Source organism: Sorex araneus, chromosome 6, assembly GCF_027595985.1.
Source record: "Sorex araneus isolate mSorAra2 chromosome 6, mSorAra2.pri, whole genome shotgun sequence".
NCBI lineage: Eukaryota > Metazoa > Chordata > Mammalia > Eulipotyphla > Soricidae > Sorex > Sorex araneus.
The window spans coordinates 93,357,254-93,428,918 of record NC_073307.1 but is presented as its reverse complement, the minus strand read 5'-3'; the positions used below and the strand labels follow the sequence as shown (position 1 = coordinate 93,428,918).

The 71,665-nt window shown below is 44.4% G+C and overlaps 2 protein-coding genes across 2 annotated transcripts; both read left to right on the top strand.

Moving 5' to 3' along the window:
- The first annotated feature begins 4,866 nt into the window (after nt 1-4,866).
- Nucleotides 4,867-24,605, top strand: LOC101558514 (apolipoprotein L3-like). Its single transcript, XM_004610674.3, has 3 exons — nt 4,867-4,993; nt 18,816-18,942; nt 23,729-24,605. Exons 1-3 carry the CDS (start codon nt 4,867-4,869, stop codon nt 24,603-24,605), a joined length of 1,131 nt encoding a protein of 376 aa, XP_004610731.3.
- Nucleotides 24,606-32,183: 7,578 nt separating this feature from the next.
- Nucleotides 32,184-53,398, top strand: LOC129405903 (apolipoprotein L2-like). Its single transcript, XM_055143617.1, has 4 exons — nt 32,184-32,258; nt 49,371-49,482; nt 49,891-50,017; nt 52,522-53,398. The coding sequence occupies exons 1-4, from the start codon at nt 32,184-32,186 to the stop codon at nt 53,396-53,398; spliced, it is 1,191 nt and encodes a 396-aa protein (XP_054999592.1).
- The last annotated feature ends 18,267 nt before the right edge of the window (nt 53,399-71,665 follow it).

Sequence of the window (71,665 nt, the reverse complement as noted above, 5' to 3'; positions counted from 1 at the left end):
GAAGGTGCTGATATGGTCCCAGTCTCTCCCCTCACTCAGCTCCTCTTCTGCAAATCAGATTTCTTATGCCCTTGCCACAGAACTGAACTCTGCAGTAAAAATTCTGATGACAAAGGTGGGCATTGCAAGATGAATACAGTTCTTCCAAGTGGGGAGTCAAGTTGAATGCCATAAAACACCTTCTTTTACGGCTCCCCAACTTGGGGGTGGGTGTGGGTCTGGTCTTCACTGGAGCAACTAAGGACCCCCTCTTTTGTCTCTCCACACTCATTGTCACAGCCTTGCTGTAAGAACAGGATGGTGGTGAATGTTTGTGATTGAGGAAACTCGAACCCAGAGGGATTAGGTAAAGGGCCTGAGGTCTAGTAATATCATAGAAGCCTAGCATCTCATCAAAGTATTTTGTGGTCCAGTGATTTTTATTTTATTTCTAGATATAGCTTCAGATAAGTGCAAATGCAGGACAACTGTCACATAGCTATGGCAACCCAAGTTTAGAGAGATCATCACCTAAAAGAGACGGATGATTCTATCTTGAGTATAATATTGTGAAAATACCGGCAAACCTTAGATTAGGTAAAACTAGACCATGTGATGTTTCCTCCCACTTTAAAAGAAGACGCAGTATCTGAAGAGAAAGTACAGCAGGCAGGGCATTTGCTTTATTCTCAGCTGATCCAGGTTCAAGTCCCAGCACTCCAATATGGACCCTCGATGAGGATTCAGGCGTGAAAACAGAGCCAGGAGTAAGCACAGAGCACCACAGACTGTGGCCCCAAAACGAGACAAAACAAAATGACACACAATGAATATCTATGTCATTGCAATACTTTGTGAATAGCTAGGATATGTCAACAACCTAAATTTCCAACAATAGAAAAATGGGTTAAGAAGTCGTGGTATAGAACCACCGTGGAATACTATACAGCTGTAAGAAAAGGTGAAGCCTTAGAGTCGACTGCAACTTGGAAGATCTGGGGCATCATGTTAAGTGAAATAAGTCAGAGACAGAAAAACTAATACGGGATTGTGTGGTTCATCTGTGACACATAAAAATAAAACAAGGGGCTGCATGGTCTCCAGCGATGTCAGATCTTTGGCTCTAGATTTCAAAACTGAGATTACCCAGCAGGAGAGGGAATGTGATGAGGTGAACTGGAAGGAGCAAGGGGACATCCGTGGAGGGTCTTGGGCAGTTTGGTGGCTGTGAGGTGTGGTAACTATTTACATCATAGTCACACATATTTACACTAGTATAAACATGTGACCTAAACAATAATGATGGAAAGTTGTAAATTTCAAATTTAAAGGGAACATGAGTAACAACTCATAGACTACAAGCCCGGGCAAATGAGGAAGCCGTGCACCTCACAGACACCCCCCTCATGGTAGCTGCTACCAGTGAGTGAACACAACAGCTCCAGTTCTATGGGTTCCAGAACATTCCTTTCTGTCTCTTCTTCTGTGTTTGGTTTTATTTCCTCTATATGTTTTCACGGAGTTTTCTCCGTGTAGCTATTTACTACTGTTGGTTTGGCAGCTGTGGCCACTGACTGTTCTTGGTTTGGAAGAGGCTGAGGGCTTCCAGTACCTTCCAGCACCCCATGACATCTTCCCGCTCCCCTAGTCCCCTTGAAACCAGCCCACCGCTTGTCCTGCGGGTGGATCCGAAGAGTAGACTCTGGATCAAGGGTGCACTCACACCCCACAGCCTCCACCCATCCCCAGCACCTTCCAGCCCACCGATAAACCTAAACTCTTTGTGGCAGAGGAGAAAGCACAAACCATCATTATCCTACAAGCCGTGACATAATAGCTGAGAAGAAATTCCTCGTGGCACAAGTCAGAAAAGTACAACTCAATCAGTGGTTGCTTTTGGTTTTTTTTGTTAGATTCTGTTTTACCCCTCAAGGGAACCACAAAAACTGCAGGACCCTGAACATCCCAATGGTAGAGAGCAAAATGCAGTTGTGTGGAAATGGGATTCATCCTGACTCTATCCCTGCCCAACTCTGAGGCATTGGGATTTGCTGTAGAGAGTTAGAATCATCCTCTGTTCTTGGAAAATAGCAACTCACGTGAGATCTCGGGATGGGGCCGGTACCGGCACTGCTCTCCTCCAAGATGTGACCCGAGTGGCCATACATGTGTGGCCTCTACGTTACTGGATGTCCATGATTCTGGAGGCCACAACAACTAGATTTTGGCACCAGCAGCTTCTTGCAGAAATGTCTGTAGAGTGTGAACTAAGCCCCGGCCCCATGCCACCCAAAGAGGGAAAAGGTTTTTCTCTCTCGGCTTTTTTTTCTGGGGGGGGGGGCGGAGGCATGGCGACAACCATTATAAGGACCACTAAAGAGAGGTATGAGATTGCAATGATGCAATTTCTGGCAAAAAGTTCCCTGGACTTAGTTACTAAAATACTAAAATACAGAAATCCAAAACCTTTTATATCTTCATTCTCAGCAATGGAAAACAAATCATCAAATGCTTCTTTTTTAGTAGGTCTGATTTTTTGAGGGGAAGCTCCAAATAATAATAGTGAGTTTTTTGTGGAATTATTGAATGTAATCAAAGAAAAGAGAAAATAAAGTGAAAATTATCAGCTAAATAGGCAGGCTGGTGGGCGTGGGAGGCGAGGTATACTGGGGTTCTTGGTTGTGGAATATGTGCATTGCTGAAGGGATGGGTATTTAATCACTGTACAACTGAGCCTTAAGCCTGAATGCTTTGTAACTTTCCACATGGTGATTTAATAAAAAAAATTAATTAGAAAAAAGAAAAATAGCGATTCAATCTGATGAGATCATGAGAAAGTATGTAGAGTGGATTCTGGGCTTATTCCTGTCCTACCTAGGAAGAATGGGAACAGGGTGACAGCAAGAGGTCAGAATGATATAGGATATGTCCAGGTTTTAGAACGGCACCCATGGCTAAGTCTCGGGTGGTGCCAAGACAGAACCCAAAGGAAGCTGTAGTCATAAAGGAGGCCCCATGACTGTGAGTCCACTAGACAATCATGGGAGAAAGGCTATTTCTTCCTGCTGATCAGATACCCCCAGTACTATGTAGAGGGTTAGGGGCGATTGTTTCCTCCATATCTACTGGGGGAGGGTGGCTCTCAAGTGCCATGTGAGGTCATCTTCTGTTATACATAGAATAGCTCTTATCCCAAAGAAAGGCAGTGTAGTTTCTAAGGTCAGACTGCGGTGGCTGCCAGTTTTCTCATATGAGAGATAGTGAGGAGACAGAGCTATACAAGTTGAAAGATAGGACGCTGAAGGTGATGGTCAAAGCCAGCTGAGAGAGAATTCACAGAGATTGGTGGAGATTTGCCCAAGAACAAATCTCTTTCTCCTCAGCGTCTGTGTGCAAAATAATACTGGGATCATCCACATACTTCCTGAGTGGTGGATTGATATGCTCCATCCTCTCCCCAAGATCAGAATTGATACCACATAGCCTCAAGTCTCCATGACATGCTCCAACAGTCAAAAGTCCAGGCAAATGAGGACACTTTTTCTTTCTATTTTTTTTTGCTTTTTTGTTGTCACACCTGGCGATGCTCAGGGGTTACTCCTGGCTCTGCACTCAGGAATCACTGCTGGCGGTGCTCCGGGGAGCATATGGGATGCTGAGAATAGAACCCGGGGAGGGGGGCGCATGCACGGCAAATGCCCTTGCGCACTGTGCTATCACTCCAACCCCAAATGAGGACACTATTTCAAACACTCTATGAAACCTGAGCTCACTTCACAAGAAACAGGGCAAAGGGCACATCTGACTGCGGGCCACTTTATTCTGCCCTGTGTACTAAATTCTCTAGTTCACTTTCTCATGGACGTGTTCCTGCTCCTCTCTCATCCTCTTATTCACCAGACTTTACTTCTACCAACGTTTGATGGTGGGTTTGATAACCCCCAAGTGTGGTGATTATTTATCTAAAGCCTATTTTCTAAGCATCTTAGGTGTCACTTAATTATTTTCCATGGTGAGCAATACAAGAAGATTCTACACATGCAATTGATTTAATGTCATAAAAAGTCCTTATGCTGGTAAAGACTCTTCTCATGCGAATTGTGACTGCAAGTTCTGTGAGTGCTATGGGAGAGATCTTGTAGACCCAATTTTATAAATAAACAAACTGCATGTCACGCAGCCACCTTCATTCTGGCAGAAGGAGGCAGAATGTGAAGATTTGAGGAAGCAAGAAACACCCCGAGCAGTGGAAGACAAAGATAGTCACCAACAGGAGCAGGAGTACAGGGAGAGTTTTTTTTAAAAAAATTTTTTTATTAGAGAATCACTGTGATGTACTTTTGTGTTTGCATTTCACTCATACAGTGATCATTTACCCATCCCTCCACCAGTGCCCATTCACCTCCACCAATGTTCCTAGTATCCCTCTCACCACCCCCACCCCATCCCCACCAACTCCACCCATCCTCTGCGGCAGGGCATTCCCTTTTGATCTCTCTTCTTTGAGGTGTGGGGTGTTCTAGTTTGCAATAGAGGTATTACGTGGCCGCCATGTTCGGTCTATAGTCTACTTTCATTTCGCATCTTCCAACCTTAATGGGTCGTCAGGGAGACATTTTGGGAAGAGTTTCCTCAGGTCAAAAAGGAACTTGTGGAGCACATAACACAGCTCCAAACACTGGCAGACAAAGCTGGCAAGATGCACAAGGACTGTGCATTCTACAAACTGGTGGTCAGTTCTACCAGCATTGTGTCTGGCATCCTGACCATTGCAGGCATGGGTCTGGCTCCGGTGACAGCTGGCGTCAGTTCTGGACTGACAGTAACTGGGTTGGGTCTGGAGGCCCCATCTGCTGTGACTGCTGTAGTATCATGGAACATGCTAACATGGCAGCCATAAACGTTGATGCCAATCAGTTGACATCTACTGGGGTCAACCCAGAGGAAGCATTCAAGGGAGTTGTATGTGACTGTATCCCCAAAATTGTTCCCTTGGATAGGAATATTATCAGTAGTGAGTAGGACATTAAGAAGAATATCCATGTCATCAAGTTGGTCAATGCCAACCCTCTTTAATGTATGTGTTTATTTTTATTATTTTAATTTTTAATTTTACAAGGTCATTCAAAATATTTGATTACATTTAATATTCAAACACCAATCCCACCACCATTATACCTTTCCACCACCAAATTTGAGATGGTTACATCCCAAGCCCCAATCTCTGTCCCAAAGCACAACCCAAATAATATATTTTGTATTGTCAATTAAGAAAAACTACTGAAAATGCTATCAAAAAAGTATCCATAGTTGAAACAGTGTGAAGATTGTTCTATTTTGGCAGGGGCCATTAAGACATTCTTTAGGATATCACTAACATGTTGTTAAAGGTTGAGTGATGTGAGCTTTCACATATATATATCTGAAATAATGTGTATATGCAGCTTGTCCTGGGTCCATCTGGTCCCTCCTCGGGATCCTGATTTTGGGGTGCTAGGAAGTAAGGGCAATTGAGGCTTACGTTGAGAGAACAGATGCCCAGGAGGTAAATATCATTGAGAGTCAATTAACTCCCACATTATAAAAGCATAGCATTTACTGTCTTCTTGTGTCCATAAAGAAAGGATATTGCTCTAAATTAACTATGCAAAACTTAAGCACAAGAGAAAAACAATATTTACAAGTTGACAGCGCACAAAGAAAGAAGTTACAAATAAACACAAAGGAACAGGAACACTGATGGGAGTAACCCAACAAACCTAAACTTCCTGTGGCAAGGTGGAAAGGACAACCCCATGTTATCCTACACCTGAGCATTGCTGGGTGTGACCATTCCTACTCCCAATAGCAACAACAGTAACAGCAACAAATAGAAAAGAGGAAGTTGACTAAGAAGGATTAATTTGGGAAAAATTGCCTAGTAACAGGATCGGGGAGAATAAGATAGGGGAAGAGAGATGGTTGATATAAGACTATGTTCCCTCTATTAAAGTCAAATACATAGGTGGTGGAGTTGCTAAGACACCTATGGATTGCAATCAATTTCTCCTCTCCCCAAGGCCAAGCAAGTGCCCTTCACTCCCCTGTTCATTGGCTTGTGACCATAATCTTAATTCTCTGCATTTCCATGTATGCAGCCCATCAATGTCCAACAGGTGCCAGACTGAAGTTCAGGGTAGGAAACTAGAGACTGGGACATGAAAAATTCCCTGATCCATATATTATGGCCATGGTAGAAAATGCAATGAGTGAGGAAACTCCCCAGAACACGCTCCATGCAACCTAGTCACTTTCCCAGGTATTGTCTCCCACTGTCATGCAGCTGAGTGTCCCTGGGGACAGTTCACGGTCATCTTGGCACATCACTCCAGGGACAAAGATTTATAAGGCCTTGGTCTCCCTTGGTGAGGGACAGCCCATCAGGTTTAGCACACACAACCTCTCTCTGGGGCTCTTGATTTCAGACCATGGTGAAAGAGGGCCTTCATGATTATTCTGATATTCTTCTATTTGTACAAAATAATTTCCATCTCTGACTCATTTGAAGATATCTGTGCTATACCTCTTCTGAAAATAGTGTCAACGGCCTCCAGATATGTTTTTTTCTGACATTCTGACCTTTCATCCAGAACCAACTATTGCCCAGAAACCAATTTTAATTCTGCATAAGAAGATATCTCCTAGCAGGAAGAGACCAAGGACTATTCTCTGGTTCTTCAAGCATCCTGAATGGGTGTCCAGTTCCTCAAGTTCTGGAGGAATCCAGGGTGTCAGGTCCAAAGCACAACAAGCACACAGAGAGGTTCAGTTCTGAAGACTTTAGGTTAAAATTCTGAGTTTGGTCTTCCTGGAATTTTCAGTGAGTTCTCCAACTTTTATAGAATGAGTTACTTCTTCCTCCATATAAATGATGTTGATATTGGGTGCCCCCTAAGTGTTTTAGGCTCCATCAGTGAACTGCCCATTTTTCCCTCCTCCCAGAGAAGCTTATCATGCCCTGGTGAGCACCCCTAATTTAATTTAAGTTTGTCTTTAAACTTTTCTTTGTACTTTACCACTCATTGTCTCAGTTCACCAAGTCAGTCTTAATTATTAATAAGCCAAAACTTTTGTATTTGTACTGCTTTGTATTTGAAGTTCTGTGTCTTGATACCTGCTGTTCTATTTCCCCTATAGCCTTTTTTTCCCTTTTTGGGTCACACCTGGTGATGCACAGGGATTACTCCTGGCTCTTCACTCAGGAATTTCTCCTGGCAGTTCTCAGGGGACCATATGGGATGCTGGGAATCAAACTCAGGTTGGCCACGTGCAAGGCAAATGCCCTACCCACTGTGCTATCACTCCAGCCTTTCCTATAGCCTTTTTATATTTTACGATAGAGCAGTGTTCTTTGGTACAACACAGAAAGATCATTAATGCTATGCTTCTAATATTTGTGAGTTGATTGACTCTGAAATAGATCTACTCCTGGGCATAATTACTTTATCATAATGACTTGACTCAGGCTTCAGTTGCTATAGCTCCTAACACCCCAAAAGGGAGGTCCTGCTGTGGGACTGGGATGGACCCTGGGCGAGTGGCCAAGCTACCAGGCATCAAAATGGGATATTCTAGAAAGCATAAATGCATTATCTTGATGCAAAGTGTTATGACTAAGAGACAGGGCCCCAAGGGGAAGGACAAGCTGAACTGGCCTGAGGACTTAGTCTGGGATTTACTGTAAGAGTCTTGCTTGCTCTAACAGCCCAGAGAACTAAGTTTTGGTTTCTTATCTCTTCCTGTGTTTATGGAAACAACTGTAAGTATTAATAACATATACAACACTTTTCCCTATAGTTATAGGGAAAGACAAAAGCAATGTAGATGTCCCTGGGAGACAGAGGGTCTCTTTGAGTTAAACTCCCAAAAGAGAATTTCCTATGTTTTATCTATGTAAATGATCTAGGCAAACTTCCAGGTGTCTTACTTACGTAAATGACCAATCACACCTATGTCCTTACCTCAACCCCCTCAGATGTTCTATAAGTATGCTCGAAGCTCTGCATTAACTGGGTCATTTTCACCATCAGGCTGTGGTTTCCCATCTCCCTGTCTCTCTGTCTCTCTGTTGGGGAGGCCCGGGGAGGTGAGGAGGCAGCTCTGGGCCACAGAACCAACACACACTCATTGCAGCAGCAGCAGCAGCAGCCCTGCGTTTTGCTTTGCGAACTCACACCCCTGGAAATAAAGGGTTTGTTTCCCAGGAAACTGTTCTCTTCTCCTATCCGCATCTATTATCTGGTTCCCAGTTGGGCTGATCTCTACACCACGAACCCACGACAGCCAGGAAGCCAGGATGATCCAAGTCTTCGACTTCTTTGCTCTCCCTTAAAGTCCATCACTCAGTCTTTCCATGTTTGTCTTCTTGTGTGTTTAATTCATTCTTTGCTGTTGGGGAACACTGATCCCCACAACGGTGCCTGGACACGTTGCACACAGGGTTGGGGCAGGTGTGGGGCGAAGGATAACAGGTGCACGGAGAAACACCCTCCGGGAGCAGCTGATGGTTGTTCACTTTATTGTCAAATACACACATATCTTATAGTGGGACCCGGCTTAAGAGGGTGATCCAATCACAGAAAGTTTAGCATTATTGGCGTATCACTTCTCATACTCTGCTTTGACCCGGTACAATCCCAATCAAGGCTGTAGTTAGGATGCTAAACATCAGTGACATTTCTTGTGTCTAAGGATCATGTGAGTAGGAGGTCGAGTGAGACTCAAGGACAAACACTGGTGCTGGCTGACACCCCGTTCGTGCCAACTTTGCCCAGATACTCCATCTTGTGAGGATTTGCTTCTGGGCCGCTTTGCAAGGTCAGGTCTTACCTGCACCAGTGTCTGTCACCATGCTCCACACTCTGCCACGGACACCAGTTGAATGGATGTTTCCCTGGCTCACGGGCAGTGGGCTGAGCACAGAAGACTCTAAAATGTAAGGTCTGGAAATACTCTTCTAACAGGGTGAGAAAGGAGGAGAGACTGAGGTGCTGTGCGCTGGGCATTGGACCTGGTGTGGTCTATTGATCTGCACGGTTGCTCCATAATTGGAAGCCTGTCTCATGAACTGGGGGAGAAAGCAGCTGGGATAGAGAGGGGATCACTAAGTCAATGAGGGTTGGAGGGATCATTGGGAATGGGAGATGTGTGCTGAAAGTAGACATAGGACTAAATATGCTGGCCTCTCAGTGCCTGTATTACAAACCATAATACCCCAAGGTAGAGAGAGAGTATGGGGGAGATTGTCTGCCATAGAAGCAGAAGGATTGGATGGGGTGGGTACTGGGGACTTTGGTGATGGAAAATGTGCACTGGTGGAGGAATGAGTGTTCGATCATTGTATGACGGAAAATCAAACATGAAAACGTTGTAACTGTATCACATGGTGATTCAATAAAAAAAATAAAAGTGTTGTTTTAGTTTCTGTTTCACTTTCCGGGAGCGTCGGGCACTCATTACCCAACCACAGGGTCAGGAGCAGAGTCTGGAGAGCTTGGATCCTAATCCCAACGGCCAGAAGAGGATTCTGGGTAAGCAGGGGAGAGAGAACTCCACCTTTATTCCCTCACCCTCATCTTCTCACAACCTTGCTCAAAGCACAGTGGTGACTATGAATGAGGAGAATCAAGTTCCGGGGAGTTAGGCAAAAGGCATGAGGCTACACAGAAACCAATAGCAGAGCCCAGATGTGAACCCAGTTGGGCTGACTGCTGCTCCCTCACCCTGTTCCCTAAACATTCGAGGGAGGGGACTGCTCAGACGGGTTCACAAGGACAACCTGGTACCCTGAATTGAGCCTGTGTTCCCGAGACACAATTACCTGAGAAGACAGTTGGGTGTAAGCTGGGGATCAGGCCCGGGGGTGATTCCTCCTTTGGGAATTTGGAGGCAGCAGAGGAGGTAAGTGGGAGACTCTGAACCTCTCCACTGTGTTCTGGTCCCCTGGTCCCTGGGCTCTGCAACCCAGGCTGAGGGGACAAAGGATTTCTTTATTTGTTTTGTTTTTGTTTTTGGGTCACACCGGCGATGCTCAGGGGTTACTCCTGGCTCTGCACTCAGAAATCACTCCTGGCGGTGCCCAGGGGACTCTATGGGATGCTGGAATCGAACCCGGGTCAGCCGCGTGCAAGGCAAACGCCCTACCCGCTGTGCTATTGCTCCAGCCCCTGTATTGGTTTCTGTCAATTCTTGTTTCCTGACTGTCTCTTGTTCCCCAGTGGGTTTCCTCCCTCAGGGAGGGTGTCTGGATTTCCAAGTATCATGTCTATCACATACACAGAAAGATTCAACATTTAATGCCATGGGAGATGATCATGGGAGGGCTCTGCAGAGATTCTTCTTCTTGGACCATCTTTCCTGACCTCCAAAAATTTCCTTTCTATAGAACTCACTTTACAACAGAGAGGCCCAAGTTTTCTGGCACAGTTTTATTTTTACCTGATGTTTCTAATTGTCTTTGCTTTCCTTCTTGTATGGTTTGTGCCTCACTTTCTCATTTTTTAAGCAGTGTACCATATGAGGTTACTGACAAATCCACTTTCCCCACAGATCTTCCCACCTTATTTCAATCTTTCGGGTAGCTCACTGGCTGAGGTAGGCCCAGCTGATATCCTGGCATCCATCTTGGAAGTGGTTTTCCTGCTTCTTCTTCTTCTTTTTTTAATCTTTTGATTGGTTTCTTTCTTTTTTTTTAATTAATTATTATTATTTTTTTTTTTTTGCTTTTTGGGTCACACCTGGCGATGCACAGTGGTTACTCCTGGCTCTGCACTCAGGAACCACCCCTGGCTGTGCTCAGGGGACCCTATGGGATGCTGGGAATCGAAGCCGGGTCGGCCGCGTGCAAGGCAAATGCCCTACCCGCTGTGCTATCGCTCCAGCCCCTAATTAATTAATTTTTTTAATTAGTGAGTCACCGTGAGGGTACAGTTACAGATTTAAAATTTTCATGCTTGTGTTTCCCTCATACAATATTCGAGAACCCATCCCTCCACCAGTGTCCATTCTCCACCACCAATGAACCCAGTGTCCCTCCCACCCTCCAATCCCATCCCCCCACCCCCCACCCCGCCTCTGTGGCAGGATATTTCATCTTGTTCTCTCTCCTTTTGGGTGTTGTAGTTTGCGGTAGGGGTATTGAGTGGCCATCATGTTCAGTCTCTAGTCTACTTTCAGCCCGCATCTCCCTTCCTGCTTCTTATCTCTCTCATCTTTCTCACTCTTGGCAACTCTCCACCCCACCCAACTCATGAATACAGCACGCACTTATGTTCTTTCTTTCTTTTTTTTTAGCAGCAAATTATCAAGAAAATGCCTAAGTTACTAAACTAATAAATTATTTTGTTTGGTAACCTTTCTATTTTCCACGTAGCACTATTTTCCTCACTTCTCTGCGTTAGTTTCTGGAAACTCTCTCGTTGATGTCTAAGTTTCTAAGTACCAGTATCTCTCCACAATGTCATTGGCCCTCTCCAACCTTCCTTGCCGCCCCCCCAACCCTCCCCTCCGTCCCACACACACCCTTGGCAACCTCGGTCAAGCACTCAGTCCTACGGCATTTTTTGTTGGTATTATCTGTTTCTTTCTTTATAGTCTACAAATGACTGAGATCATCTAATACACGTCGTTTACTTCTGACTATTTAACAAAGCATGACACCTTCAACAGGTTTCCCCAAAGGAAAGTTGTCAAAAACTACTAGCATTTTATTGTGTAGCTATACCACATCTTTATCCACTTGTCTGTCCTTGGATGTAGTAAACAGCGCTGCAATGAGAATAGGTGTACAAACATCTTTTTGAATCAGTGCTTTTTTGTTCAGATATATAACTCAGCAGTAGAAATGTTGTATCCTGAGGCTGGAGCAATAGCACAGTGGGCAGGGCGTTTTCCTTGCACATGGCCGACCCGAGTTCGATTCCCAGCATCCCATATGGTCCCCTGAGCACCGCCAGGAGTAATTCCTGAGTGCAGAGCCAGGAGTAGCCCCTGTGCATCGCCAGATGTGACCCTCCCCAAAAAAAAGAATTGTTGTATCCTATGGTAAATCTTTTTTTGTTAGTATTTTGAAATCTATACATCTGCCCATAGAGGTTGGGACTTTCTGTGCCAACATAGCACCTCAGAATAGCATGTCTTTTCCCCTCCACATTCCCACCACAGTTTTCTAGTTTAAATCATTTTGTTTGGTTGTTTTTTTTTTTTTGCTTTTTGGGTCACACCCAGCGATGCTCAGGGGTTACTCCTGGCTTTGCACTCAGGAATTTCTCCTGGCGGTGCTTGGGGGACCATATGGGATGCCGAGGATCGAACCCGGGTCGGCTGCGTGCAAGGCAAACGCCCCACCCGCTGTGCTATCTCTCCGGCCCCAAGTTTAAATCCTTTTGATGGAGGCTAGGGCCAATGATGTGAAGCAATATCTTATTATCATTTTGATTTGTTTTTCCTCATAGTAGCATTATGGTATATATGTCTAGGTATGTTTCAAAGTATTTAGGAGCTGCATGAAAGATCATTCCATTTATAGAAATTTCTTCAGTCAACAACCTCAATAAAAAGTATGAGACTAATATCCAAGGCCAAGGAAAACAGGTGCCAAGAGGACTGGTTAATGGTTGGAAGCTTGCCACAAATGTGTGTAGGGCAAAGGGTGGTTAGGATAGAAAAGGGACCAGTGTGACAATAATAGTTAAAAATGACGAGTCTGGAGAAGAACTGAAAGTTGAAAGTAGCTAAAGGGATATACATGATAACCTTTCAGTATCTGTATTACAGACCAGAATACCCAAAGGAGAGACACTTAGACAGTGACAGAGAGGCAGAGAGAGAAACAGAGAGAGATAGAGAGAGGGGGGGGCAGGTGGTGGAGGGGAGGAAAACTGGGACATTGGTGGTGGGAAAAGTACACTGGTGAAGGTTAAGAGACATGTATTGGAACATTGTATGACTGAAACCAAATCAATAGGGAGAAATCTTATAACTGTATCTCACTGTGATTCAATTTAAAAAAATTAAAAAAAACAAAAAAACAATCTCAACAATGACCAAACTGCATACCAGGAGATTGCTCTTTGTACTATTATTTATATAAAAACTGAGATACATTGGAACTTTCGGCAGTTACAGGAGAAACAAAGAGAGGTTTGGGCCCATTATGGGTATTGGATGTCCACAGCCCGGTTATTGTCCCTGTGATGCAAGGGATCTTGGAGAAAAACGAGGGCACGGCCTTTGGAAACTGAGTCCCAGGAAGTGAATGAGTCCAGAAGCTGGTGCCCAGAGTGTAGGGCATCATGTTGGCGTGAGAGGAATCAGTTCAGTGAACCTAGACATGAAGTGCATGTCTGAGTTACCAGAAGGAGAGCACAGTCATCAAAAATATGAGATTAGGAAGTGAGAGATTTGACTCCATTTGGACTTGGCACTATTGTGAAAGCATGGTTGAACCTAAGGTTGAGTGATGTAACCAAACTTTGTAATGGTTCCTCTGTTACTGTCACTGTCATCCAGTTGTTTATCGATTTGCTCGAGTGGGCCCCAGTAACGTCTTCATTGTGAGACTTGTTGTTACTGTTTTCGGCCACGGGTGCGCAACGGGTGGCTTGCCAGGCTCTGCGGTGTGGGCGAGATACTCTCAGTAGCTAGCCGGGCTCTCCAAGAGGGTCGGAGAAATCCAACCCGGTTGGCCACGTGCAAGACAAACGCCCTACCCGCTGTGCTATTGCTCCAGCCCAGTGGTTCCTCTACTTTATAATTTATAATATTCTTTATTTTCTATTTGTTTGTTTGGGGGTCACACCTGGTGATGCTCAGGGATTATTCTTTACTCTGAACTCAAAAAGTTTTCCTGGTGGTGCTCAAGGGGCCATAAGGGATGCTGGGATTGAACCCAGGTTGACTACGTGTAAGGCAAGTATCCTACTACTCTCTCTCTCTACTTTGATTACATTTAATATTTCGACACCAGTCCCACCTTATTATTTGGAATTTTCCCACCACCACTCAAACATGCTGAAAAGGCAGTGATAAACAATTTCTTTTGTATTACTTGTATAAACAGCATATGATGTCGCGAGGTCATGAGAACGGTCTCGTGCTCCTGAAAATCTAAAATTTTAATAATTAGGGTCTGGAGAGTTCTATGCAGTCAGCAGCTTAGTTCTGAGATTTTTTTTTATTGATAACCATGAGGTACAGTAGCAAAGCTTTCATGTTTGAGCTTTGATCATACAATCATCAAATACCCATTCCTTCACCAGTGCATGTTTTCCACCACCAAGATCCCCAGTATCCCCCCAACCCTACCCATTGCACACTTCCCCCTCCCTGTGTGGCTTACAATACTGTTTCTCTACTCTAGTTACCTTTCATATTTCAAGACCAGTCCCACCACCACTCATACCTGCCGAAAGGCAATGCTAGACAATGTCTTTTGTATTGCTTGTCATGAATACAATACAATGTTGTGAGGTCACGTGCTCTAGGAATTCTAAAATTTTACTAATTAGCGTCTGAAGAGATCATTGCAACAAGTTGCTCAGTCCAAGGTTTGTTTGTGTGTCTCTGGATCATGGCCTTGTGGGAGCTTAAGTAGACGGTGGCTGGATGTGGCATCAGCTCTGAGTCTCATTGGGGTGGGGGTGAGAAGGGCCCACTCCTCCCCTTCCTGTGAGGTCTGGCATGTGCTGCCACTGCCATGTGTACCTGGAGTTTGTCACTGATTCCTAGATGATGGCAGATTCTGGAGCTCCTAGAGGGCAGGCGGAAGGGCGGCACCTGCCCCAGTCTGGGGTTGCCCAGTGGAAACGGCTTATTGCAAAGTCCGGGGCCATTTGTGCAGCAAGTTGCTTGGATCTGAGGTTAATCTCTGTATCTCTGGCTCATGGCTGTGTGGAAGCTTAAGTAGACGGTGGCCAGATTGTGGCATCATCTCTGAGTCCCCTGTCCCATGAGGTCAGGCGTCTGCTGCCACAGCCACTCTGAGATTCTTTTGTGTGTCTCTGAATCACGGCTGTTAAGGGGCTAAATGGAAGTAGCCAGAAGCAGCTGGTGGGAGTCATCTGAGAGTCCCATGGAAGGGATGAGAGGGACTAACTCTGCTCCTATCCTGTGAGAACTGAGTTTGCTGTTACTGCTTTCGTGTACCTGGGTTTTCCATTGCATTCTGGAAGATGGCGGCCACCAGGATTCCTAGGGGGAATGTTCCTCTACTTTAAAAAGAGACTCACAGGGGGGCGCTGGAGCAGTAGCACAGCGGGTAGGGCATTTGCCTTGCACGCGGCCGACCCGGCTTCGATTCCCAGCATCCCATAAGAGACCCACAGAGCAGCAACTTACAAAGAGTAAATCATTATCAATTATCATACCAGGACCTTCACCATCATAGGATCTACTACCAACATAAACACTACAGTTCCAAATTTCCTATGGGTTCTAGAACATTCCTTCCCATCTTTCCTTTAGGTGTGGTTTATATTGTTTCTATAAGTACTCACCCAACTCTCTCCTTATCTGGCTTCTCTTTGTGACCCAAGGACCAGGTGACTCTACTAGGTTTGGTAGTAAGCCTGAGGGAGCTGAGAACTTCTATTTAGAAGCTTATTAAGCTTCTATTTAGCTTCTATTTAGAAGCCTCTACTAAATTCCAGGATGCAGAAACCTAAGTTTAAGTGCATTTTAACGTTCCTGACCTTCCCGGAAGAAAGCTCCATATCCCACCCCTAGCTGATCCCAGTTCTCCATCACTCACACTGGATCCCCCATTTTGTTCCTCCTCTCCAGGGAGAAGCCACACCTCTGACGACCAGGGCACAGACTGCTGAGTGAGGGGAAGAAGCGAAACCATGAATCCAGAAGACATCCCAGGTAGTCAGCTTGTCTTGGCTGGATCGGAACTATACCCCCGATTACGGAGGTGTCTGATGCAGATCATGCTGTGGCCATGACAGTGGGTCTCTGTTCATTTGCAATTCCCAGGTTCTTCAATATTTTCAAGAATGAACCTATTGAGTAATAAAGGCGCTCAGACAGTGTTGGAAGGCAGAAAAGTTCATCAGAAAGTAGAAGAGAAAGACAAGGAACTCTCCAAGTCGGGAGGAACTTAGTATAAGACTAAGTTAAAAGCCAAAGTTTTATGTGGCCTTTTAAACATCACTTAGCATTTCTTATCAATCAACAAGTATTACAGAGAATGCAGGGAAGCGATAGGGGGATCTGGCGGCTGCGAGTCTTTCTGGCCATCTGCCATCTGGCTCTCTGGCCATCTAAGAAAATTGTCCATGATCTTAGTCTCCCTGTGAGCCTAAGGTCTGGGGCAGAATTTTATGATGGACCATTGTTTACTCCCTGTCTCTCAGAAAAGCCCAGAAATTTGCCGGGAGACAAAAATGTAGGATGGCTCACGGCAGCTGGTGAGAGTAAAAGGAGGCTTCCTCTTTCATGTTTCCTTGTGTGATATTCTCCAGAGAAATTAAGCAAACAGGAGCCCACGACAAGGGCCAGAGGAATCCCCCGACAAGGGGTCTGTGGGATATTTTTGTCCTGGCTTCACCTTCAACGGCCCTGACTGAGTGCTAACTCCTCCATTCTCCTGCCAAGCAAGACCAGGGCATTCTGAGGAGAGGTGGGAAGTGCTCAGAGCTATGGAATCAAAGGAATCCTGGTATAGGGGAAAGAGAGGAGTAGACCAGAAACCCTGCCGGCTTCTTCTGCTTATGGCTGTCTTCACTCCCTCCCCTTCTTTGGATGTTAACAGTGAGGCCTTTCGGTTCTCTCTGTGAAGGTCAGAGGGTTGCTGAACTACACCTCAGTCTGATCTTTGCGAACCTCACCTGTACTTGACAATACCATCTTTCTGTGTGATTCTGAGTGTCAATACAATATGTGTGCATGGCCTGATCAGTAAGAGGGAAATTGTCTGCCATAGAGGTAGGGGGGAGGGATGGATGGAAGTGGGGGTGGAGATATTGGGGCATTTGGGGTGGAAAATGTACACTGGTAGAGGGATGGGTGTTTGATCAGTGTATGACTGAAACTCAAACATGAAAGCTTTGTAACTTTAGCTCATGGTGATTCAATAACTAACTAACTAAATAAAACAAACCCCCCAAAAACAAACAAACAAACAAACAAGCAAAAATTCCCCTGAAATTGTAGTTTCCCTAAATGGTTGTAGAGCCTATCCCTCTTTTTTTTTTTTTCCTTTAAATTTTTTTATTGAATCACCAAGTGGAGGGTTACAAAGTTCTCAGGATTATGTCAGTTATACAATACTCAAACACCCTTCCCTTCACCAGTGCCCATCTTCCATCACCAACCCCCCCAGTATATCTGCCGCCCCCTCCCACCTCCCCAGTCCCCACCCTTGTACGTGTTAAGTTTCACTTCATTTACGCTTATCTCGATTACATTCCATGTTTCAACACACAACTCACTACTGTTGCTGGGGTTTCCCCCCAAAAAGAAAAAGACAGTCCTATTGCCAAGGAGGCATTTGATAGTTCTCCATTGCTAAGAATATAGAGATATTAAGTCCCGCTGTTTGTTACATAACTTTTCTTTTTCCCCCTTGCCCCGTGCCACCGAGTTCACGCCTGTTTAGTAATCGCCAGGCTGTCTGACAAAGGGAAAAAAAACCGAAGAGGATGGTTATTTCCCGTCATCAGCCAGCGTGGGGCTCTGGCTTAGTTGATAGTCTAGTAGAGTGTCTGCAAGCAGTTTCTGGAACCAAAGGTCTTGCGCTGATATCGGCTCCGAGAGCCTATCCCTCTTTAGAAATATAACAGCAACAACAAATCTGGACATAAGATCTAAAGACCTTAGGGAAAAAAACTGCAGAAATTTTGAAATATGAAGGAACTTCACTGTGATATCAAAGACATGACTAAACAGTTGATGTGGATTAACTCCTGGGTTTCCTCTTTGCTTCTGGCCCTTTATCCTATCTGATCTCACTTTCTCCTGTGAAACAAGAACGCCTCTTGAGTGCACGGAGTAAGGAAGTCTCTCTCTCTCTCTCTTTCTCTCTCTTTCACTCTCTCTCTCACAAACACACATACACACACAACACAGTCCCAGTCTCTTATCTCCAACTAATCATCTCCAGTTCTCCTGTTCACTCATTTAAACAATAGCAATGCATCTTTGAGCAGATCCGCAGATCCTAACCTGAGTTTGCTTATTGTCATCACGACATTCATCCCTTTGAACAGGAACAAATGTGTTCCCTGTGAAACACGGATGCCCTTGTGTCCAGGGTGCTGCCCACCGGCTCTAGTCAAAGGCCCCACAGGCTCCTTCTAAAGGATGACAGATTTTCCTTTCTAAGCACAAGGAGGTAGAGATGGTATTATGAATTCTGGGGGCTGGAAGTACAAGGTTAACATTGGTTTCTGGCCAGGCATCTAATTGTGGTGTGAAGATGCCCACCTTTCTACTCTGCTTTCCTGTGGCATTTCCTCTGTGCATGCAGCAGGCTGGGAGGAAGCTGAATGGGGTGTAGACTTGATTCCTCTATGGACATTTGATTTAATAACTTAAGAGCTGGTCTTTATTGCCTCCTTTTCCCTCTCCTGTCTCATTACAGGCCTCATCTCCATTTTACCTTAATGCAATTATACTAAGAAGCAGGTTTTATAAATCATGTGGTGGGGGGGAGGGGAGAAAATTCATCCATGACACCAGGTGGCTAATCAGGAGTACCCAGAGAGCCCTGCTCAGGAACATGGAACCACCTTCAACTCAATCCTGGGGAAGTGCCATCCCAGGCCTCTCATCTAATTCTTTATTCTTTCGTCTAGTAAATGGCAGCTTCGTTGAGTACTCCATCAATTATATCCTGAACACAATGCATGAAGAAGATGTCTGTTCCCTGCTGACAAATAATGACATCTGGGAGAATTTTGCAACGGAAGCCAGTTTCTCAAGGTACCCTCTGAAAGTTTCTTAATCTGCCCTGTGTTGTGAGTAAACTCCACGATGTTTACAAAGTGCTTAGCATAATGACCAACATGCAGTGGTGTTCAGTTCATCTTAATTTTGAGAGATTTGCTGAGAAGAGATGAGGACCTTCGGCTTGGAAATGAAAGCTAAGTAGAACTTCCTTTTCAAAGTCAGAAAAATACTGACAGAATCATTTTGTGTTCCTGGGGATTCTAGCTTGGTAGTTTGTTCTTTCTGCCTAAAGAACCTCAAAAACTCAGCAGGTCCCTTTTCCCCCATAAGGTAGAAAGTGAAATCAAGTTGGATGGAGCTGGGTTACATGCCAGCTCTATCCCTGCCAACCTCTGAGGTACTGGACTTTGTCTTATTTTGTTTCCCGGGTTCAATCCCTCCATCCCTCTGGGAGAGCCCGCCAAGCTACGGAGAGTATCTGGCCCATACGGCAGAGCCTGGAAGCTACCTGTGGCATATTCTATATGCCAAAAACAGTAACAACAAGTCTCATAATGGAGACGTTACTGGTGTCTGCTCAAGGAAATCAATGAACAGTGCTATAGTGCTATGTTCTATAGTGCTATAGTGCTACAGTGCTATTTTCTTTTTGGGTCACACCCAGAGGTGCTTTGGGGTTACTCCTGGCTCTGTGCTCAGAAATTACTCTTGGTGGTGCTGGGGAACCATATGGGATGCCGGGGATTGAACCAAGGTTGGCCATGTTCAAAGAAAACACCCTATCCCTGTACTATCGCTCCATCCCCCTGCACTTTGTCTTAGAGTTAGAATTTTGGGTTGTTCTTGTAAGAATAGCCATTCAATCTTGTTATTCAAAATTAATTACTTAGACTAAACTGCAGGGTCAAAGGGTCAAAGCAGTCTGCCCAAAATCCTGATGAAACCTAGACCAGGATCAGAGGCAGGTTTCAGGATGGAATTGGATTATGTCCTAGTTGGAAGAATGTACAGAAGACTTGGGTGCCATGATCAGAACTAGGATCCATGTCCAGGACAGAACATCAGGGAGCTGTGGGTTTGGAAGCCTTTTCTGAGTGGGAGAGAGGACATGGCCCCTCTGATTGGGATCAATTGCTGATTGCTTCCTCTAAACCTGCCTGGGGTGGATGATTCTCAGGCACCATTTAAGTCCCAGTTCTGTTCTACATAGAGTAGTCCCTAGCCAGCAGGGTGGTGTGGCTTAGTCAAATTTGTGGTGGCAGCCAATTTTGTGTCATGTATGAATGACAAGGAGATTCCCATCTCTTCTGTAAAAGGACAGTTCCTCCTCAATCCACCATCCCAAAGCAAATCTATTCCTAACTAGAAGTTGCTATCCATGCTTCGTAATGTCTGCAGAATCTTTCAGCATTTCCATGGATTGGCACACGGATTAAGAGAACACACCGGAGGATATCATCAGCTAATTTGTGGGGAAGGTTGGAGTCAGTTTAGAGGGGAGGAATTCTGGTTCTTGGGTCAGAGTTCAAGGGGTGGACCAGAGAGCGCCAGGATAACAGTGCTAAATGCAAGTCCCCTTTGTCGCATCATTTGGTCAGAGATTGGACCCAGTGACCACATAGTAAGGTTAATGGCATCAGGCTCTGAAGAAAGATAATAGAAGAACACATCATAAATATCCTTTCTACCTTTGTAGTTTGAGATTTTTAAATCCTAAAGAGCCAGAACAACAGAATGTCCTTTCAAAAATACTTTCTAAATACTCCTTTTCCCTTGATGCTAACCACAATTGGGGATTTCTCAAATCACTCTCAGGTTTGACTTTTCTCTATCAGGACTCACAAAACACTGAGAACTGGTTTTACTCACAGTTATAGTTGCATATAGGGAAGGGCTGCAAGTTTAAAGAGGTAAAGAGAGAAAAGTTCGACTCTGGAATATTTCTAAGGTGATGCTTCCCTGTCCTTCGGAGGCATTGCTGTCTGCTATCAAGGGTGATGGAAAGTCAAAAATGGTGGGGGTTCTTCCTCTAAGCCTGATGTTTTCTGATACAGGGAAACATAAGGTGGCAAGCACAGGAAATGGAAGACCAAGGTCGAGACCTTGTCTAGAGAAGGTTTGACAGAGCCTGGCAGAGGTTTGCTCAAGAGCATAATGTTGGCCACAAAGTTAGTGTAGCACATAGGACACTTGCCTTTCTCGCAGCTGACCCAGGTTTGATTCCCAGGTACCCCCAGCACTGCCAAGAGTGATCCCTTTGCACAGAGCCTACAGTAAGCCCTGAGAACAGGTGTGAATGAAAAACAAAAAGCCAATACATATTGAAAAGAATCTCTTCATCCCCACCCTTTGTACGTACATTTTTACTGGGGTCAATCTCTTGCTGCTCATTGGCTAACCTATAACACTTAATCTCTCACTGAGGTCAGAATTGATACCCCATGACCCCAGCCCCTCATAGTAAACCACCATGATACACATCTCAGTGGACAATGTCCCAGACACATGAGGACACTTGTATGAAAGAGGACATTACTGGACCTGGACACCATTTCCTAGGTGCCCAAGGCCAAGGGCAGGTCTGACCTTGGATCTCCCTAGTTTTCACTCAGAGTTCTGGAACGGAGGCGCTCATGCTCTTCCTTCTCCTGTCTCCTCCCGCCCTAGGAGCACCTATTGTACTGATTCTGTTTACTTGCTCTCCAGAGAGATGGTTTTTATCTAATATTCGGTTCTTCAGGAAGAAGCCACGAGGCTCTCAGGAGACCTGGGGACCTCATTTGTGTTTCAAAGCTGGTTGGTCAGAGGGTTTCAAGGGCTTTGCAGGAGAATTTTACTTGGGTCTTGCCGTGGGCTTCAGGGTGTCCAGGGCTACATTCACCATGCCTGGGGACGAGGTGATGCCAGGAATCAAACCTAGGTCAGGAGCATGTCCGTATGTGCCATAGCTGCTTTCTGGTCTCTCTGTCTGATGAAATCCCTCCTTCTAGGGAGCAACTTAAGATAATTAAAAAAATATTCTTTGGGGACTTGAGTGACAGTACAGTGAATTGAGCATTTGCTGATCTGGGATAGATCCCTCCAGGACCCCACAAGTTCCCCTGAGCACCACCCTGAGAGCAGAGACAGGAGTAAGCCCTGAACATCACTGGATGTGAGCCCAAATAGAAAAAAAATAGTCATTTCTGCATAAATAAGTACAACAAGAATCTACATGTTTGTGTAAACACACAGAAAAGGGGCCACACCGGGCACAAGGCAGCGGCGCTCTATCTCTCCCACCGCCTGCGTTAGGTAGTCTCACGCTGCTTTCCCCAACTCCGGGGTGGTTGATGGCGATGATGAGGCAGGCGACGGAAGTAATGGGAGCCAGGCTGGTTGGTCTCAATTGCCTTTTATTCCAATCCCATCTTCATTCTCCTCTGATTCTCCTCCTGCTTCTTCCTCCCCCATGCTGCTTTATTCTCTTTCTTGCTCTGGATCTGGATCTTGATCTAGCTTCTCCAGATCTCGCACTGGAACCCCCAGCGACTCATACAGCATAGTTAAATCCCCCAGCATGAGGGGTTGGGGCTTACACATAGGTGTGGTCACAATCAATAGGGGTAAAGTTCTTTCCCTCAGGGGATGCTGCTTCTAGGACAGATTCCCTTTCAGCAGGATGACCCATCCAAGAGCAGAATCCCATGGGTGTGTTTCTCCTCTGCTTGTCCAAACTAACATATAAGCATTCACAGTATTAATCATTTTGTATGGACACAGCAAGAGATACATTAAGCTTATAGAATTGTTCTCCTGGGGTCATCTCCATCTCAGACTACAGTGCTCAGGCAGGGTCCTAGTCTCATCATTGCTTTTGGATCATGACAGCATTTGTCCATGATCAAGCTTTAACTTACAGTTAAGCATTAGGCACTTTGGCCAGGCCCATCTCGATGCCAGGGTAGCACATAACTCACTGCTTGCCCTGGGTCCATCCCGTCGCTCGTTGGGACCCTGCTTTTGGGGGTGCTAGGAAGTAAGGGCAGCTGAGGCTTAAGTCGAGAAAACAGATGCCCGGAATCAATAATATTTGAAGCCAATTAAATCCCATGTTACAAAAGCATATTAACAACTGTCTTTCTTTGTCCATACAAAAAGAACATTGCTTTAAAGTAAACTATTCAAAAGACACAAGGAGAGGAGAAAGGCAATATTAACTTACAATACAAGTTCAGTGTCCTAGAAAGATCTAACCTTACAAATTAACAGAGTCTGATTAGGGGGAAAAGCTGATTCACTGGTTGGGGAAGCAAGCATAGAGAAGTGGTTACAGATAGACAAAGGGATGGGAGTGACTCGGGAGCACTTTTGTGGTGTGACCCAATAAACTTAAGCTCCTTGTGGCAAGGGGAACAGGACATACCAATGTTGTCTTAAAATGTTTGTAGATTATTACCAGATAAACCTAAACTCTCTATGGCAAGGGAGAAAGGACAAACCAATGATATCCTACACATGTTAGACATTTTATTTAATGTCTTATTTATTTTGGTTTTTAGGCCTCATCTGGTGATGCTCAGGGATTACTCCTGATGGGGTTTGGAGGACCATAAGGGATGCTGGGGTTTGAACCCAGGTGGGCCATGTGCAAGACCTTACTTGCTGTCCTATCTCTCCGGTTCCATAATGTCTTTTTAAAAAGTCCTTACATTTGTAAAACATTTTTTTCCATTGTCTTGACAGTAAATGCTCTGTGCTTAATAGAGGATGGAAGTTACTGAGTCCATTTTTCAGATGATCAGACTGGATGCCAACCACTTACCTATATTCTTTCCAGGGAGGAGGCAGAGGAAATACGAGAAGGTTTAATGGCGCAGGAAGCATTTGGAGACATGAAGGACATAGAGCCAGAGGAGCTGGAATTCAGGGAGAGATCCTTGAAAGAGTTTTCTCAGATGGAAAGGGAACTTGAAGAGCGAATAACACAGCTCCGAGCACTGGCAGACAAGGCCGACAAGATACACAAGGACTGCACCATCTCAAACGTGGTGGCCAGCTCTACCGGCATTGTGTCTGGCATCCTGACCATTGTTGGCATTGGTCTGGCACCGGTGACAGCTGGGGTCAGTCTGGGTCTGACAGCAGCTGCGTTGAGTCTAGGGACTGCATCTGCTGTGACCGGTGCAGCCACCAGCATCGTGGAACACACAAAAATGGCTTCCATCGAAGGTCGTGCCAATAAGTTGACATCAACTGAGGTCAACCGAGAGGAAGCATTAAAGAAAATTGTATCTGACTGCACCCAGAGACTTGGTCCCATGCGAGATAGTATTGTCAGAGGGGCGACGGGCATTGAGAGAAACATTCGTGCCATCAATTTGATTATTGCTAACCCTCGCCTAGCAGACCGAGCAACACGCTTCATGAATGGTGGAAGAATCTCAGCCCAAGATGCCATGCAGGTGCAGCAAATTTTTGGAGGCACTGCACTGGCAATGGGCAAAGCAGCCCGGATTGCAGGGATGTTCACTGCAGGCATTTCCCTCCTTGTAGATATATGCAGCCTTGTGAAGCAGTCGATCGACTTGCATAAGGGAGCTAAGACAGTGTCAGCTAGCAAGCTGAGGGAGCAGGTTTTGGAAATGGAGATGAAGCTGGCAAAACTGAAAGAGATCCATGCAAGTGTCTTGGAGGAAATTAGAGAGGCCTGTTGAGCAGAGGCCTGTACGGACCCAAGTGTGGAGAGACCCTCTCAGAGGGGGTTTTTGTGAGATCAATTTCATTGATCTGGATGTTAAAGAGTTTAGCTTTCCTGTTAGTGAAGCACAGCTAGGGAGGGTTCACAGGGGAGGCTGTTGGGTGAAGGACAAGGCGGGACTATGGAGCCTCGAATCAGGAGGTGAGAGGATCAGAGAGCCAAGAGAATGGGCATGAAGCTCTTTATTTTTGACCAACGATATTGGGGCATGATGGAGAAGGATGATGGGACACACAGTGAGATGGTCAGCAATACCAGTTGAATTCGAGAGAACTGAAGAGTGAGAAGGATTTTATTTTGAAGGAGCTTTTATGTTTTCACTGTTAACACTCCTCAGGGATTCCCCCTCCCAGCAATAAAGAATTTATTCCCTGGTGGTGGTTGCTCTCTCTAACATCTCCGTGATGACTCAGTTTTGTCTTCCAGAAGGCTTGCCTTTATGAGTCTGTCTTCTTCATGGGGATGGTGGAAGTCCTGGTGGTAGTGATAGGGGGAATGGGAGTGGAATGTGGGTGATGAGAGTTGAGTGGATGGAGCATTAGGCAAATTGCTGATGGCTTTGGGTTCAGGGTTCACTGAAGAATCAGTGAAGCTTCAATGAAAGGTCAAATGTTGTGTTGCAAAATAGTTGCTTTTTTATTATATATTTTTAAACAACTCACTGTGACATACAGTTACAGACTTACAAACTTTCATGATTATGTTTCAGTCATACAATGATCTAGTACCCATCCCTCCACCAGTGCCCATTCTCTACCACCAATGTTCCCAGGATCCCTCCCCCCACCCTCCTCCTATTGCCCTACCACCCCCACCTCTGTGGCAGGTGCCTTTCCTTTTACTCTCTCTCTCCCTTTGGGTGTTATGATTTGCAGTACAGGTATTAAGTGGCCATCATGTTTGATCTATAGTCTACTTTCAGCACACATTTCCCAACCTGAGCAAGGCCTCCAAGCATCATTCACTTAGTGGTCCCTTCTCAATCCCAGCTGCCTGGGTTCCTTTTCCTTACAGTATGTGAGGCTGCATCCTAACCATGGAATGATCCTTTTGGCTGCTATCACTATTATAATTGGGTGTCAGTCTCCCATTTTGTTGCTTTACATTCCACAACTGACTGCAGTCATCTATGTTCTATCCCTCTCTCCTGACTTTTTTTCAGTTAGCATAATACTTTACATATTGATCCACTTATGTGCAAATTTCATGATTTCACCTTTTCTAACAGTTGCATAGTATTCCATTGTGCAGATGTACCAAAGTTTCTTTAACCAGTCATCTAAGGGCACTCAGGTTTTTTTCCCAGATTCTGGCTACTGTAAATAGTGCTGCAATAAACATACAAGTGAAGATGTCATTTCTACTGTATTTTTTTGAATCTCTGGGATATATTCCCAGATGTGGTACTGCTGGGTCAAATGGGAGCTCAATTTCTAGTCAAATACTTGCTTTTTAAAAAGCGGGATAGGTGTGTGGGAGAGGGGAGGAGAATGTTAGGAGGGACACTGGTCGGGAATGTGGACACTGGTGGTAGAGTGGAATTGGAAGGTTGTCGGCCTGAAGCTATAACTGTAACAGTTGTTTGAACAATGGGGCCTAAATAAAAATGTTTTGAACATACTTAGAAATGAACATACTAAGACATCTAGATTTTAGCTCAGACAAGGAACTTACTGGGTCTAGATCTTGGGTCCAGAGACACGAATGCTCTTGCCTCCATCTTCTTATCACTCTGGGTGAGCTGGACAGAACAATATATGGATTCTTGGTCCTCATGACCCATGTCCTGTGGAATGGTGATGCTCTGAGCTTTCATGGTGTTTATTGACTATCCAGCTAAGCCCTAGATTGATACATGCCTGTGAGAACCTGCAAATTGAGAGGGCTGGTGTAAGAGGTGTCAGAGGACATCTGAGGTTTCTATCTGCAATCCTGAGAGAAATCCAGACTCTATCCCAAGCTGCCTCCGTGTTTTTTATTAATGTGTCTGCAATTGCATCCCAGAAGGTTCTCCTGGTTTTCCCTGGAATAGAGAGACTGTTCTCTGCTCACCCTGAACACCCTTGAATGCATATTGTAGGTTCTGGATTTGATCACCCTTTTGTTCTGGGTTTACTTGAACCTCAGGAAGGACTTTTGTGGAAGGAAAATCAGAATCATCCTCTCCAATCACCCTGCAGAAAACTTTTCTCAGTCCATCTGTCGGTTGATGCCTCCCTGTGGCCATCAATGGCATCTTTTATTTCTTCCTGAACAGGCCAATAGGATCCCGACCGACACTTGCCCTTTAACCCAAGCAATATGCTTTATCTCTTGGTAAATTCTTCACCACACACACATAATTGATGCCCTTTCAGAGATTAAACTTGACATTGAGTGTAAGCCCTGGGCAATCATTATTTAATGACTCATTTAATGAAACCTTGTTTACTCTCACCCTTTATGTTGAATTCCATTGTGATTTATGTGTAGTTGGTACATTTCTCCCAAATTCTTTTTTTTTTATTTTTGGGCTATGCCTGGTGATGCTCAGAGTTAGTTCATGCTCTGCACATAGGAATTACTCGTGGCGGTCCTCTGGGGACCATACGGGATGTCGTGGATCGAATCTGGGTCAGCCACATCCAAGAAAAATGCACTGCTTGCTGTACATCACACCAGCCCCACCTCTCTAATTCTTGTGGCAGTTGCTTGGTTAGGAGTCATTGTTCCCTACATACCTACTCGGGGTGGGTGGCTCTCAACTGCCATGTGAGGTCATCTTCCGTTATATGTAGAATAGCTCTTATCCCAAAGAAAGGCAGTGTGTCTTCTAAGGTCAGACTGCGGTGGCTGCCAGTTTTCTAATATGAGAAATAGTGAGGAGACAGAGCTATACAAGTTGGAAGGACAGGACACTGAAGGTGATGGTCAAGCCAGCCGAGATGAGAATTTACAGAGATTGGTGGAGATTTGCTCAAGAACAAATCTCTTTCTCCCCATTGTGTGCAAAATAATACTGGGATCACCCACATACTTCCTGTGTGGTGGATTGATATGCTCCATCCTCTCCCCAAGATCAGAATTGATACCACATAGCCTCAAGTCTCCATGACATGCTCCAACAGTGAACATCCAGGCAAATGAGGACACTTTTACCTTCTATTTTTTTGTGTGTCACACCCGGCAATGCTCAGGGGTTACTCCTAGCTCTGCATTCAGGAATTACTCCTGGCAGTGCTCCGGAGAGCATATGTGATGCTGGGAATCAAACCTGGGGTGGCCGCGTGAAAGGCAATGTCCTTACACACTGTGCTATCACTTCAGGCCCAAATGAGGACACTTTTTCAAACACTTTATGAAACCTGAGCTCACTTCACAAGAATCAGAGCAAAGGGCACATCTGAGTGTGGGCAACTTAATTTTTCCCTGTGTGCTAAATCTCTTCTTCACTTTCTATTGGAAGTGTTCCTGTTCCCCTCTCATCCTCTTATTCACCAGATGTTCCTTAAACTGATGCCTGCCATGCTGATGTTGGGTGTTGATAACCCCCAAGTGTGATGATTACTTATCAAAAACCTATTTTTGTAAGCATCTTAGGTGTCATTTAAATATTTTCCATGGTGAGCAAATACGAGATGATTCTACACATGCAATTGATTTAATGTTGTTAAAAGTCCTTATGTTGGTAAAGACTCTTCCCATGTGAATGGAGACCGCAAGCTCTGTGAGTGCTATGGGAGAGATCTTGTAGACACAATTTTATAAATAAGCAAACCACATGCCACTCAACCACCTTCATTCTGACAGGGAAGAGGCAGAATGCGAAGATTTGTGGAAGAAAGAAACACTCCGAGCCATGGAAGACACAGAGAGTCACCAACAGGAGCAGGAGTACAGGGAGAGGTTTTTGAAAGAGTTTCCTCAGGTCAAAAAGGAACTTGAGGAGCACATAACCCAGCTCCGAGCACTGGCAGACAAAGCTGAGAAGCTGCACAAGGACTGTGCATTCTACAAACTGGTGGCCAGCTCCACCAGCATTGTGTCCGGCATCCTGACCATTGCTGGCATGGGTCTGGCTCCGGTGACAGCTGGCGTGAGTCTGGGACTGACAGAAATTGGGCTGGGTCTGGGGGCTGCATCTGCTGTGACTGATGTAGCCACCAGCATCATGGAACACGCTAGCACGGCAGCCATTAAAGTCAACATCAACCCAGAGGAAGCATTTAAGGGTGTTGTATGTGACTGTGCCCCCAAAATTTTTCCCTAGGGAGGAATGTTATCAGGCGAGTGAAGGCCATTCCGAAGACTATCCATGCCATCAAGTTGGATATCAGTCCATCTGATGCCTCCCTGTGGCCATCAATGGCATCTTTTATTTCTTCCTGAACAGGTCAATAGGATCCCGACTGACACTTGCCCTTTAACCCAGGTAATATGCTTTATCTCCTGGTAAATTCTTCATCACACACATAATTGATGCTCTTTCAGAGATTGAACTTGACATTGAGTGTAAGCTCCTTGTCTGCAAATCATATTTCTTATACCCTTGCCACAGAATTGAACTCTGCAGTGAAAATTCTGGTGACAAAGGTGGGTATTGCAAGATGAATACAGTTCTTCCAAGTGGGGAGTCAAGTTGAATGTCATAAAACACTTTCTTTTATGACTCCCCAACTTGGGGGTAGGTGTGGGTCAGGTCTTCACTGGAGCAACTAAGGACTCTTTTGTCTCTCCACACTCATTGTCACAGCCTTGCTGTAAGAACAGGATGGTGGTGAATGTTTGTGGTTGAGGAAACTCGACCCCAGAGGGATTAGGTAAAGGGCCTGAGGTCTAGTAATATCACAGAAGCCTAGCATCTCATCAAAGTATTTTGTGGCCCAGTGATTTTTATTATATTTCTAGAAATAGCTTCCGCTAAGTGCAAATGCAGGACAACTGTCACATAGCTATGGCAACCCAAGTTTAGAGGGATCATCACCTAAAAGAGACAGATGATTCTATCTGGACTACATTATTGTGAAAACACTGGCAAAACTTAGATTAGGTAAAACTAGACCGTGTGATGGTTCCTCCCACTTTAAAAGGAGACGCAGTATCTGAAGAGAAAGTACAGCAGGCAGGGCATTTGCTTTATTCTCAGATGATCCAGGTTCAAGTCCCAGCACTCCAATATGGACCCCCGAGGAGGATTCAGGTGTGAAAACAGTCAGTAGTAAGCCCTGAGCTCCACAGAGTGTGGCCCCCAAACGAAACAAAACAAAATGACACACAATGAATGCCTATGTCATTGCAATACTTTGTATAATAGCCAGGGTATGTCAACAACCTAAATTTCCAACAATAGAAAAATGGGTTAAGAAGTCGTGGTATAGAACCACCGTGGAATACTATACAGCTGTAAGAAAAGGTGAAGCCTTAGAGTTGACTGCAAGTTGGAAGATCTGAGGCATCATGTTAAATGAAATAAGTCAGAGACAGAAAAACTAATACGGGATTGTGTGGTTCATCTGTGACACATAAAAATAAAACAAGGGGCTGCATGGTCTCCAGCGATGTCAGATCTTTGGCTCTAGATTTCAAAACTGAGATTACCCAGCAGGAGAGGGAATGTGATGAGGTGAACTGGAAGGAGCAAGGGGACATCCGTGGAGGGTCTTGGGCAGTTTGGTGACTGTGAGGTGTGGTAACTATTTACATCATAGTCACACATATTCACACTAGTATAAACATGTGACCTAAACAATAATGATGGAAAGTCGTAAATTTCAAATTTAAAGGGAACATGAGTAACAACTCATAGACTACAAGCCCGGGCAAATGAGGAAGCCGTGCACCTCACAGACACCCCCTCATGGTAGCTGCTACCAGTGAGTGAACACAACAGCTCCAGCCTCTATGGGTCCCAGAACATTCTTTTCTGTCTCTTCTTCTGTGTTTGGTTTTATTTCCTCTATATGTTTTCACGGAGTTTTCTCCATGTAGCTATTTACTATTGTTAGTTTGGCAGCTGTGGCCACTGACTATTCTTGGTTTGGAAGAGGCTGAGGGCTTCCAGCACCTTCCAGCTCCCCACGATATCTTCCCACTCTTCTAGTCCCTTGGAACCAGTGCACCGCTTGTCCTGCAGGTGGATCCAAAGAGTAGACTCTGGATCTAGGGTGCACTCACACCCCACAGCCTCCACCGGTCCTCAGCACCTTCCAGCCCACCGATAAACCTAAACTCTTTGTGGCAGAGGAGAAAGCACAAACCACCGTTATCCTACAAACCGGGAAATAATAGCTGAGAAGAAATTCCTCATGGCACAAGTCAGAAAAACACGACATAATCAGTGGTTGCTCTGGGTTTTTTTTTTTGTTGTTGTTAGGTTGTATTTTACCCTTCAAGGGAACCACAAAAAGCTCAGGACCCTTCCATCCCAATGGTAGAGAGCAAAATGCAGTTGTGTGGAATTGGGATCTGTCCTGACTCTATCCCTGCCCAACTCTGAGGCATTGGTGTTTGCTGTGGAGAGTTAGAATCATCCTCTGTTCTTGAAAAATGGCGACTCAATCTGATGAGATCATGAGAAAGTATGTAGAGTGGATTCTGGGATTATTCCTGTCCTACTTAGGAAAAACAGGACCAGGGTGAGAGCCAGATTTCAGAATGGAATAGGATTATATCCTGGTTTTAGAACAGCCAGAAAACTTAGCACCCATGGCTAAGTCCTTGGTAGTGTTAAGACAGAACCCAAAGGAAGCTGTAGACATAAAGGAGACATCATGACTGTGAGTCCTCTGAACAATCATGGGAGAAAGGGTATTTCTTCCTGCTGATCAGATACCCCCAGCACTATGTAGAGGGTTAGGGGCGATTGTTTCCTCCATACCTACTCAGGGAGGGTGGGTCTCAACTGCCATGTGAGGTCATCTTCTGTTATACATAGAATAGCTCTTATCCCAAAGAAAGGCAAGTGTAACTTCTAAGGTCAGACTGCGGTGGCTGCCAGTTTTCTAATACGAGAAAAATGAGGAGATAGAGCTATACATGTTGGCAAGGATAGGACACTGAAGGTGATGGTCAAGCCAGATGAGATGAGAATTCACAGAGATTGGTAGACATTGCTCATGAACAAATCTCTTTCTCCACACACTCTCCCCACACTCTGTGTGCAAAATAGTGCTGGGAACTTGCACATACTTCCCGTGTGGTGGATTGATAGCCCCCTCCTTTCTCCAAGATCAGAATTGATACCACAGAGCCTCAAGTCTCCATCACATGCTCCAACAGTCAAAAGAACAGGCAAATGGGGACACTTTTTCTTTTTCTTTTTTTTTTTTTTTTTGCTTTTTGGGTCACACCCGGTGATGCTTAAGGATTATCCCTGGCCCTGCACTCAGGAATTACTCCTTGAGTGCTCAGGGGACCATTTCGGATGCTGTGATTTGAATCCGGGGCGGCCACGTGCAGGGCAAATGCCCTTAAGCACTATGCTATCACACTAGCCCCAAATGAGGACACTTTTTCAAACACGTTTTGAAACTGTAGCATCATGGAACACGCTAACATGGAAGCCATGAACGTTGATGCCAGTCAGTTGACATCTACTGGGGTCAAACCAGAGGAAGCATTCAAGGGAGTTGTATGTGACTGTATCCCCAAAATTGTTCCCTTGGGAAGGGATATTATCAGGCGCCTTTAGGACATTAAGAAGAATATCCATGCCATCAAGTTGGTCAATGCCAACCCTCTTTTATTTATTTATTTATTTATTTATATTATTTTAATTTTTAATTTTATAAGGTAGTTCAAAATATTTGATTACATTTAATATTCAAACACCAATCCCACCACCATTATACCTTTCCACCATCAAATTTGGGAGTGCAGAGCCAGGAGTAACCCCTGAGCATCGTCGGGTGTGACCCAAAAAGAAAAAAAAAGATTTATTTTGGAAAAGTTGCCTAAATAAGATTGGGAAGAATAAGATAGGGGAAGAGAGATGGTTGTTACAAGAGTATAGTCCCTAATGGCCAACTATAGGTGGTGGAGTTGCCAAAACACCTAAGAATTGCAATCAATTTCTTCTCTACCCAAGGTTAAGCAAATGACCTTCACTCCTCTCTCCATTGGCTTGTGACCATAATGTTATATCTTGAGTTTTTATGTATGCAGCCGATATATGTTCAATAGGTTCCAGACTGAAATTCAACGTAGAAAACTAGAGACTGGACATGAAAAATTCCCTGATCCATACTTCTGGCCATAGTAGAAAATGCAGTGAGTGATGAAACTCCCCAGAACACGCTCCATGCAACCTAGTCACTCTACCAGGTATTGTCTCCCGCTGCCATGCAGCTGAGTGTCCCTCGGGACATTCACGGTCATCTCGGCACATCACTCCAGGGACAAATATTTATTAGGCCTTGGTCTCCATTGGTGAGGGACAGTCCCTCAAATTTAGCACACACAACCTCTCTCTGGGGCTCTTGATTTCAGACCCATTGATTATTCTGATATTCTTCTAGTTGTACAAAATAATTTCCATCTCTGACTCATTTGAAGATATCTCTGCTATGCCTCTTTTAAAAATAGTGTCAACTGTCTCCAGATATATTCTTTCTGACACTCTGAACTTTCATCCAAAACCCAATTGTTGTCCAGAAAGCAATTTTAATCCTGCATAAAATGATATGCAGACCTCTCCTAGCAGGAAGAGACCAAGGAGTATTCTCTAGTTCTTCAAGCATCTGGAATGTGTGTCCACTTCCTCAAGTTCTAGAGGAATCTGGGGTGTTGGGTCCAAAGCACATCAAGCATACAGTGAGGTTGAGTTCTGAAGACTTTAGGTTAACATTCTGAGTTTGGTCTTCCTGGAATTCTCAGTGAGTTCTCCAGCTTTTATAGATTGAGTTACTTCTTCCTCCATATAAATGATGTTGATATTGGGTGCCCCTGTGTTTGATATTAACCCTAAGTGTTTTAGGATTCATCAGTGAATTGTCCCTTTTCCCTCCTACCGGAAAAGCTTATTGTGCCCTTGCTAGCATCCCTATTTTAGTTTACGTTTATCTTTAACCCTTCCTTTGTACTTCACCTCTCATTGTCTCAGTTCCCAAAGTCAGTCTTGATTATTTATAAGCCAAAACTTTCTGATAATTCTGAACTTTGTATTTGTACTGCTTTGTATGTGGAGTTCTGTGTCTTGGTACCTGCTGTTCTATTTCCCCTATAGCCTTTTAAACATTTTACTATAGAGCAGTGTACTTTGGTTCAACACAGAAAGACCATTAATGCTATGTTCCTAACATTTGGGAGTTGATTGACTCTGAAATATATCTACTCCTGGGCATAGTTACTTGGTAATAATTACTTGACTCAGGCTTCAGTTGCTATAGTTCCTAACACCCCAAAAGGGAGGTCCTGCCATGGGACTGGGATGGACCCGGGGCGAGTGGCAAAGCGACCCAGGCATCGAAATGGGACATCCTAGAAAGCATAAATGCATGATCTTGATGCAAGCTGTTATGACTTAAGAGAGAGGACCCCCATGGGGGAAGGAAAAGCTGAACTGGCCTGAGTACTTTCTCTGGGATTTATGGTAAAAGCCTTGCATGCTCTCAGAGACCAGAGAACTTAAATTTTGGGTTCCTTGTCTCTTCCTGTGTTTATGGAAACAACTGCAACTATTGATAACATATGCAACTAGAGGGAAAGATAAAAGCAATGTAGATATCCCTGGGAGACAAAGTGTCTCCTTGAGTTAAACTCAGAACATAGAATTTCCTATGTATTATCTATGTAAATAATCTATGCAAACTTCCAGATGTCTTACCTATGTAAATGATCAATCACACCTATGCCTTTACCTCAAGACCCCTCAGATGTTCTATAAGTATGCTCACAGATTTGTATTAAAAGGCCATTTTCACCATCATGCTGTGGTCCCCCATCCCCCTTCTACTCTGTCTCTCTGTTGGAGAGTCCTGGGGAAGTGGGGTGGCAGCTTTGGGCCCCTGAAGGGAAGGAACACACATGTGTTGCAGCAGCAACTGCCCCCAAATTTTACTCTGTGGACTCACACCCCTGGAAAAAAAGGTTTTGTTTCCCAGGAAACTGTTCTCTTCTATCAGTATCCATCATCTAGTTCCTAGTTGGGATGGTCTCTACACCACAAAGCCATGACAACCAGGAAGCCAGGATGGCCCAAGTCTTAGACTTCCTTCCTCTCACTCAGAGTCTATCGCTCAGTCCTCCTGTGTTTATCTTCTTGTTCGTTTACTTGATTCTGTGCCATGGACACCGTTGAATGGACGTTTCCCTGCCACATGGCAGTGGGCTGAGCAGAGAGGAACATGAAATGTAAGGTCTGGAAATACTCTTCTAACAGGGTGAGAAAGGAGGAGAGATTGAGGTGCTGTTCCCTGGACATTGGACCTGGTGTGATCGACTTATCTTCATGGTTGCTCCATAGTTGAAAGCCTGCCTCATGAACTGGGGGAGAAGGCAGCTGAGATAGAGAAGGGATCACTAAGTCAATGATGGTTGGAGGGATCATTCGGCATGGGAGTTATGTGTTGAAAGTAGACATACGGCGAAATATGATGGCCTTTCAGTACCTGAATTACAAACCATAATGCCCTAAAGTAGAGAGAGAGTATGGGGGAGATTTTCTGCCATAGAGGCAGGGGGAGGAATGGGGTGGGGGTAGGTCCTAGGGACATTGGTGGTGGAAAATGTGCCCTGGTGGAGTAAGGGGTGTTCAATCATTGTATGACCGAAACTCAAACATGAGAACGCTGTAACCATATCACATGGTGATTCAATAAAAAAACAGTTTTACTTTAGTTTCTTTTTCACTTTCTGGGAGCTGTGGGCACTCATTACCCAACCACAGGATCAGGAGTGGAGCTCTACTGGAGATTCTGAATCCTAATCCCAACAGCCAGAAGAGGACTCTGGGGTAAGCAGGGGAGAGAGAAGTCCACCTCGTTCCCTCACCCACATCTTTTCACAACCTTTCTCAAAGGACAGTGCTGACTCTGGACGAGGAGAATCAAGTTCCGGAGAGTTAGGTAAAGGGCACGGGGCCACCCATATTTGAACCAGTTGGGCTGACTGCTGTTCCCTCACCCTAAACATTAGAGGGAGGGGTCTACTTAGATGGGATTTCAAGGACAACCTGGTACCCCTAATTGAGTCTGTGTGCCTGAGACACAGTTACTCGAGAAGACAGTTGTGAGCTGTTGAGCGGGCCTGGGAGTGATTCCTCCTTTGGGAATTTGGAGGCAGCAGAGGAGGTAAGTGGGAGACTCTGAACCTCTCCACTGTGCTCTGGCCCCCTCGTTCCCAGGGCCCTTCAGCTCTGGTGGGTAGAGGGGACAAAGGATTTCTTTAGAAACACTGGGATCAACTTGATCCCGAGATGCAAGGAACCTGGACTCGATGTCCCCAGCCTGTGACTAAGAGGAGTACTTTGCCAGAAAAAAAATTATATGCTGATCCTGGGAGCATCTAGTGAACAAGTCTTGGGGGGGGAAAGGTGTTGCTGAGCTGAGTCTAGACCCGAGCTGGCTCCTTGGGGAGGGGGTTGCAGGAGGTCTGGTCAATGCTCAGAATGGTTCAAGATTCACTCGAGACCTGATTTCTCTGCAACTCTCTGCTCCTGTCTTATCCGAGTGTTGTGATCTTAGGCATCAGCGTCAGGATTCATAAGAAAATAAATGGAAACGCTCCTAGGAGATTTTAGAGCTACCTTCATACGTTAAAACAACAGGCAATCTGTCTGGTCAGAGTCCAGTCTTCCTTGTTCTCCACCAATGGACGCTTACTGACACAGAGGAGAGAAAGCGTTCCCACACTGGAGTCAAGTTCCATCCATGTGCAGTTAGTGTTTCATGTCTAAGTGTTGGGTCCCAGACCTCAGACTCACCAGCTCTCACCCTGAGGGGTCCCAGGGAGGCACAGGAGCAAGAATTGGCCAAACAGCAAAGTCCACACCCTGTTAAGAAAAACAGAAAACCTATTGCCACAGGTTCAACCTGCAGGACAGGAACCTGCAGTTATAGTAGCTGAGTTCTAAGTTGTGGACAGACTAAGGGAGATGGAAATGGATGTTTGTTGGTATTTTTATTTTGTCTTTTGTTTTTATGTTCTTAGTGGCCTTGGTGATCTTTCTTACTTTATGTAGGCTGACTGAGTTAGGTGAACAATGAATGGACATCAGAAATGCAAACTGGCTTCTGTGGATTTGCTGCTGTGGGTTGGTAGCAGAGAACCTAAATTCTCATAAGATTGGGTGAGGCCTCCTATGTGCTCTTGTGTTGACTGGTTGCAAACTGGTCTTCCATGGAAGTGACCTTTTTTTGAGTTTGGTTCTGCAAGATGCAGCAGAGAAGAGGTCCGGGTGGAGGAGTTCAGAGTTGAGAGAGGGAGAGAAGGCAAAGAACCTTCACACAACCAGAATTAGGGCCAGCAGAGAGAAACATGAGGAGAGCCTGGAGAGTAACAGAAGGAAGCCAGTAAAGGAATATCTCCTTCTGTTGTTGTTGTTTGCATCACACCTGGCAGTGCTCAAGCTGACTCCTGGCTCTGTGCTCAGGGATAACTCCTGGGAGGTCTCAGAGTCATACATAGTTCTAGAGATTGAACTCAGGTTGGCGGTGTGCAAGGCAAGCACCCTACCCGCTGTCCTATCTCTGGACCTATTTGTAGCATTTTTGAGCTGATACCTGAGGACAGGGGAACTCTCCCCACATGCGGTAGATGGGTCAGGGGTTCCCTGAGGAGGGAGCAGCATGAGCAAATGCCTGGAATCTGGGGTGTTGTCTGAGACCAGTCTCAGTCATACAATGATACAATGATAGAAAACCCATCCCTCTACCAGTGCACATTTTCCATCATCAATGTCCCCGGTATCCCTCCCCAACCCTGTCCAGCCCCTCACCCCCGCCTCTATGCAGACATTTTCCCTCTTACTTTCTCTCTACTTATGGGCACTATGGTTTGCAACACAGTAATGAGAGGCCATCCTGTTTGGTCCTGTATCTATTTTCAGCACATAAATCCCAACCCGAGAGATCTCTCCAACCCTCATTGACTTAGTGGTCCCTTCTCTATCCCAACTGCCTTCTCCCCCAGCTCATAGGGCAGGATTCCAAGCATGGAGCAATCCTCCTGGCCCTTGTTTCTACTGTCCTTGGGTCTAGGAGTAGTCTTGAACTGACCTACACCCCCAACCCCATATAGAGAGTGCAAGGTGGGGGAACAAAGTGGGAGGGCAGCCAGGCCCGATGTGGAGGGCTCTATTTTATTTATTCATTTTTTTTGTTTTTTTAAAAAATTTTATTTTTTTATTAAATCACCTCGTGAAAAGTCACAAAGTTTTCAGGTTTATGTCTCAGTCATAAAATGATCAAACACCCATTCTTTCACCAGTTCACATGTTCTACCAACAAAAACTCCAGTATACCTCCCATCCCACCCCCACCCCCCGCCTGTGTGGCTGATGGTTTTCACTTTACTATCTCTTTACTTTGATTACATTCAATTTTTCAACAGAAAACTCACTATTATTATTTGGAATTTTCTTCCAACAATCAGTCCTGCCGAAAGGCATCATTTGACAATTTGTTTTCCATTGCTGAGAATGAAGAGCATGTGAGATTTTGGATTTCTGATGCTTTAGTAATTAAGTCCAGAGAAATTTCTGCCAGAAGTCGCATCACTGCAAACTCATACCTCTGTTTAGTGGGCCTTATAAGATGGAGGTCGCCAGGCCGCCGGCAGAAGGAAAGGCCGAGAGAGAAAAACCATTGGCCTCCCAGGGCAGCATGGGGCCATAACTTAGTTCACAGTCTAGAGGCATTTCTACAAGAAGTTCTGGGTGCCGAAAGTAGTTAGTGGGCCTCCGGGATCATGAGCGTTCAGGAATGGAGGAGCCCGAGGCGTCCATTTTAATTGTCAAAGTAACTATTTGTCATGAATTAAGTAATTAATGACACTTTATCTTTTGTGGTGTCCAGATGAGATGTTGGCAGTGCCAAGTCTCAGCAGCACATACACAGGTTTTGTGGATATGCCCACGGAGCTGCGACTGGGGCTGTACATTCAGCAGGGAAGGGGTTAACTAACCTCTGGTATCAAGGCCCAGCTCTGCGATAAATCTTTTTATTGTCATTCCTTCAACAGCAGCAAGTATTTCCCAGCCCTTCTCCTTTATAAATTAGGTTATGGAGCCCCCTTTCCACCCCTTAGTGCTTTATCTTTTATCTAATTTATTCCCTTGTGCTTTAATTGAGCATTAATGGACCACAAGTATATTTAGTTCTTTTGTTGAAATGTCAGATTTGCTCCCATCATTAGCAATCAAAAAGATCATGAGTATTTGGTGTTGTTTTTTTTTGGGGGGGTCACACCCAGCAATGCACAGGGGTCACTCCTGGCTCTGCACTCAGGAATTACCCCTGTTGGTGCTCAGGAGACCATATGGGATGCTGGGGATCAAAACCGTCTTGGCTGTTTGCAAGGCAGGCTCCCTGCCAGCTGTTATTTCTTTCCAGCACCCTAATAATTTATTCTTTTATTGAAGTGATATGACTTACAAAGTACAAGTGTTTATGAAATGGTGTGCAATGTTAGTACACCACACTCACCACTAAGGTACAGACATTCCTAATAGATAGATAATGGCTCCTTAACCCTCTCCTTGGGCCCCTCCCTCCTCCCTCACCTGACTCCAAGTGTGTTTTCAGAGTCTGAGTTCCTTTTATTTTATTAAAAAAATTTTTATAAGGTATTTCACAATATTTGATCACATTTAATATTCAAACACCAATCCCAGCACCATTACACCTTTCCACCACCAAAGTTAGGATGTTTCCATCCCAAGCCCTAAGCCATGTCCCAAAGCACAACCGAAATCATATATTTTGTAATGACTGTTAAGAAAAACCGCTGAAAATGTCAAAAAAGTATCAATAGATAAAACTGTGAAGATTGTTCTACTTTGGCCATTAAGACATTCTTTAGGATAACACTAACATGTTGTTAAAGGTTGAGTAATGTGAACTTTTGTATATATATCTGAAAATATGTAGATATGCAATATGTATAGTTTCCTCTAAGATTTGTTGCCTACTATTTGAACCCCATCAAGTGTGGTGTGGTACTCAAAGAGAATGGATAGGAGTGTCTTTCTTTATTTTTTTTGAGCAGGGGGCACTTTTTGGGTCACATCTTGCGATGCAAAAGGCTTACTCCTGGCTCATAGCATCAGAAATTACTCCTGGCGGTGCTCAGGGGAACCATATGGAATGCTGGGAATCGAACCCGGAGGGGGGCCGCATGCAACGCGAACGCCCTCCCCGCTGTGCTACTGCTCCAGTCCCAGGAGTTTCTTACAGAGTGTTGCGCAGCCGCTAACGCCGCTAATGCTGCCTCGCGGTCCAGGAATATGTTCACTCCTACATGAGGCTCGGCCAGGTGTATGGGGAGTGACCTTGAGCGTGGTTGCGGTTGGGCTCTGGAGGTTTTTGACTATCAGGGCTGGGCCCTTGGGGTGGGGAGGGCTCTCACCCGGCCCCCTCTGGGGAGCCCCGAGTGAAACAACCTTGTGCAGAGTCCAGGTGCAGGGCTATGGGGGGACCTCATGTCGCTCCCTGAAGGGTTTGTTTTCACTGTGTATCGACTATTCCCTTGCTTGGTTGTTTTATACACCATATACAAATAGGACAGTATAATATTTGTCTTTCTCCTTCTTACTTATTTTGTTTAACATTGTTGAGGACGGGCCTGAACACCCCCTGCCTCTGTCCCTGTAAACAGGGACTGGGTGCAGGGGAGGCCTAGGCACTCCCTACCTTAGTTCCTGTAAACAGGAATGAGTATGGAGAAACTTGGCGTGAGGGCGAGTCATCTCCTGACAACTGACCTGGACAGGTGGCCGAAGGGCCACCATGCTCTGGCAGCTGGACTCGAGAGGAGGCTGAAGGGAGGATTGACTCACGTCCGCCTTGGCCATGCTCAAGGCCACATCTGCTTTCCCATATTTCTCAGGGCTGAGATAAGGAACCGAAATAATAAGAAGGAACCAAAAATAAGTAGTATTGGCAAAAATAAAAGTTGCTTGCACCGCTTGATTAATAATGTTTATGCCACTTACGTAACCTGCTGATTATTGCTAAAGTAAGACTATATGAACTTGCTTGGATTTTAATAAACTTGCTATATGCCGTATGTTGCATGCAGTCCTCCCTAGCCCACTCAACTCTCATTCTCTCTCTCCGGACGAGGTTCAAGTTGGCTGCACGGGCCGCGGCAAACATGACCATTTTGGTCTGCTCCATGAATAATGAACTACAAGATTTGGCTTTTCCTTATACAGGAGTAGTATTCCATTTTGTATATATACCATCATTTCTTTATCCACGCACTTAAAAAAATTTTTTTTGACAACTGGGTTACACCCAAGTCTTAGCTATTTCAGATCTTAGGTAAAAGAGTATGCATAGATGGAATTGCTGGATTTAATGGCACCTCTATTCTTAGTTTTTAGGGAACCCTCAAAAAGTTAGATTTTTATAGAGGTTGAACCAGTTTATATCCCGCCAATAGAGGAATATGGTTCATGCTTTCTTTATCATATAGGCCATTCTCATTAGTGTGAGATTAAAAATGTATTTGAATTTCCCTAATGATCAGTGATGATGAAACCTTTTTCATAACTCTTAGTCATCCATATGTCTTCTTTTTTTCTTTTTGGGTCACACCTGGCGATGCTCAGGGGTACTCCTGGCTTTGCACTCAGGAATTACTCCTGGCAGTGCTCGGAGACCATATGGGATGCTGAGAATCAAACCCAGGTAGGCCGCGTGCAAGGCAAACGCCCTACCCGCTGTACTATCACTTCAACCCCTCCATGTGTCTTCTTTGGTGAAGTCTTTGCTCAGTTCTTATCCCTGTTTTTTATGGGATTGTTTGGGTTATTTTTTGTTTGTTTTGTATTTATTTATTTATTTTGTTTGGGTTATTTTGTTGTTATCTTGGATTATGGTTCCTTTTTCAGATGTGTCATGTGCACATGCTTTCTCCCTTTAGTTATGGTTTCTTTATTTTTCCTGTTGGTGCTCAGGGTGCCATAAGAGATGCTGGAGATTGAACCCAGGTTGACTCCGTGCAAGGCAAATATCCTACCTACCCACTGTACTGTCGCTCTGGCCCCAAGGTTCCTCTCCTTTATAAAGAGAGTCACAGAATAGGAACGCACAAAGAGTGTATCATTATCAATGATGAACCATACCAGGGCCTTCCCCATTTCAGGAGCTGCTACCAACTTATAGACACTGTGTACCCAATTTCTCATGGGTCCCAGAACTTTCCTTTCCATCTTTCCTTCTAGGTGTGGTTTTGATTGTTCCCATAAGCATTCACCCGACTCTCTCCGTATCTGAAATCTCTTTGTGACCCAAGACCCGGCGACTCTTCTAGGTTTGGTAGTAAGCCTGAGGGAGCTGAGAATTTCTACTAAATAGAAACTTTGACTAAACCCCAGGATACAGAAACCTAAGTTTTTTTTTTTTTTGCTTTCCAGGGGAAGTATTTTATTTTATTTTATTTTTTTCTTAATGTTTATTTCTTGCTCATTTCTTTTTTTTTTTTACCAAGGGCACATAATATGTGATTGTAATATTTTTGCAACAAGATCATTTTACAGTCATTATTTTATAGGTTAGCAAACACAAGCTTCATTAATATTAAATCCATTATTTCTGATAAGTAACAAATGATTTATAAGAACAAAAAATGTACTTATATTTTACAACCTCACATTTTACAAAAGTGTAAAAAGTTCTAGTTATTAAAAATTCAAAAGGTTAACATTTTATACATAAGAAGAGCAAGGCACCAAATGGATTTAATAGGAGATAAAGGGTAGAGCATGCAATGCTCTGGCTTTAATTTTTTTAATTTATTTATTTTTAATTTGAGAATCACCGTGAGGGTACAGTTACAGATTTATACACTTTTGTGCTTATACTTCCCTCATACAAAGTTCGGGAACCCATCCCTTCACCAGTGCCCATTCTCCACCACTCGTAAACCCAGCTTCCCTCCCACCCTCCCCAGTCCCATCTCCCCCCCACCCCACCCTGCCACTGTGGCAGGGCATTCCCTTCTGTTCTCTCTCTCTAATTAGCTGTTGTGGTTTGCAATAAAGGTGTTGAGTGGCCGCTGTGCTCAGTCTCTAGCCCTCATTCAGCCCGCAACTCCCTTCCCCCACATGGCCTTCGACTACAATGTAGTTGGTGATCGCTTCTCTGAGTTGCCCTTTCCCCGGAACGTGAGGCCAGCCTCGAAGCCATGGAGTCAACCTCCTGGTACTTATTTCTACAGTTCTTGGGTGTTAGTCTCCCACTCTGTTATTCTATATACCATAGATGAGTGCAATCTTTCTATGTCTGTCTCTCTCTTTCTGACTCATTTCACTCAGCATGAAACTTTTCATGCCCATCCACTTAACTACAAAATTCTTGACCTCCTTTTTTCTAACAGCTGCATAGTATTCCATTGTATAGATGTACCAAAGTTTCCTCAACCAGTCATCCGTTCTGGGGCATTCGGGTTTTTTCCAGATTCTGGCTATTGTAAACAGTGCTGCGATGAACATACATGTGCAGATGTTGTTTCGATTGTATTTTTTTGCCTCTCTGGGATATATTCCCAGCAGTGGTATTGCTGGGTCAAATGGGAATTCAATATCCAATTTTTTGAGAATCGTCCAAATTGTTTTCCAGAAGGGCTGAACCAGTCGGCATTCCCACCAGCAGTGAAGAAGGGTCCCTTTCTCCCCACATCCTCTCCAACAGCGGTTGCTTTTGTTCTTTTGGATGTGTGCTAGTCTCTGTGGTGTGAGGTGATATCTCATGGTTGTTTTGATCTGCATCTCTCTAATGATTAGTGATGTAGAGCACTTTTTCATGTGCCTTTTGGCCATTCGTATTTCTTCCTTGGTAAGGTTTCTGTTCATTTCTTCGCCCCATTTTTTGATGGGGTTGGATGTTTTCTTCTTGTAGAGTTCAACCAGTGCTTTATATACCATTGATATCAACCCCTTATCTGATGGGTATTGTGTAAATATCCTTTCCCATTCTGTGGATAGTCTTTGTATTCTGGTCACTGTATCTTTTGCGGTGCAGAAGCTTTTTAGTTTAATGTAGTCCCATTTGTTGATCTCTTTTTTACTAGATTGCTTAGTTCCGTGTCACCTTTGAAGATACCTTTATCTTCAATATCGTGGAGGGTTTCGCCGACCTTGTCTTCAATGTACCTTATGGTTTGTGGTCTAATGTTGAGGTCTTTAATCCATTTTGATCTGACTTTTGTGCATGGTGTCAGGTCAAGGTCTAAACCCATTTTTTTGCATGTGGTTGTCCAGTTGTGCCAGCACCATTTGTTAAAGAGGCTTTCCTTGCTCCACTTCACATCTCTTGCTCCCTTATCAAAGATTAGATGATCATACATTTGGGGTTGTGTGTAGGGATATTCCACCCTGTTACATTGGTCTATGGCTCTGCCTTTGTTCCAGTACCATGCTGTTTTAATTGTTACTGCTTTGTAGTAAAGTTTGGGGTTGGGGAGGGTGATGCCTCCCATCATCTTTTTTCCCAAGAATTGTTTTAGCTATCCTTAGACGTTTGTTATTCCATATGAATTTTAGGATTGCTTGATCCATTTCTTTGAAGAATGTCATGGGTATACTTATAGGGATCGCATTGAATCTGTATAATGCTTTAGGGAGTATTGCCATTGACAACATTGATTCTCCCTATCCACGAGCAGGGTATATGTTTCCATTTCCTCATGTCCTCTTTGATTTCATGGAGTAGCGTTTTGTAGTTTTCTTTGTAAAGGTCTTTTACTTCCTTGGTTAAGCTGATTCCGAGGTACTTGATTTTCTGGGGCACGATTGTGAATGGGATTGCTTTTTTCATGTCCCTTTCCTCTGCCTCATTGTTTGCATATATGAAGGCCATCGATTTTTGGGTATTGATTTTGTAGCCTGCAACTTTACTGTATAAGTCTATTGTTTCTAAGAGTTTCTTAGTAGAGGCTTTAGGCTTCTCTAGATATAGTATCATGTCGTCTGCAAATAGTGAGAGTTTGATTTTTTCCTTTCCTATCTGGATGCCCTTAATCTCTTTTTCTTGTCTAATAGCTATCGCAAGTACTTCCAGTACTATATTGAAGAGGAGTGGTGAGAGTGGGCATCCTTGTCTTGTGCCTGATCTCAGAGGAAAGGCCCTTAGTTTTTCCCCGTTGAGGATAATGCTTGCCGTAGGCTTGTGATAGATGGCTTCGACTATCTTGAGGAAAGTTCCTCCAAACCCCATTTTGGCGAGGGTTTTCATCATGAAAGGATGTTGGATCTTGTCAAATGCTTTCTCTGCATCTATTGATATGATCATATGGTTTTTATCTTTCCTTTTGTTGATATGCTGGATTATGTTGATTGATTTCCGAATGTTAAACCATCCTTGCATCCCTGGGATGAATCCCACTTGGTCGTGATGTATGATCTTTTTGATGAGTTGTTGGATCCTATTTGCTAGTATTTTGTTGAGGATTTTCGCATCGGTGTTCATCAGGGAAATTGGTCTGTAATTTTCTTTCTTAGTGGTGTCTTTGTTTGCTTTTGGTATTAGGGAGATATGTGCTTCATAGAAACTGTTTGGGAGAGTTCCTGTTTTTTCAATTTCCTGGAAAAGTTTGAGGAAAACAGGCAATAGGTCTTCTTTAAATGTTTGGAAGAATTCGCCAGTGAAACCATCTGGGCCTGGGCTTTTGTTTTGGGGGAGGTTTTTGATTACGGTTTCAATTTCCTTAACATTGATGGGTCTATTCAGGTATTCCAGGTCTTCTTTCTTCAGTGTTGGGAGATTGTAGGAATCAAGGAATCCATCCATTTCTTTTAGGTTCTCCTTTTCTGTGGCGTAAAGACCTTCAAAGTAGTCTCTAATGATCTTTTGAATCTCACTGGTTTCTGTTATGATGTCCCCCTTTTCATTTCTGATTCGATTTATTAGAGTTTTCTCTCTTTCTTTCTTTGTGAGTCTTGCTAGCGGTTTATCAATCTTATTTATTTTCTCAAAGAACAAACTCTTTGTTTCATTGATCTTTCGGATTGTTTTTTTGGTTTCGATGTCATTAATTTCTGCTCTAATTTTTATTATTTCTTTCCTTCGGTCTGGTTTGGATTCCTTTTTCTGGTCCTTTTCTAAGGTCTTGAGTCGTGAAGTCAAGCTATCTATGTGGGTCCTTTCTTCCTTCCTGAGGAATGCTTGGAGAGCTATAAATTTTCCCCTTAACACGGCTTTAGCTGCGTCCCATAGGTTTTGGCAGCTCTTGTCTTCATTCTCATTTGTTTCTAAGTATCTTTTGATTTCTTTCTTGATTTCCTTCCTGACCCACTCATTGTTCAACATTGAATTGTTTAATTTCCAGGTGTTTGATTTGATTTTCCGTATTTGTGAGTGGTTAGCTTCTATCGTGGTCTAAAAAGATGGTTGATACAATTTCTATTTTTCCGATTCTATTGAGGTATGTTCTGGGGCCCAGTATATGGTCTATTTTAGAAAATGTTCCATGTGCACTGGAAAAGAATGTGTATTCTTTCTTTTTGGGGTGTAAGGCCCTGTATAGGTCTATTAGGCCTCTCTCTTCAATTTCTTCTTTCAGAGTCAGTGTTTCCTTGTTGAGTTTTGTTCTTGTGGATCTATCTAGAGGTGATAAGGCCGTATTGAAGTCTCCGACTACAATTGTGCTGTTAGTGATGTCCTCTTTCAAGTCTGTTAGGAGTTGTTTTAAATATTTAACCGGTCGTTCGTTAGGAGCATATACGTTTAAGAGTGTGATTTCTTCCTGTTGTACATATCCCTTGATAAACAGAAAATGACCTTCGCTGTCCCTTTTGATCTTTTTCATCCTGAAATCTATGTTGTCGGATACCAGGATGCACTCCAGCTTTTTTAAGGGGATTGTTTGCTTGCAGGATTTTTTTCCATCCTTTGACTTTGAGTCTATGTTTACTCTGTTTGTTCAGGTGTGTTTCTTGCAGGCAACAGAATGTTGGGTTTAATTTCCGGATCCATTTAGCCACTCTGTGTCTCTTGATAGGTGCATTTAGGCCATTGACATTGAGAGAGATTATTGTGATGTGGTTTTGTGTCATCTTTCTGTGGGATTTGTTGTTCTTATGGGGCTCCTCCTTGTCTTACAGTAGCCCCTTTAAACCTTCTTTCAAGATTGGTTTTGAGTCTATGAAGTTCCTGAGCTGTTGTTTATCCGAGAAATAGTGTATGGTTCCTTCGAGTTTGAGTGAGAGTTTAGCCGGATAAAGTATTCTTGGTGAGGCATTCATTTCGTTGAGTTTTTTCACTATGTCCCACCATTGTCTTCGGGCTCGGAGGGTTTCTTCTGACAGATCGGCTGTAAATCTGAGGGGTGCTCCTTTGTATGTGATGTCCTTCCTTGACCTTCTTGCTTGCAGAATTGTGTCTCTATCCATGGTGTCTGTCATTCGGACTATGATATGCCTTGGGGTCTTTTTATTCGGGTCTCTTTTTGCTGGTACTCTTCGGACTCCTTGTATCTGGATGCCTGCCTTCTCCAGCTCTGGGAATTTCTTAGCAATGATATCTTTGACTGTGTTTTTTTCATTGGGGGTGCTTCCCTGCGGTTCTGGTACTCCAACGATTCTTATGTTGTTCCTCTTGAAGTCATCCCCCAGGGCTCTGATTCGCTCTATAGCCATTTTGAGGTCTTTGGCCATGATTTGTTGTTGTCTATAAGCTTTCTGCAGCTCATCTTCCAGATCACTGATTCTGTCTTCGGCTGTAGTCATTCTACTGTTGAGGGCATCTAGTGAGATTTTTATTTCATCTACCGATTGCTTTATTTGTGAGACTTCCGTTCGAAGGTTTGAAATTTCTGCTCTCATTTCTGCTCTCATTTCTTCCTGGATTTTCTTGGTAGACCGTTCCAGCACTTCATTCATCTCCTCCCTTAATTTATTGGATGTCTGTTCCATATTTGCTTGGAGTAGGTCGAGTCTCCTCCAGATTTCCTCTCTGAATTGTTTATCTGAGAGGTCGTAGATGTGAGAAGCCCCTGTTGAGGTTTCTGGTATCTTTTCTTCCCCCTCTCTTCGCGGAGGGGATTTTCGCTGCTTCTTCATATTGTCACGGAAGTATAGAGTTGGAACCTTGTAGCTATTTATTCCTCTTCCTTTTTGTGGGAAGAAGGGGCTCCAATTGTGCTAAACTTCCCTTATTCACTGATAGCTTTTATAGTGTCAGCCTAAGCTAATGGCTATTTTGTGTAAGTGTTTGAGATCGCAAAAGTGAATTTTCAAAGGAATACACAGTACCGATTGAGCTGAGGTAGCAAAGAATAACTTCGGCCGCGTTAGCGGCCGCCGCTCCGAAAGTAGGCCACGCCCACTTTGAGACCACGCCCACTAAGACACAGGCCACGCCCCCAGTGTCTTCCTGTTGATGGGGGGGGACGGGAGGGCGTGGCCGAGGGATGGTCCTCGTACCTGAAGGACGGACGTTACAAGCCGGTTCGGGAGACGGGGTGCGCAGGGCGGGCGGGAAGTGGCTTCAGAAACTCGGGGGACGCAGACGGCAGCGGGAAGTGGGGGACCGGAGGGCGTGGCCGAGGGATGGTCCTCGAACCTGAAGGGCATGCGCAGTTACAAGCCGGTTTGGGAGACGGGGTGCCAGAAACCTAAGTTTAAGTGCATTTTAGCATTCCTGACTTTTCTGGAAGAAAGCTCCAGATCCTACCCCTACCTGTTCTCTGTTCTCCAGCACTCACACTGGATACCACACTCTGTTCCTCCTTTCAGGGAGAAGCCAAACATCTGACACCCGGAAAGCCACACCTCAGACTGCTGACTGAGGGGAAGAAGCGACACCATGAATCCAGAAGACCATCCAGGTAGTCAGCTTGTCTCCTTGGCGGATCGGAATCTACACACCCAATTGAGGAGGTGTCTGATGCAGATGATGCTGTGCCCATGACAGTGGGTCTCTGTTCGTTTGCGATTCCCAGATTCTTTAATATCCTCAGGAATGAACCTATTGAGAAATAAAGACGCTCAGACTTAGTGTTGGAAGGCAGAAAAGTTTATAGAAAGTAGAAGAGAAAGAAAAGGAACTCTCCAAGTGGGGAAGAACTTAGTATAGGACTAAGTTAAATGTCAAAGTTTTGTGTCGGCCTTTTAAAAATCACTTAGCATTTCTTATCAATCAACAAGTATTACAGAGAATGCAGGGAAGTGACAGGGTGGTCTGGCTGCTTTGAGTCTTTCTGGCCATCTGCCATCTGGCTATCTGGTCCTCTAAGAAAATTGTCCAGGATTTTAGTCACCCTGTGAGCCTAAGGTCTGGGGCAGATTTTATGATGGACCATTGTTTACTCCCTGTCTCTCAGAAAAGCCCGAAATTTGCCAGGAGACAAAAATGTAGGATGGACCAGCAGAAAATGAGACTGCTCATGGCAGCTGGTGCGAGTAAATGGAAGCTTCTTCTTTTATGCTTCCTTGGGTGATATTCTCCAGAGAAATTAAGCAATTAAGGATCTCCAGTTCTCATGTTCACACATTTAAGTAGCAATGCGCCTTTTAGCAGATCCTAACCTGAGCTTGAAACATGGGTGCACTTGTGTCCAGGGTATTGCCTATTGGCTATAGACAAAGGTCCCACAGGCTCCTTCTAAGGAAGACAGATTCTTCATTGCTAAACTCACTGGAAGCAGAGATGGTATTATGAATTCTGGGGACTGGAAGTCCAAGGTCAACGTTGGTTTCTGGTGAGGCATCTAATTGTGGTGGGAAGATGCCCACCTTTCTACTCTGCTCTCCTGTGGCATTTCCTCTGTGCATGGAGCAGGCAGGAGGAAGCTGAATGGGGTGTAGACTTGCTTCCTCTATGGACATCTGATTTAATAACTTAAGAGCTGGTTTTTATTGCCTCCTTTTCCCTCTCCTGTCTCATTACAGGTCTCATCTCATATTTTCCTTAATGCAATTATATTAAGAAGCAGGTTTTATAAATCATGTGGAGGTGGTGGGAGAAAATCCATCCATGACACCAGGTGGCTTATCAGGAGTACCCAGGGGACTCTGCTTTGGAAGATGCAACCACCTTCAACTCAATCCTGGGGAAGTGCCACCCCAGGCCTCTCATGTATTTCTTTATCCTTTCGTCTAGTAAATGACAGCTTCATTGAGAACTCCATCAATTATATCCAGAACGCAATGAATACAGAAGATGTCTTCTCCCTGCTGACAGATGATGAAATCTGGGAGCATATTGTGATTGAATCCCGTTTCTCAAGGTACTTTCTGAAAGTTTCTTAATCTGCCCAGTGTTGTGAGTAAACTGCATGATGCATACAAAGTGCTTAGCATAATGACCAACATACAGAGATGTTCAGTTAATCTTAATTTTGAGAAATTTGCTGAGAAGAGATGAGGACCTTCAGCTTGGAAATGAAAGCCGAGTAGAACTTCCTTTTGGAATGTCAGAAAAATACTTCCAGAATCATTTTGTGTTCCTGGGGATTCTAGCTTGGTAGTTTGTTGTCCCTGCCTAAAGGATCTCAAACACTCAGCAGGTCCCTTGTGTCCATAAGGTAGAAAGTGAAATCAAGTTGGATGGAGTTGGGTTACATGCCAGCTCTATCCCTGCCAACCTCTGAGGTATTGGACTTTGTCTTGTATGTTTTCTTTTTGGGTCACACCCAGCAATGCTCAGGGGTTACTCCTGGCTCTGCACTAAGGAATTACTCCTGGTGGTGCTCGGGGGACCATATGGGATTCCGGGAATTGAACCCAGGTCTTGCATGCAAGGCAAACACCCTACCCCTGGACTATCACTTCGGTCCTCTCTGTCTTACAGAGTTAGAATTGTGGGTTGTTCTGTAAGAATAGCCATTCAATCATGTTAATCAAAATTAATTACTTAGTGTAAACTGCAGAGTCAAAGGCTGGAACCATATCTAATAGTCTGCCCAAAGGCCTCTTGAGACCTAGACCAGGATCAGGGGCAGGTTTCAGGATGGAATTGGATTATGTCCTAGTTGGAAGAATGGTGAGAAGAGTTGGTCGTCATGATCAGAACTAGGATCCGTGTCCAGGACAGAAAGTAAGGGAGCCGTGGGTTTGGAAGTCTCCTCTGAGTGGGAGAGAGGACATGGCCCCTCTGATTGGGATCACTTGCTGATTGATTCCTCTAAACCTGCTTGGGTGGGTGACTCTCAGCCACCATTTGAGTCCCTCTTCTGTTCTACATAGAGTAGTCCCTAATCAGCAAGGTGGTGTGGCTTAGTCAAATTTGTGGTGGCAGCCAATTTTGTGTCATGTATTAATGATGAGATTCCCATCTCTTCTCCTCAATCCACTTCCCCTAAAGCCAATCAATTCATAACTAGAAGTTGCTAGCTATGCTTTAGGACATCTACAGAATCTTTCAGAGTTTCTATGAAGTCGCACACAAATTAAGAGGACACATAGGGGGATATCACCAGATCTTTTGTGGGGAAGACTTATTGTGGAGCTAATGTATGGAGTCAGCTTAAAGGGCGGAATTCTGGATGTAGGGTCAGAGGTCAAGGGGTGAACTAGAGAGTGCCAGGATAACAGTGTTAGTGGCAGGTCTCCTTTGTCCCGTCATTTTGGTTGAGACTGGACATAGTGGACACAAAGTAAGGTTAATGGCATTAGGATCTGAAAAGCGGGGCTACAAGAACACAGGATTAATACACCGAGATACACTTCCCAGTGGACAGTATCCCAGACGTATGACAACACTTGTATGAAAGAGGACATTACAGGTCCTGGACACCATTTCCTAGGTGCCCAAGGCCAAGGGCAGGTCTCACCGTGGGTCTCCCCAGTTTTCACTCAGAGTTCTGGAACGGAGGCGCTCATGCTCTTCCTTCTCCTGTCTCCTCCCGCCCTAGGAGCACCTATTGTACTGATTCTGTTTGCTTGCCCTACAGAGAGATGGTTTTTATCTAATATTCGGTTCTTCAGGAAGAAGCCACAAGGTTCTCAGGAGACCTGGGGACCTCATTTGTGTTTCAAAGCTGGTTGGTCAGAGGGCTTCAAGGGCTTTGCAGGAGAATTTTACTTGGGTCTTGCCGTGGGCTTCAGGGTGTCCAGGGCTACATTCACCATGCCTGGGGACGAGGTGATGCCAGGAATCAATCCTAGGTCAGGAGCATGTCCGTATGTGCCATAACTGCTTTCTGGTCTCCCTGTCCCATGAAATGCCTCCTTCTAGGGAGCACCTTAAGATACTTTTAAAAAATTTTTTTGGGGGTGGCGCATTTGCAGTGGGTAGAGCATTTGTCCTTGCACGTGTCCAACCCAGGATAGATCCCTCCAGAACCCCACAAGGTTCTTTTGAGCACCACCCTGAGTGCAGAGACAGGAGTAACCACTGAGCATCACTGGATGTGAGCCCAAATAGAAAAAAATTAGTCATTTCTGCATAAATAAGTACAACAAGAATCTACATGTTAGAAATTTTATTTAATGTCTTATTTATGTAGGTTTTTAGGCCTCATCTGGTGATGCTCAGGGAATACTCCTGATGGGGATTGTAGAACCATAAGGGATGCTGGGTTTTAACCCCGGTGGGCCATGCGCAAGAACTTACTTGCTGTCCTATCTCTTCGGTTCCATAATGTCTTTTTAAAAAGTTCTTATATTTGTAAAACAGTTTTTCATCGTATTGAACAGTAAATGCTCTGTGCTTAATAGAGGATGGACGTTATTGAGTCCATTTTGCAGATGATCAGACTGGATGCCAACCACCTGCCTATATTCTTTCCAGGGAGAAGGCAGAGGAAGTACACGAATGTTTAATGGCGCAGGAGGCATTTGGAGACATGAAGGACATAGAGTCACAAGAGCTGGAGTTCAGGGAGAGATTCTTGAAAGAGTTTCCTCAGATGGAAAGGGAACTTGAAGAGCACATAACACAGCTCCGAGCACAGGCAGACAAGGCCGACAAGATACACAAGGACTGCACCATCTCAAACGTGGTGGCCAGTTCCACCGGCATTTTGTCTCGAATCCTGACCATTGCTGGCATGGGTCTGGCATCGGTGACACCTGGGGTGAGTCTGGGTCTGACAGCAGCTGGGTTGGGTCTAGGGGCTGCTTCTGCTGTGACTGGTGTAGCCACTGACATCGTGGAACGCACAAGCATGGCAGCCATCGAAGTTGATGCCAATAAGTGGACATCACCTGAAGTCAACCGAGAGGAAGTATTAAAGAAAATTGTATCTGACTGCGCCCCGAGACTTGGTCCCATGGGAGATAATGTTGTCAGAGGCGCGACAGGCATTGAGAGGAACATTCGTGCCATCAATTTGGTCAGTGCTAATCCTCGCCTAGCAGACCGAGCAACACGCTTCATGAATGGTGAAAGAATCTCAGCTCGAGGTGCCAGGCAGGTGCAGAAAGCTTTTGGAGGCACTCCACTGGCAATGAGCAGAGGAGCCCGAATGGCAGGGATAGTCTCTGAAAGTTTTTCCCTCCTTAGAGATGTATACAGCCTTGTGGAGCAATCCAATGACTTGGAGATGGGAGCTCAGACAGCGTCAGCTATCCAGCTGAGGGAGCAGGCGTCTGAACTGGAGATGACACTGAGAAACCTCAAAGCGATCCATGCAGTTCTCCTGGAGGACATTAGAGAGGCCTGTTGAGCAGAGGCCTGTACAGCCCAAAGTGTGGAGAGAGCCTTTAAGAGGGAGATTTTGTGGGATAAATTTAATTGATCTGGATATTAAGGAGTTCAGCTTTCCTGTCCCTCACTCCATTCCTTCTTGTTTTCCTCATTATTATAAACATTTATAGAGGCACTGCATATATATGCCACAGGTTTCCACATATGGCAAGAAGCAGGAGACTTGGACATACAAGATCATTTTAGAAAGTCTCTAAACCCACTAACCAAGCGATCTAATGACTGACAAGTTCTTTTACAATCCACCCTGCTGAGGACTTTTCTCAGTTCATCTGTCAGTTGATGCTTCCCTGTGACCATCAATGGCATCTTTTATTTCTTCCTGACTGACACTTGCCCTTTAACCCAAGCAATTTTCTTTATCTCCTGGTAAATTCTTCATCATACACACATAATTGATGCTCTTTCAGAGATTGTACTTGAAATTGAGTGTAAGCCCTGGACAATGATATTATTTAATGACTCATCAACCCTGTTTCCTCTGACACTTTATGTTGAATTCCATTGTGATTTATGTGTAGTTGACACATTTTTCCCTAATTCTTTGTTTTTCTTTTTTTTTGGGTCATGCCTGGCGATGCTCAGGGGTTACTCCTGGCTCTGCACTCAGGAATTACTCCTGGCGGTCCTCAGGGGACCATATGGGATGCTGGGAATCAAATCTGGGTCAGCCACATCCAAGACAAATATGCTACTTGCTGTACATCACACCAGCCCCACCTCTCTAATTCTTGTGTCAGTAGCTTGGTTATGAAGATCAGAAATAGCATGAATCAAAAAGAGGACCCTGTTAGGCGCGACTGGGGATTTCAGCATCTCCAACACAGTCATCAAATTCCAGATAACAGAATGGGTTGACTCTAGTGTACCCTTGGTTCAGTCATTTGGGACGACAAAGGGAGTTGATAGAAAAAGTGACCCCACATGCACTTTCTTCACAGAGAAGTGTTCACACAAGTTAAAGTTCAAGCTACGGTTGAGGTCTGACTCCTCAAAGGTGCTGATGTGGTTCCAGTTTCTCCCCTCACTCAGCTCCTCATCTGCAAATCAGATTTCTTATACCCTCGCCACAGAAATGAGCGCTGCAGCGAAAAATTCTGATGATAAAGGTGGGCATTGCAAGATGAATGCCTAGTGGGGAATAAGGTTGACTGACATAAAACACCTTCTTTTACGGCTCCTGAACTTGGGATGGGGGTGGGTCAGGTCTTCACTGGAGCAACTAAGGACCCCCTCTTTTGTCCCCCACACTCATTGCCACAGCCTTGCTGTAAGAACAGGATGGTGGTGAATGTTTGTGGTTGAGGAAACACGATCCTAGAGGGATTAGGATCTGAGGTCTAGTAATATCACAGAAGCCTAGCATCTCATCAAAGTATTTTGTGGCCCAGTGATTTTTATTCTATTTCTAGAAATAGCTTCAGCTAAGTGCAAATGCAGGACAATTGTTACACAGCAATGACAACCCAAGCTTAGAGAGATCATCACCCAAAAGAGACAGATGATTCTATCTTGACAGCATTATTGTGAAAACACCGGCAAACCTTAGATTCGGTAAAACTAGACCGTGTGATGGTTCCTCCCACTTAAAAGGAGACACAGGTTCTGAAGAGAAAGTACAGCAGGCAGGGCATTTGCTTTATTCTCAGCTGATCCAGGGTTAAGTCCCAGCACTCCAATATGGACCCACGAGGAAGATTCAGGCGTGAAAATAGAGCCAGAATTAAGCCCTGAGAACCACAGAGTGTGGCTAAAAAATGAAACAAAACAAAAAGATACACATTTGCAATACTTTGTATAATAGCCAGGGTATGTCAACAACCTAAATGTCCAACAATAGAAAAATGGGTTAAGAAGTCGTGGTATAGAACCACCGTGGAATACTATACAGCTGTAAGAAAAGGTGAAGCCTTAGAGTCGACTGCAACTTGGAAGATCTGGGGCATCATGTTAAGTGAAATATGTTAGAGACAGAAAAACTAATATGGGATTGTGTGGTTCATCTGTGGCACATAAAAATAAAACAATGGGCTGTATGGTTTCCAGCAATGTCAAACCTTTGACCCTAGATTTCAAAACTGAGATTACCCAGCAGGAGAGGGAATGTGATGAGGTGAACTGGAAGGAGCAAGGGGACATCCGTGGAGGGTCTTGGGCAGTTTGGTGACTGTGAGGTGTGGTAACTATTTACATCATAGTCACACATATTTACACTAGCATAAACATGTGACCTAAACAATAATGATGGAAAGTTGTAAATTTCAAATTTAAAGGGAACATGAGTAACAACTCATAGACTACAAGCCCGGGCAAATGAGGAAGCCATGCACCTCACAGACACCCCCTCATGGTAGCTGCTACCAGTGAGTGAACACAACAGCTCCAGCCTCTATGGGTTCCAGAACATTCCTTTCTGTCTCTTCTTCTGTGTTTGGTTTTATTTCCTCTATATGTTTTCACAGAGCTTTCTCCGTGTAGTTATTTACTACTGTTGGTTTGGCAGCTGTGGCCACTGACTATTCTTGGTTTGGAAGAGGCTGAGGTCTTCCAGCACCTTCCAGCTCCCCATGACATCTTCCCACTCCCCTAGTCCCTTGGAACCAGCGCATCGCCTGTCCTGTGGATGGATTCGAAGAGCAGACTCCGGAACAAGGATGCACTCACACCCCACAGCCTCCACCGGTCCCCAGCACCTTCCAGCCTCCTGATAAACCTAAACTCTTTGTGGCAGAGGAGAAAGCACAAACCACCGTTATCCTACAAACCGGGAAATAATAGCTGAGAAGAAATTCCTCATGGCACAAGTCAGAAAAACACGACATAATCAGTGGTTGCTCTGGTTTTTTTTTGTTGTTGTTAGATTCTGTTTTCCCCTCAAGGGAACCACAAAAACTGCAGGACCCTTCCATCCCAACGTTAGAGAGCAAAGTGCAGTTGTGTGGAAATGGGATTCATCCTGACTCTATCCCTGCCCAACTCTGAGGTGTTGGGATTTGCTGTAGAGAGTTAGAATCATCCTCTGTTCTTGAAAAATAGCGAATAAAGAAAATAGAGATCTAGGGATGGGGTCAGTACTCACACCGCTCTCTGCCGAGATGTGACCCGAGTGGCCGCACATGTGTGGCCTCTTCGTTACTGAATGACCATGATCCCAGAGGCCAGATAAACTACTTTTGGTACCAGCAGCTTCTTGCAGAAATGTCTCTAGACTGTGAACTAAGCCATGGCCCCATGCCGCCCCAGGAGGGAAAGGTTTTTCTCTCTTGACTTTTTGTTTCGGAGTGGGGGGGGGAGGCTTGAAGACCACCATCTTATAAGGACACTAAAGAGAGGTACAAGCTTGCAATGATGCAATATCTGGCAGAAATTTCCCTGGACTTATTTACTTTACTAAAATAATAAAATACAGGAATCCAAAACCTCTTATCTTCATTCTCAGCAATGGAAAACAAATCATGAAATGCTTCCTTTTTAGCAGGTCTGATTTTGAGGGGGGCGGGGGAAGCTCCAAACAATAGTAGTGATTTTTTTGTGGAAATATTGAATGTAATCAAAGAAAAGAGAAAGTAAAGTGAAAATTATCATCTAAACAGGCGGGGGGGGGTTTCGGGGGGAGGGGAGGTATACTGGGGTTCTTGGTGGTGGAATATGTGCACTGGTGAAGGGATGGGTGTTCAATCATTGTATAACTGAGACTTAAGCCTGAATGCTTTGTAACTTTCCACATGGTGATTCAATAAAAAAATTAATTAAAAAAAAGAAAAATATGGACTCAATCTGATGAGTCATGAGAAAATAGTAGAGTGGATTCTGGGATTATTCCTGTCCAATTTAGGAAGAATGGGAACAGGGTGAGAGCAAGAGATCAGAATGGATTAGGATTATGTCCAGGTTTTAGAACAGCACCCATGACTAAATCTCGGGTAGTGTCAAGACAGAACCCAAAGGAAGCTGTAGACATAAAGGAGGCCCCATGACGGTGAGTCCTCTGGACAATCACGGGAGAAAGGCTATTTCTTCCTGCTGATCAGACACCCCCAGCACTATGTAGAGGAGGGTTAGGGGTGATTGTTTCCTCCATACCTATTCGGGGTGGGTGGCTCTCAACTGCCATGTGAGATCATCTTCTGTTATACATAGAATAGCTCTCATAGAAGAATTCTCAAGATGAGAATTCACAGAGATTGGTGGAGATTTTCTCAAGAACAAATCTCTTTCTCCCCACCGTCTGTGTTCAAAATAATACTGGGATCACCCACATACTTCCCGTGTGGTGGATTGATAGCCTCCACCTCTCCCCAAGATCAGAAATGATACCACATAGCCTCAAGTCTCCATCACATGCTCCAACAGTCAAAAGTCCAGGCAAATGAGGGCACTTTTTCTTTCTTTCTTTCTTTCTTTCTTTCTTTCTTTCTTTCTTTCTTTCTTTCTTTCTTTCTTTCTTTCTTTCTTTCTTTCTTTCTTTCTTTCTTTCTTTCTTTCTTTCTTTCTTTCTTCCTTCCTTCCTTCCTTCCTTCCTTCCTTTCTTTCTTTCTTTCTTTCTTTCTTTCTTTCTTTCTTTCTTTCTTTCTTTCTTTCTTTCTTTCTTTCTTTCTTTCTTTCTTTCTCTCTCTCTCTCTTTCTTTCTTTCTTTCTTTCTTTCTTTCTTTCATTCTTTCTCTCTTTCTTTCTCTCTTTCTCTCTTTCTTTCTCTCTTTCTTTCTCTCTTTCTTTCTTTCTTTCTCTCTCTTTCCTTCTTTCTTTCTTTCTTTCTTTCTTTCTTTCTTTCTTTCTTTCTTTCTTTCTTTCTTTCTTTCTTTCTTTCTTTCTTTCTTTCTTTCTTTCTTTCTTTTTTTGTGTCACACCAGGCAATGCTCAGGAGTTACTCCTGGCTCTGCACTCAGGAATCACTCCTGGTTGTGCTCCGGGGAGCATATGGCATACTGGGAATTGAACCCCAGGGGGCTGCATGCACGGCAAATGCCCTTGCGCACTGTGCTATCACTCCAACCCCAAATGAGGACACTGTTTCAAACGCTCTATGAAACCTGAGCTCACTTCACAAGAAACAGGGCAAAGGGCACATCTGACTGCGGGCCACTTTATTCTGCCCTGTGTACTAAATTCTCTAATTCACTTAAAAAAATTTTTTTTTGGGTCACACCTGGCGATGCACAGGGGTCATTCCTGGCTCATGCACTCAGGAATTATCCCTGGCGGTGTTCAGGGGACCATATGGGATGCTGGGATTTGAACCCGGGTCGGCCGCGTGCAAGGAAAAAGCCCTACCCGCTGCGCTATCGCTCCAGCCCTCTAATTCACTTTTTAAAGCAGGACGCGTTCCTGCTCCCCTCTCGTTCTCTTATTCACCAGACTTTCCTTCTACCAACGCCTGACATGCTGATGGTGGCTGTTGATAACCCCCAAGTGTGATGATTATTTATCAAAAACCTATGTTTGTAGGCATCTTCTGTGTCAGTTAATTATTTTCCATGGTGAGCAAATACAAGAAGATTCTACACAGGCAATTGATTTAATGTCATAAAGAGTCCTTATGTTGGTAAAGACTCTTCCCATGTGAATTGAGACTGCAAGCTCTGTGAGTGCTATGGGAGAGATCTTGCAGACCCAATTTTATAGATAAACAAACTGCATATCACTCAACCACCTTCATTCTGGAAGGGAGGAGGCAGAATGTGAAGATTTGAGGAAGCAAGAAACACCCTGAGCCATGGAAGACAAAGAGAGTCACCAACTGGAGCAGGAGTACAGGGAGAGGGTTTTTTTTTTAAATTTTTTTTTTATTAGAGAATCACTGTGATGTACAGTTACAGACTTGTGAGCTTTTGTCTTTGCATTTCAGTCATACAGTGATCGTTTACCTATCCCTCCACCAGTGCCCATTCACCTCCACCAATGTTCCCAGTATCCCTCTCACCACCCCCATCCCACCCCTAACCACTCCACCCTGCCTCAGCGGCAGGGCATTCCCTTTTGTTCTCTCTGCTTTTGGGTGTTCTAGTTTTCAATAGAGGTATTAAGTGGTCCCCATGTTCGATTTATAGTTTACTTTCAGTTCGCATCTTCCAACCCGAATGGGTCCTCAGGGAGATATTTTTGAAAGAGTTTCCTCAGGTCAAAAAGGAACTTGAGGAGCACATAACACAGCTCCGAGCACTGGAAGACAAAGCTGACAAGCTGCAACAGGACTGTGCATTCTACAAACTGGTGGCAGCTCCACCAGAAATGTGTCTGGTATCCTGACCATTGCTGACATCCCATATGGTTGAGCACCACCAGGGGTAATTCCTGAGTGCAGAGCCAGGAGTAACCCCTGAGCATCACCGGGTGTGACCCAAAAAGAAATAAAAGGTATATTTTGGAAAAGTTGCCTAGCAATAAGATTGGGAAGAATAAGATAGGGGAAGAGAGATGGTTGTTACAAGAGTATATTCCCTAATGGCCAAGTATAGGTGGTGGAGTTGCCAAGACACCCATGGATTGCAATCAACTTCTTCTCTACCCAAGGTTAAGCAAATGACCTTCACTCCCCTCTCCATTGGCTTGTGACCATAATGTTATATCTTGCGTTTCTATGTATGCAGCTGATAAATGTTCAACAGGTTCCAGACTGAAATTCAACATAGGAAACTAGAGACTGGACATGAAAAATTCCCTGATCCATACTTCTGGCCATGGTAGAAAATGCAGTGAGTGAGGAGACTTCCCAGAACACGCTCAATGCAACCTACTCACTCTACCAGGTATTGTCTCCCGCTGCCATGCAGCTGAGTGCCCTTCGGGACATTCACGGTCATCTCGCACATCACTCCAGGGATAAAGATTTATTAGGCCTTGGTCTCCCTTGGTGAGGGACAGCCCATCAGGTTCAGCACACACAACCTCTCTCTGGGGCTCTTGATTTCAGACCCATGGTGAAAGAGGGCCTTCATGATTATTCTGATATTCTTCTAGTTGTACAAAATAATTTCCATCTCTGACTCATTTGGAGATATCTGTGCTATACCTCTTCTGAAAATAGTGTCAACAGCCTCCAGATATGTTCTTTCTGACATTCTGACCTTTCATACAAAACCCAATTGTTGCCCAGAAAATAATTTTAATCCTGCATAAAGAGACCTCTCCAAGCAGGAAGAGACCAAGGAGTATTCTCTGGTTCTTCAAGTATCCGGAATGGGTGTCCATTTCCTTAAGTTCTGGAGGAATCCAGGGTGTCAGGTCCAAAGCACATCAAGCATACAGTGAGGCTGAGTCCTGAAGACTTTAGGTTAAAATTCTGAGTTTGGTCTTCCTGGAATTTTCAGTGAGGTCTGCAGTTTTTATAGATTGAGCTACTTCTTCCTCCATATAAATGATGTTGATATTGGGTGCCCCTGTGTTGTATATTAAAGCTAAATATTTTAGCCCTCATAAGTGAATTGTCCCTTTTTCCTCCTCTCGAAGAAGCTTATTTTGCCCTTTGCTAGCATCCCTCATGTAGTTTAAGTTCATCTTCAACCCTTCCTTTGTACTTTACCTCTCATTGTCTCAGTTCACCAAGTCAGTCTTGATTACTTATAGGCCAAAAGTTTCTGATAATTCTGAACTTTTTATTTGTACTGCTTTATATTTGAAGTTCTATGTCTTGATACCTGCTATCCATTTTCCCTGTAGCCCTTTTATATTTTACTATAGAGCAGTGCTCTTTGCTTAAACACAGAAAGACCATTAATGCTGTGCTCCTAATATTTGGGAGTTGATTGACTCTGAAATATATCTATTCCTGGGCATAATTATTTGGTAATAATTACTTGACTCAGGCTTCAGTTGCTATAGTTCCTAATATCCCAAAGGGAGGTCCCACTGTAGGACTGGGATGGAGCCAGGGTGAGTGGAAAAGCTACCCAGGTATCAAAACGGGACATTCTAGGAAGCATAAATGCATGATCTTGATGCAAGCTGTTATGATTTAAGAGAAAGGACCCCCATGGGGGAAGGACAAGCTGAACTGGCCTGATTACTTAGTCTGGGATTTACTTTAAAAGACTTGTTTACGCTCAGAGCCCAGAGAACTTAGCTTTTGGGTTCCTTGTCTCTGCATTTATGGAAACAACTACAAGTGTTGAAAACATATATAACTATAAGGAAAGATAAAAGCAATGCAGATGTCCCTGGGAGACAGAGGGTCTCCTTGAGTTAAAATCCCCAAATAAATCTTATGTTCTGTCTGTGTAAATGATCTAGGCAAACTTCCAGGTGTCTTACTTATGTAAATGATCAATCACACCTACGTCCTTACCTCAAGACCCCTCAGATGTTCTATAAGTATGCTCGCAGCTCTGCATTAAATGGGCCATTTTCACCATCAGGTTGTGATCCCCATCCCCCTGTCCCTCTGTCTCTCTGTTGGGGAGCCCTGGAGAGGTGGGGAGGCAGCTCTGGGCCACCCAACAAACACACATGTGTGGCAGCAGCAGCAACTGCCCCCACCTTTTACTCTGTGAACTCACACCCCTGGAAATAAAGGGTTTGTTTCCCAGGAATCTGTTCTCTTCTATCAGCATAGTTCCTAGTTGTGATGGTCTGTACACCATGAAGCCATGACAGCCAGGAAGCCAGGATGGCCCAAGTCTTCGACTGCCTTCCTCTCCTTTAGAGTCCATCGCTCAGTCCTCCCGTGTTTATCTTCCTGTTCGTTTACTTGATTCTGTGCCACAGACACCAGTTGTATGGATGTTTCCCTGCCACACGGCAGTGGGCTGAGCAGAGAGGAGCATGAAATGTAAGGTCTGGAAAGACTCTTCTAACAGGGTGAGAAAGGAGAGACTGAGGAGCTATGCTCTGGACATTGGACCTGGTGTCATCGATTTATCTTTATGGTTGCTCCATAGTTGAAAGCCTGACTCATGAACTGGGGGAGAAGTCAGCTGGGATAGAGAAGGGGATCACTAAGTCAGTGATGGTTGGAGGGATCATTTGGCATGGGAGATGTGTGTTGAAAGTAGACATAGGACCAAACATGATGGCCTCTCAGTACCTGTATTACAAACCATAGTGCCCCAAAGTAGAGAGAGAGTATGGGTGAGATTTTCTGCCATAGAGACAGGGGGAGGGATGAGGTTGGGGTGGGGTTCTAGGGACATTGGTGGTGGAAAATGTGCACTGGTGGAGGGGTGTTCAATCATTGTATCACGGAAACTCAAGGAAGAAACTTTGTAACTGTATCACACGGTGATTCAATAAAAAAAAAAGTGTGGTTTTAGTTTCTGTTTCACTTTCTGGGAGTGTCGGGCACTCATTACCCAATCACAGGATCAGGGGTCGAGCTCTACTGGATATCCTGGATCCTAATCCCAACGACCAGAAGAGGACTCCGGGATAAGCAGGGGAGAGAGTGCCCCCACCTCCATTCCTTCACCCTGATCTTCTCACAACCTTTCTCAAAGGACAGTGGTGACTATGGATGAGGAGAATCAAGTTCCGGAGAGTTAGGTAAAGGGCATGGGGCCACACAGGAACCAGTAGCAGAGCTCAGATTTGAACCGAGTTGGGCTGACTGCTGTTTCCTCACCCTGTTCCTTAAACATTAGAGGGAGGGGACTGCTCAGATGGAATCACAAGGACAATCTGGTAGCCCAAATTGAGCCTGTGTTCCTGAGACACAGTTACCTGAGAAGACAGTTGGGTGTGAGCTGGGGACTGGGGCTGGGGGTGATTCCTCTCTTGGGAATTTGGAGGCAGCAAAGGAGGTAAGTGGGAGACTCTGAACCTCTCCACTGTGTTCTGGCCCCCTGGTCCCCAGGGCCCTTCTGCTCAGGCTGAGGTGACAAAGGATTTCTTTAGAAACACAGGGATCAAGTTGTTCCCGAGATGTAAGAAACCTGGACTCGATGTCCCTAGCCTGTGACCGAGAGGAGTACTTTGCCAGAAAAGGAAAAGGAAGGAGGGAAAGGCATTGCTGAGCTGAGTCCAGATCCGGGCTGGCCCCTGGGGCAAGGGGTTGCAGGTGGTCTGGTCAATGCTCAGAATGGTTCAAGATTCACTCGAGACCCGATTTCTCTGCAACTCTCTGCTCCTGTCTTATCCGAGTGTTGTGGTCTTAGGTGTTAGCGTCAGGAATCATAAGAAAATAAGGGGAAACGCTCCTAAGAGATTTTAGAGCTACCTTTGTACGTTAAAACAACAGGCAATCTGTCTGGTCAGAGTCCAGTCTTCCTTGTTCTCCACCAATGGACGCTTACTGACACAGAGGAGAGAAAGCGTTCCCACACGGGAATCAAGTTCCATCCATGTGTGGTTACTGTTTCATGTCTAAGTATTGGGTCCCAGACCACAAACTCACCAGGTCTCACCCTGAGGGTCCCAGGGAGGCACAGGAGCAAGAACGTGCCAAAACGCAAAGTCCACACCCTGTTAAGACAAACAGAAATCCTATTGCCAAGGTTTCAACCTGCAGGACAGGAATCTGCAGTTACAGCCGCTGAATTTTAAGTTGTGGACAGACTCAGGGAGATGGAAATGGATGTTTGTTCGTATTTTTTATTTTTATTTTTGTCTTTTGTTTGTACCTACTCAGTGGCCATGGTGATCTTCTTTACTTTACGTAGGTTGACTGAATTAGCTGAACAATGAATGGACTTCAGAAAGGGGAACTAGCATGGGTTTGAGGATTTGCTGCTGTGGGTTAATTTCAGAGAACTTAAATTCTTATAAGATTGGGTGAGGTTAGAAGGGAATACCTAGTAGAGAATGTTGGAAGGACCCACTTGAGTTGAAAGCTGTGTACCAAAAGTAGACTATAGACCGAACATAAGGCCACTCAATACCTCTATTGCAAACTACAACATCCAACAGGAGAGCGAACAAAAGGGAATGCCCTGCTGCAGAGGCAGGATGCAGTGGTGGGATTTGGGATGGGGGTGGTGGGAGGGTTACTGGGATCATTTGTGGAGGAGAATGGGCACTGGTGAAGGGATGTAAACTAAATACAAACATGAAAGTTCATAAGTTTGTAACTGTACCCCATGGTGATTCACTAATAAAAAATAAAGACAAAAATAAAAAGATTGGGTAAGGCCTCCTGAATGCTCTTGTGTTGACTGGTTGCAAACTGGTCTTCCATGGAAGTGACCTTTTTTTGAGTTTGGTTCTGCAAGATGCAGCAGAGAAGAGGTCCGGGTGGAGGAGTTCAGAGTTGAGAGAGGGAGAGAAGGCAAAGAACCTTCACACAACCAGAATTAGGGCCAGCAGAGAGAAACATGAGGGGAGCCTGGGGAGTAACAGAAGAAAGCCAGCAAAGGAATACCTCCTTCTGTTGTTTTCATCACACCCGGCAGTGCTCAAGCTTACTCCTGGCTCTGTGCTCAGGGATCACTCCTGGAAGGTCTCAGGGTCATAAAGAGTTCTGGAGATTGAACTAAGGTTGACAGTGTGCAAGGCAAGCACCCTACCTGCTGTCCTATCTCTGGACCTATTTGTAGCATTTTGAGCTGGATACCTGAGGACAGGGGAACTCTCCCCACATGAGGTGTGGGTTAGGGGTTCCCCGAGGAAGGAGCAGCATGAGCAAATGCCTGGAGTCTGGGGGGTTGTCTGAGGCCAGGTGCCTGCACCAAGGCTTTGTAGGTGCAGGGAGTGGGGAGGAAGACAGGATTGGAGCAGTGAGGCCTGACTTTGAACTTTGTCCTGCCCCCTCCGTATCCTGCCCAAGGAGGACACGTGTAGCCACTAGACTTGTGGGAATCTCTGTGCCTGGCACTGAAGTGCTGAGAGAAAAACTGGGAGGTGGTGGGGGGTGGGTTGGGGGTCCCTGTGTACATTAGCAGGCATCCACCAGGAAACTACAATCTCCCCAAATGACAGTGTTTCTAGGATTTGATCAATCGGGAAACTAGCCAGGGATGATACTACGTGGTATGATTAATTGAGATGGGCAGTGTTGGCTTCAGCACTCTACAGAGACTCCAAAGAAGGGTCATGGTCAGGCTTTGATGTCCTTCCTTCCTTTCTTTCTCTCTCTCTATTTTTTCTTTCTCCCTTCCTTCCTTCCTTCCTTCCTTCCTTCCTTCCTTCCTTCCTTCCTTCCTTCCTTCCTTCCTTCCTTCCTTCCTTCCTTCCTTCCTTCCTTCCCTCCCTCCCCTCCCTCCATTTTTCTTTTCTTCCTCCCTCCCTCCTTTACTCTTTCTTTCTTTCTTTCTTTCTTTCTTTCTTTCTTTCTTTCTTTCTTTCTTTCTTTCTTTCTTTCTTTCTTTCTTTCTTTCTTTCTTTCTTTCTTTCTTTCTTTCTTTCTTTCTTTCTTTCTTTCTTTCTTTCTTTCTTTCTTTCTTTCTTTCTTTCTTTCTTTCTTTCTTTCTTTCTTTCTTTCTTTCTCTTTCTTTCTTTCTTTCTTTCTTTCTTTCCCGTAAACTACACTTACAAAGCTTACATGATTATGTCTCAATCATACAATGATAGAAAACCCATCCCTCTACCAGTGCACATTTTCCATCAAGAATGTCCCTAGTATCCTTCCGCCACCCTGTCCAACCTCCCACCCCCACCTCTATGGCAGACAATTTCCCACTTACTCTCTCTCTACTAATGGCACTATGGTTTGCAACACAGATACTGAGAGGCCATCCTATTTTGTCCTGTGTCTACTTTCAGCACACATCTCCTATCCTGAGAAATCTCTCCAACCCTCATTGACTTAGTGATCCCTTCTCTATCCCAACTGCCTTCTCCCCCAGTCATAGGGCAGTCTTCTAAGCATGGAGCAATCCTCCTGGCCCTCGTGGCTACTGTCCTTGGGTCTAGGAACAGTCTTGAACTGACCTCCACCCCCACCCCCATACAGAGAGTCCAGGGTTGGGGAATAAGGTGGGAGGGCAGCCAGCCCAGATGTGGAGGTGCTTGTTTTAATAGTCAAAGTAACTATTTGTCATTAACTAAGTCATTAACGACACTTTGTCTTTGTGGTGTCAAGACCAGATGTTGGCAGTGCCGAGTCTCAGCGGCACATACACAGGTTTTGTGGATATGCCCACGGAGCTGCGACTGGGGCTGTGCATTCAGCAGGGAAGGGGTTAAGGAACCTCTGGTATCAAGGCCCAGTCCTGCGATAAATCCTTTTGTTGTCACTCCTTCAACAGCAGCACATATTTCCCAGCCCTTCTCCTTTATAAATTAGGTTATGGAGCCCCCTTTCCACCCGTTAGTGCTTCATCTTCTATCTTACTTATTCCCTTGTGCTTTAATTGAGGCACTGATGGACCACAAGTATATTTAGTTCTTTTGTTGAAATGTCAGATTTGCTCCAATCATTAGCAATCAAAAAGATCATGAGTATTTGGTGTTTTTTTAAATTATATATTTATATTATTTAATATATATTATTTCGTTTATATATTGATTATAATAATACAGTTGGGGTAATGTGGTTACAATAGCGTTAATATTTGTGGTTCTGATGTCCAGAATTAGTACATTTTCACCACCACCAGAGTGGCCCAAATCCCCATCACAGTCCCAAGGCCACTTCTAGTTCATCATTTATTTTTATATATTTAATTTAATTTGGTGGGGGTGGGGGTTGGGGCCGTGTCCTCTGTGCTCAGGGTTTACTCCTGGCTTTGGAGTCAGGGATTCGTCCTGATGGGCTTGGGGTACCATATGGGGTGCTGGGGATCAAAACTGGCTTGGCTGTTTGCAAGGCAGGCTCCCTACCAGCTGTCCTTTCTTTCCAGCACCCTAATAATTTATTCTATTATTGAAATGATATGACTTAAAAAGTACAAGTGTTTATGAGATTGCATACAATGTTAGTACACCACGTCCACCACCAAAGTGCAGCTTTTCATAACAGATAGTGACTCCTTGACCCTCTCTTTAGGCCCCTCCCTTTCCCTCACCTAACTCAGGTGTGTTTTCAGAGTCCAAGGGTTCATTTTCTTTTTTTTAAAAAAAAACTTTTTTATTTTATAAAGTACTTCACAATACTTGATTGCATTTAATATTCAAACACCAATGCCACCACCATTACACCTTCCCACCACCAAATTTAGGATGTTTCCATCCCAAGCCCTAAGCTCTGACCCAGAGCACAACCGAAATCATATATTTTGTATTGTCTGTTGAGAAAAACTGCTGAAAATGCTACAGAAAAGTATCCATAGATGAAATAGTGTGAAGATTGTTCTACTTTGGCCATTAAGACATTCTTTTGATATCAGTAACATGTTGTTAAAGGCTGAGTGATATGAGCTTTCGTATATATATCAGAAAATATGTAGGTATGCAATATATATAGTTTCCTCTATGATTTCTTGCCTACTATTTGAACCCCATCAAGTGAGGTGTGGTACTTAAGGAGACTGGGTAGGAGTGTCTTTTCTTTTTTTGAGGAGGGGGGCTTTTTGGGGTCACACCGGGCGATGCAAAGGGCTTACTCCTGACTCATGTACTCAGGAATTACTCCTGGTGGTGCTCAGGCACCATATGGAATGCTGGGAATTGAACCCGGGTGGGCTGCATCGAACCCTACCCGCTGTGCTACCGCTCCAGTCCCAGGAGTGTCTTATGATGTGTGGTGCAGCCGCTTATGTGGCCACACAGTCCAGAAATACGTTCACTCCTACGTGAGGCTTGGCCGAGCGTATGGGGAGTTGCCTTCAGCGTGGTAGCGATTGGGTTCTGGAGGTTTTCAGCTTCTAGCGCTGGGCCCTTGAAGTGGGGAGGGCTCTCACCCGGCCCCCTCTGGGGAGCCACTAGTGAAATATCCTTGTGGAGAGTCCAGGTGCAGGGCTACGGGGGGGCCGTCATGTTGATCCCTCAAGGGTTAGTTTTCACTGTGTATCCACTATTCCCTTGCTTGGTTGTTTTATGCACTATACATGAATAGGACCACATAATGTTAGGGGCGGCAGATCTCTGCCCGGGGGAGGCTCGGAGAGACAAAAGAACAAAACCAAGACAACTCTTTCTGCAAATGCATGGGGTTTATTTAAGCCAATATAGCTATATTGGGACCTTCAATTGTGCCTCAATAGCGTGGCATAACTGAAGGCCCCGACCTCCAAAAAGCAGGCTGTATTTATACCCTTTTGGGGGAGAAATGAAAATCTCACATATCAAAGGGAATCACATAGGTCACTTAATTTGCATATCTAAACATTTGTTGACAAATGAAAATCTCACATATCAAAGGGAATCACATCTATATATCAAAGGGGATCACACATATTGGGGGAAAATTACATGTATTGAATCAAAGGAGAATCATACATATCAAAGAAAATCACAGGTATTGGATCAATAGGAAAACCATAGGAAACCATAGGAAAACCATACAAAAGGGAAAACCACACCTATTTCACTTAATATGCTAATTTCAACATTTGTTGACCATTCCGAGCAAATGTTTGTTTACAGTTCCTCAGGGCAGTTTGTTGGCCCATTTGGTGACAGAGTCCTGCCCAGCTGAAGGTCCTGAAGACATCTTTCAAAGCAGTCAAGTAGTTACAAAGGGCAACTTCAGCGGTTAACCCTTAACCTGCCCTTCAGTTCTTGACTCTTAACTTGCCCTCCTCTTCAATCCCCACTTCTCCTAGATCTGACTCTGCCTGAGGGACGCCGGACAGTCCCGAGCTTCTCTTTGGGGTAAGTACTGGCGCCAATTTTTTCGGTACCGACTTTATGTGCACAATTATTCTGTATCTGTGTATCTGTGGTATACCGGTCCTGGGATCTGAAGTAGCTTTGTGTCTGACAGACGTGTCCGGTTGACATTAGCTACAGCCCTGGGGGACGCCCCAGGATGATAAAGGGAGACCCAGGGACGCCTGGCTTGCCTCCATCTGGTAGGTCCAGAGGATCTACGTCTGGTCTATCCCAGGACATCGGCCGCTTTAAATCTGAACATCGGCCGCTTTACTATTTGTCCCTCCTTCTGGCATTTGGGTTTGTTCTATCACCTTCGGACTCCTTCTCCACAGAGATCTCCTGAGGATGGGACAGTCCACCTCCACCCGGCTGTCTCTGACTCTCTCTCTCACTGGTCTGAAGTCTGCTCAATGGCCAGAATCTCTCTCTCTCTCTCTCATAGTTAACTCTTTGTTCTGCTGAATGGCCTTCCTTTAAGGTTAACTGTCCCCCTGAGGGATCTTTTCACCTCCCCCTTATTTTGCAGGTGAAAGGAGTCATTTAAACCTTTCTTACCCCCTCTGGCATATTGACTCCCATACCTGCTTCTTGCTTCTATCTCAATTCTGAGATTGACCGCTCCACAAGCTTCCAGCAACCTCTATATTCTCAGCTAAAACTCCCCTTTCTCTGCCTCTGCACCATCTGTTTCTCTCTCCTTCTGAAGTCCCCTAAGGGATAAGCGCTTGCGTACTGTTTTGTTTTAGGCTTGATCGCAGGAATCTTCCTGTACGTCGAGATGGGACAAAACACATCAACTCCCCTGTCCCTAACCCTAGCACATTGGTCTGAGGTTCGGGCTAGGGCTCATCTCTCTCTCCCTATAAAAGAAGGCAGTCTATCCCTATGGTTGATAAGAAGAGACTAGCTCTCTGCCTCAGAAGTAGTCTTGACCTTAAAAGGGTAACATCTGACAACCTCAGGTTTCAGCAACTTTGTCATAATTTGTTGTTTTGCCATTGTATATCATCAAAAGCGATTTCTTGACCCGTTTTTAACAAGCAGGAAACTGGCTGATCAGACAGAGAAACGGGGAGCAATGTTCCCAATCGGCCGACAGGGCTCAATTTGCCCTGGGGACTGCTCTTTCCTTTCTCTGTCTATCAGTTTTTCTCCCTGCCGTTTTTGAAGGGTCAGATCGATCGATCAACTGCAAATGTGTGCACGTGTAGTGGTGTTTTTTAGTCAGTTCATTGTCTGACTGTCTGTCTGTCTGTCTGTCTGTCTGTTAGAGCTAGTTTGAAGTCATTAATTCTTAGAACTGAGCAAACAAAATCAAGGAAGTCAGAGTGATATGTAGTCCAGCAATTTAAAAGATTTAGGTATCTTTGGAACTTGTTAGATCAGGTTTGAACAAAGATTTCTAATCAGAATGTGGTAACCACGAAGGGACTGAAATTCTCAATCTAGATTTCTTATTGGAAGAACATTAATGTTTATTAACAGTTGTAACTCTTCTGAAATTCGTAGTCTGTACTATCTAGGAAGAACTGAGGAAGTAGCTCCTAAAACTAGCCTAAAACTAAAGTGAAATAACAATTCAGAGGATGCAAGGCTTTATCTTACAAGCCTCAGCTAATTTTAATGAGGAATTTAGCTGTTTTTAAAGCAACAGAGGTATAGAAACCACCAAAATAGACAAAGTTTTCTTATGTTTCCATAAACATTGATGGTCTGAGTGTTTTTCTGTGCTAATATCAAAGGTTGGTTTAAAAAAAAAAGGGGGGGGTGGAGGCTCTCTCTCTGTATTTGAAAGCATGTCTGTATGGTGGACTTGTTTAAAGTTAGAAAGCTCATGATTTGAACTAACTAAGGTACGAGAACTATTGAACTTAAGTCAAAGAAGGTTTTACTGTGTTTCACAAAAATTGATGGTCCAGAGGTCTTATGCTAGAATACCAATGTATATATTTGTATCTGCACTGGATTAGAATTATTTGACCTAGAGAATCTTGTGAGTTGAAATAACTGATATATGAAAACAGGCTCAAAGAGTAATGCTTCGGTTTAAAATATTATTTTCTAGAGTTGCAATATTGGTTGAAAAACTTATCGTACCTGTGTTTTATTAGATCTCTGAGATTTCGGTAACAAAACTTTTTAAAGCTACTTAGCTCAGGGTAATGAAGGGTTAATCTTAGATGTCAGTTTGAGAGATTTTTTTTTAAGATTTTCCCTGGGTCTACCCATCCCCCTGCTTTTCCAGCTCAGCAGGCTCTGCCTCAGTCAGACTGGATATGCAGACCCTCCCTCAACAATGAATTCTAATTACAGGTTTGCCCAGCAAATAAGACTTGCTAATTGGGTTTCTTAACTCTTCCAGGTATCTGGTTCTTGCAACTTTGTGAATGAGAAAGAGTCTGGGAAAACAATTGATTCTTATATTTGCATTAAAATCTGACAAACACACAAAAATAGTGTGAAACCCCTTGTAGGAGGAAAAGTCTATGCTTATATTTTAACAGATAACACCTACTAATGTACTCTGGGTCCTGCTATGGCTTGGCTTCAAGAGTTAAGAAACTCTTAAGAGTTAAGAAACTCTTAAGAGTTAAGAAACTCTTAA

What these genes read in the sequence shown, in the direction of transcription:
- LOC101558514 (XM_004610674.3), top strand. Translation starts at nt 4,867, where the DNA reads ATGGCAGCCATAAACGTTGATGCCAATCAGTTGACATCTACTGGGGTC. An exon ending in GGATAGGAATATTATCAGTA is followed by an intron (nt 4,994 to 18,815) that starts GTGAGTAGGACA and finishes TCTTTCGTCTAG; the next exon opens with TAAATGGCAGCTTCGTTGAG. An exon ending in ACGGAAGCCAGTTTCTCAAG is followed by an intron (nt 18,943 to 23,728) that starts GTACCCTCTGAA and finishes TATTCTTTCCAG; the next exon opens with GGAGGAGGCAGAGGAAATAC.
- LOC129405903 (XM_055143617.1), top strand. Translation starts at nt 32,184, where the DNA reads ATGGAAGCCATGAACGTTGATGCCAGTCAGTTGACATCTACTGGGGTC. An exon ending in AGGAAGCATTCAAGGGAGTT is followed by an intron (nt 32,259 to 49,370) that starts GTATGTGACTGT and finishes TATTGGCTATAG; the next exon opens with ACAAAGGTCCCACAGGCTCC. An exon ending in ATTGAATCCCGTTTCTCAAG is followed by an intron (nt 50,018 to 52,521) that starts GTACTTTCTGAA and finishes TATTCTTTCCAG; the next exon opens with GGAGAAGGCAGAGGAAGTAC.